We start from the raw sequence: 72,089 nt of genomic DNA, 5'->3' as shown, positions 1-72,089 counted from the left end.
GTCTTTATTTTATAGTTCTAGTGATAATGGATGAATCATTTACAGCACATTCCTACATGTTTATTTCTGCCATAAAATTTAGTATTAACAATTTCATATGTAAAATTTCAGAGTATATTTGCTATAGATCATGTAGAATGGAAGTGTTGAAATAATTTCATGAAACTCTGTTGCTGGTCTAAAATTTCCAAATTGTTAAAGCTGATTTTAGAGTAATTAATATATATAAGACAATTAGCTTTTACAAAGCTGTTTTTCAATAAGCATCCCACAGACTTGTGTATAATCAAATAACATCACAACTAATGGTTAGAGCTAAAATTCCAGATCAAACAAAAATACAAATAACAGTGAGTGCCAGAATACACAATTAAACAGACGGACTCTAATTCTTAATTAAATTTAAAAAAAAAGAGGAAGAAAAAGAAGATAAGGGTTTGCCACTTTAACATTAACTAACATGCACTTTAAAAGTCTTAGAAGTATTTTGAATAAAACTTTTAGGATAAACTGCAATATCCTGGAAGTGTTAGAGAAGATTAGGCATCTAGGTATCAACTATTGTTTATATGATTGGTGGAATTCATCTGTTATCATCTGGTCTTGGACTTTTGCTTCTTGTTGTTGTTCAGTCTCTCAGTTGTGTCCAACTGTTTGTGACCACATGGACTGCAGCACTCCAAGCTTCCCTGTCCTTCACTATCTCCTGGATTTTGCTCAAAATCATATCCATTGTCAGTGATGCCATTCAAGCATTTCATCCTCTGTCATCCCCTTCTCTTTCTACCTTCAGTCTTTCCAGTCGATCTTTCCCGTCAATCTGTTGTTGTTGTTGTTGGTTGGAAGTATTTATACTGCTGCTTCAATTTCATTACTAGTAATTGGTCACTCAGTATTTTGTGTTTTTCCTGAGTCAGTCTTGGGAAATTGTACATGTATAGGAATTTATCCATTTCTTATACATTGTCTATCTAATCTTTTATGATTGTACATCTCTGGTGTAGTTGCAACATCATCTTTTTCATTTCTGACTTTATTTGTTTGGACTTTCTCTGTTTTTCCTTGATGATTCTGGCTGAAGGTTTATCTCTATCAATTCTATTTATGTTTTCAAAGCACCAGCTCTTAATTCTGTTGATCTTTTCTATTATATTTTTTAGTCTCTATTTATTTTATTTCTTCTCTGATCTTTTTTATTTCTTTCCTTCTTCAAGCTCTCAGTTTTGTTTGTTCATTTTTTCTAATTTGTTTTGGTATAAGTATATCTTTGTTTGTTTGAGATTATTATTCTTCTCTGAGGTTGGCTTGTGTTTCTAAAAACTTCTCTCAGAACTGATCCCCCCCCCCCAATAGGCTTTAATCACTGTTTTTATTTTCATCTGTCTGCAAGTGTTTTCAGTTTCCTCTTTCATTTCACCAGCGACCCATTGATTACTTAGTAGTGTATTGATTAGCTATGCTAAACATGTTTGTGGTTTTATTTTGCAGTTTTTTTTTCTTTTAGTTAATTTCTAGTTTCATAGCATTGTGGTTGGAAAAGATAATTGATATGAATTCAATCTTGTTTAATATTTTGTGACTTGTTTTGTGGCCTAGCATGTGATCTACCTTAGAAAATACTCCATGTGCACTAGAAAAGAATGTGCACTTTATTGCTTCTGGATGAAATATTCTACATATATTAATTCCATCTTATGCACTGTATCCTTTAAAGTAGGTTTCCTTATAGATTTTCTGTCTAGATGATCTGCCCATGATGTAAGTGGGGTATTAAAGTCCCCTACAATTATTGAGTTAGTGTCAACTTCTATCTTTATGTCTCTTAAAACTTGATATCTGTATTTAAGTTCTCTTATGTTAATTATGTATATAATTAAAATTGTTATATCTTCTTCTTGGATTTATTTTTTGATCATTATATAGTGTCCTTCTTGTCTCTTATCACAATCTTTGTTTTAAAGTATATTTTGTCTAATTTAAGTTAAAAAAGTAAACATCACTATCTTTTCTTTCTTTTCATTTCAAGTGACATAGAATACCTTTTTCCATTCTCTCATTTTCAGTCCATTTGTGTTTTTAGATGTGAAGTGACTGTCCTATAGGCAGCCTATAGATGGGTCTTATTTTTTGTATCTATCCAACTAGACTATGTCTGTTTATTGGAGCATTGGTTTTTTTTTTTTTTTTTCCACTTACAGCAAATTTGATAGGTATGTACTGATTGCAATTTCAATTGTTTTTTAGTTTTTTTTTTTTTTTAAATTTATCCTTATAAATTAAACTCTCTTTACTTGAGGTTCTATGTATTGTTAGTGTTGTGTTATATTTCTTTATTTTGTGTATGAATGTCTGTATCTGTCGTAGATTTCTTGCTTGTGATTAACATGATTTATATATAGCTACTATGTGTGGGTGTCCCTAGTGGCTCAGACAATGAAGAGCCTGCCTGCAATGCAGAAGACTGGTATTCAAGCCCTGGGTTGGGAAGATCCTCTGGATAAGGGAATGTCATCCCACTCCAGTATTCTTGCCTGGAGAATTCCATGGACAGAGGAGCCTGGTGGTCTACAGTCCATGCGGTCACAAAGCATCAGACAAGATTGAGCGACTAACACTTTCACAATTTCATATATATGAAAGTGAAAGAGGAGAGTGAAAAAGTTGGCTTAAAACTCAACATTCAGAAAACGAAGATCATGGCATCTTTTCCCACCACTTCATGGCAAATAGATGGGGAAACAGTGACAGATTTTATTTTCTTGGGGCCCAAAACCAATGCAGATTGTGATTTCCGTCCTCACATTAAAAGATGCTTGCTCCTGGGAAGAAAAGTTATGACCAACCTAGATACTCCAGTAGTCTTGCCTGGAGAGTCCCATGGACAGAGGAGCCTGGTGGGCTAAAGTTCATGGGGTCACTAAGAGTCAGACACGACTGAGCGACTTCACTTTCATTTTTCACTTTCATGCATTGGAGAAGGAAATGGCAACCCACTCCAGTATTCTTGCCTGGAGAATCCCAGGGACAGAGGAGCCTGGTGGGCTCCCATCTATGGGGTCACACAGAGTTGGACACGACTGAAGCGACTTAGCAGCAGCAGCACAGCAGCAGATAGCATATTAAAAAGCAGAGACATTACTTTGTCAACAAAGGTCCATCTAGTCAAAGCTATGATTTTTTTTTTTTTTTTTTCAGTAGTCATGTATGGATGAGAGAGTTGGACTATAAAGAAAGCTGAGTGTGAAAGAATTGATGCTTTTGAACTGTGGTGTGGGAGAAGACTCTTGAGAGTCTTTTAGACTGCAAAGAACTGACTCATTGGAAAAGACCCTGATGCTGGGAAAGATTGAAGGCAGGAGGAGAAGGGGACGACAGAGGATGAGATGGTTGGATGGCATCACCAACTCAATGGAGATGAGTTTGAGTAAACTCCAGGGAAGCCTGGCATGCTGCAGTCCATAGAGTCTCAAAGAGTCAGACACGACTGAGTGACTGAACTAAACTGAATTGAGGTACGTATAGTGGATACAATCATTTTAATTTGATGATCTCTTAAGTTAGAAAACATTTTAACAGTCCTGAAGTTTTACTCCTCAAAACCCTCTCCATTTTTAATGCTTTCAACATTATGCTTTATAATGTTTTATTTTGTATATAATGCAACTAATTGTGAGTATAGATGATTTTACTACTTTAACTTTCCTACCAGCTTTATAAAAGTTCATATACTGTCTTACTGCATATTTACCTTTTAGCTATCATACTACTTCTTTCATAATATCTGTATTTCTATTTGTTGTCTTTTTTATTCCACTTAGAATATTTATCTCAATATTTCTTTTACAGTTGATTTTGTGGTTCTGAACTTTTTTACTCTTTGTCCGTAAATCTTTCTCTCTCTCTCTCTCTTTTTCTTCTTCTTCAAATCTTTGAATCCAAATGATGTCTTGCCAAGTAGTATTCTTTGTTATAGGAATTTTCTCCTCCTTTCTTCACTTTAATAAACTGTCCTCATTTTTTTTTTTTTCTTTCTGTTCTGCTTGGTTTATTTCCACTACTTTGTCTTTCAACTTGCTCCATCTGCATGATATAAGGCATTCTGGTAAGCTGTGAAGACGATAAAGCTTAGAGTGATTTCAGCAAACTACTGGGTAGGGCTGGGGCTTCTGGTGGAGCATGAGACTGTGCCAATTCCATCCAGTGTATGTTTATTTCAGCTATTATATTCTTGAGCTCTTTTTGGTACTTTTTTTTTTTTTCTGTATTTTGTAAAACTGTTCATTTTACTCTATGCATTTGTTCTTCTCCAAAGTTTTGAATATTTTTTTGTGTGCCTTGAATTATTTTTTGGATGGGTTGCTTATCTCAATTTCACTTTGTTCTTTTTCTGGGGTTTTATTTTGTTCCTTCATTTGGAATATATATATATATATATATATATATATATATATGTATATATATATGTATATATTATATATATATAATGTCATATATTCCATACACACACACACACACACACACACACACACACATATATATATATATATATATATATATATATATATATATATATGTCACCTAATATTTCCTAATTCTCTATGTTTATTTGTATATATTATGTAGGTTAGTTACATTTACCTATCTCATAGAAGAAAGCTTATGTAGAAGATGTCCTATAGATTCCAGCAACAAATTCTCTTTGGTTACCAGAGTCATGTGTTCTAAGGAGTCCATTATATGGGCTGCATGAGACCTACTGTTTTGGCAAGCCTGAATATTGTGGGTTCAGTATTAAGCAGGTATAGTCCCCAGTTTATTTATTTTCCTGGCCTGCCTAATGTAGATGCTTCCAGCCTGCTGTTGGTCAGGGCTTGATCCAGCAGGCTTGCTGAATGACTCATGTGCTCCTGATTGTATCTGACCTCACGTGAGTGACACCAGGTGTCTCTGGATGTGTGACCTATGGGATCTAGTACTGGTCTTGACTGCTGGTGGATGCTGAGACATTGGGTGGCTGACTGTGGGGCCCAGGGGTCTCTGTGTTGGTTTAAGACTACTGAATAGTGCTGTTCTGGAATTTGGTGAAACCTGAAGCTGGTGCCAACTGACTGGTGGATGTGGCTAGTATCCACCACTAACAGTCTAGAAGGAATTCAAAGTGATCCCTGCCAGCTCCAGTGTACTTCTAGTAGGAGAAGCTCTACATCATGGCTATAGCTAGCATCTGTGTCCCAGTGGTCTCTTGACTTGCCATGCAGCTACTCAAAGATCTGCAAGTGGATCTGACACAGGGTGCTTTGAAATTACTGCTTCCATGACGTCTCCTGTAGTGTGTGAGATTTTGCACATGCCCTTTAAGTGTAGATTCTCTGTTTCTTCTGACTCTCCTGTATACCAGTCCAACTGGTCTTTTAAACCAGATGTTTTCTTTTATTTTCTTTCTTTTTTTTTAATTTATTTTTAAATTTAAATTTATTTATTTTTAACTGAAGGATAATTTCTTTACAGTATTGAGTTAGTTTCTGCCAGGCATCAACATGAATCAACATAAGTATACATACATCTCCTCCCTCTTGAACCTCAATAACTCATCTTTCTGGTGCAGGACTCCAAGGCTGGGAAACACAGTAAAGGACTCCGACCAAGTGTTCCTTGGGGAGGATCTCTATAATCATGACTATCTTCCTTTTTGTGGGTTTGCTTATCCAGGGGTGTTGGTCCTGACTATATCATGTCTCTACCCCTCTTACCCAACTGTGGTTCCTCCTTTGTATTATCTTTTGTTATGCAAAAATCTTATGCTAGTACTCAGGTATTTCTCATCGATTATTGTTCCATGAATATTTAAAATTCTGATGTGCCCATAGGAATAGGTGAGCTCAAGGTATACTTACTTCAACATTTTGGCCATCCCCCATAAATGTTTTTGCTTTTCTTTTAATTTTGCAGTCAATACTTAGTATTCTCTAATGTGCTGTCTCTTACTCTTTCTTTAGTTAAAATTTCTATGAACATACAGAATGTATATGTATCTGAAAGAAAGTAAAAGTTGCTAAGTTGTGTTTGACTCTTTGTGACCCCATGGACTATACAGTCCACGAAATTCTCCAGGCCAGAATACTGAAGTGGGTAGCCTTTCCCTTCTCCAGGGGATCTTCCCAACCCAGGGATCAAACCCAGGTCTTCTGAATTGCAGGCGGTTTCTTTACCAGCTGAGTTACAAGGGAAGCCCTATCTGAATGGAAAAGATATTCTATTTGTTCTGAGGTAAATTACTTGGTTGAACTAGATACATTCTTTATGTTGTTCAGTTGCTAGTGGTGTCTGACACTTTGCCACCCCATGGACTGAGCATGCCAGGCTCCTCTGTCCTTCACTATCTCCTGTAGTTTGTCTAAGTTCGTGTCGATTGAGTTGCTGATACCACCCAACCATCTCATCCTCTTTTGCCCCTTCTCCTCCTGTTCTCAAGAACATTGACTTCCCAGGTGGTGCCAGTGTTAAAGAACCCATCTGCCAATGTAGGAGACATAAGAGATGCAGGTTTGATCTCTGGACTGGGAAGATCCCCTGGAGGAGGAAATGGAAACCCACTCAATGGAAAATATTCTTACCTGGAAAATTCTGTGAACAGAGGAGTCTGGCAGGCTATAGTCTACAGTGTCACCAAGAGTCAGACATGACTGAAGTGACTTAGCATCCTGTGAACCTTTCTTAGCGGAGCTAAACTTTATGCATTGACAAGCTTTACCTCACTGATTATTAGAGGTATTAGGGGCTTTAACATGTGGTGTCTATTTATAAATAATTATATGAGACATGCCATTAATCTTGTGTTATACAATTAGCAAGAGCAGTGCATATTTTGAGATGGATAAAGTTACAATCATTTAGTGTTCAATTTAAAGTTACACACGGCTTGAAAACATTGCAAATGTTTACTATATTGATTGTCTGCTCTTATAAGGTTTACTGATTTCATTTTCAGGCTACATTTAAAATTTAGGAGATATTTCAGAGGTTAGCTTTTTTTTTTTTTTTTGTGAAAATGCACAATGGGAGAAAATTTTATGTGATTAAAGGAGGATATTTTGTGCAGTCTTAATTTTATTTGTATCGTGTAAGCAAATACAAATATTATTTCTTGGAATTCAAATATTGTTCTATGCTTAAAGTACTGCCTAGCTTATATAATCCTAATGCTGTTTTGTGAAAAATCTGTTGAATTACTGAATGTTATTTTCTGTTGAGTGACTAAAGTAGAACTCGGTTGAGCAGCTTTTCACATTCTCCTACCTAACAGAATTTACTGATATTTTGATGGTTCTAGAACTAAGAATGATAGTATATAGCAATATTTGGGGGGAATTTTACATTGTGTCAGACTCCCTGGCATAGTATACCTTCTGTCAACTGCCAAGACCAGGTGCATAGCTAGTAGCCTCAGATCAGCATTCTCCAGAGTGACAGACAGATCACAATTTATCCTCTTACTGCAATCCAAAAGAGCCTCAAGACAGCCACTGTCAGTTGGGCGCCACCTGTTAGCTGAAAAGTGTGGGTTGAGAGAACCCAATTCAGTTCCTGCAGGGGTTTCCTGAGCACCATCCCAACCCCAAGACTCTTTGCAGTGGAAGTGCTTTTTCGTCAGTTGACATGCCAGGCTATAAAATAGGAGAGAAAATTTGGCACAGTTAATGATAGTTTCCGACTCTAAAAGTCCTGAAATTCTGAACTATATGCATTAGTAGTATTTCTATATTTGACTGACTCCAAAGGAACCTTAAAGACATGCTTACTTTTGTGGGTTAAACCCCAGACTTACTGTGGAAAGGGCTAAGAAATATTTATTTTAATATTCCCCCTCTGTTGCTGATGGGGTCAGCCAGATACCAGCCCATTAACAAGCCCTTGGGTGCTGAATGCAACAAAGATGCATGGAAAATTCAAACAACTTACGGGGATCCCTCTCTAACTCTGGTTAGAAACTAGACAAATCTAGCAAAGATTGATATATCAGGATGACATTTTTTGCTTATTATTGTTATTAATGACTTTCATATTTAGCTACATCATTTTTAAAGTGGAAACAAATTAAGTATATTGTGCTATGAGTCTTGTTGATAATAAAGACAGAAAGTTTGAAGTCACAGAGAAAAGTGTCAGAATAACTCTTAAGTTGGAGCCATCTAGGGGTAAGAGTATAAAATTTTGTTTCTCAAATTCTGGTATGCATAGTAAAGCTTGTAAAAATATATGAATATTTCAATGTCCCACTAGTCTGTTTTATTTACAAACTTGAGTCAGGTGTAGGAATCAATACTTTATCATCTCACTGGTACTTCCTATGCATACTTTAAAATTAAAAGCTATTGTAGAAAATCTGCAGATGCAAGATGGGTCCCCACCCCCAAGCCAAATGTCATTCAAATGTAGAGACTGATGAACCTACACATATATCATGGGGCAAAAAGATCTCTTACTTATCCAATGGGTCTTTTCTGGGGAGAAAAGGACAGGCCTTCTAAGCAGGTTGAAAATATGACCTGAGAGAGTAAGAAAAGGAGACTGCCTGGGGGTTTCTTGTTATTAGGGGTGGGGCCGGGGCTAGCCTGCCTTTGTGCACGGGGAGGAGCTTGCATGGCTTGCGCTTCTCACATGTGTCAAAGGAGGGAGAACCCAGGCCTCCGTATAACACTTCTCAGATGTGAACGGAGAAGAGACAGGGAGGACAGAGGCTTGAAAGCTGTCAACAGTCAAGCACCTCAAGCTGGAAATAGAATCTTTAACATGAAAGTAGCAGTCTATAATACTAATTTAATATAAAAATATTAGACATAATTATTAAATTACATTGGAAAAATTAAAATGGAATTATATAATTGAGGTACCCATCATTTTCACCCATTAATTCCTTAATAATATATGTATATACCCCTAGAACCATGACTATGCATCATTATGCTGTACAGAGGAAGCATTATGCTAAACAAGCACAGAATTTAGGGTAGGGAGTGGCCATGACACATTAAGTCATTTGAAACAGACAGATCAGCAACTATTTTACCTTGACTATACCAGAAACTATCTCTTTATAACGATACAGGTGGACTATCTACTTTGATCAACTATGACACCATTTTCTTTCCTTCATGTTTGTAACCACATGTATTTTTCTACTTAAAAATATGAATCAGTTAAAGGTGGCTGGTAGGCCCCAAATGCACTGTGTTTAAACAGTTAACTGTGATATTTTTGGAATACTTTCTATTACTTTAAAGCCAAGATTAATGCATTGCAAGAAATACTATGGAATTTCTGCCCCTTAGGGTTTGCCCCATCTTAGGCAAATAACCCTCCACATTTTTCCAAAATGTTAATGCTTTTCTGCTACTAGTGGTAGAGAAGAATGAACTCACTGGTAACTGTTTGGCATCTTATCTTATGGTGCACACATGCTTCGTGAAAGCAAAGAAAACAATGCACCCTTCACCATGACTATTTGCTTTTTTAATTGGCTTGGACTAGTACTGTACAAGAAATCATTAAATTATAGTTAAAAACAAAGAAGATATATGATGGTGGAGAGCATCTGTGTTGGTAATTTCTATGTAAATAAACTGCACCAACTCCAAAACTTCATGGAGCATTTATAGGAACAATTAAGCTCTTGGAGAGTGCTACCTTCTGCAGCTGTACAAGGTTTGTGTGATTCTGATTAACAAAATATAGTTCCTTTGGGCAAGAATGTCCTTCACATTCAGCTATTAATTTAATATCAATGTCACTATGATTGAACGTAGATTAGCCTGATTAACTGACTCATTGGAAAAGACCCTGATGCTGGGAAAGATAGGAGACAGGAGAAGAAGGGAATGACAGAGGATGACGTGGTTGGATGACATGATCGACTCGACGGACATGAGTTTGAGCAAGCTCTGGGAGTTGGTGATGGACAGGAGAGCCTGGCCTGCTGCAGTCTATGGGGTCACAAAGAGTCAGACACGACTGAGCTACTGAACTGACTAACTGACTGAACATAGCCAAGAGAAGAACATGAATGTTATATATCAGGCATGTGGATGTCTCAGTTATGATTAAAAAGTTATAAAATCTCAAATACAAGTGCAAGTTACTTTTTTTTTTTTTTATTATTTTGATCAAATAGATATCTGTTGTTGTTGTTCAGTCACTGAGTCGTGTCTGACTCTTTACAACCACATGGACAGCAGCTCGGCAGACTTCCCTGTCATTCACCATCTTCTGGAACTTGCTAAAACTCATGTACACTGAGTCAGTGATGCCATCCAACTATTTCATCTTCTGTCAAAACTTTCTCCTCTTGTCTTCAATCTTTGCTACAATCAGGGTATTTTTTAATGAGTCAGTTATTTGCATCAGGTGGCCAAAATATTGGGGCTCCAGCTTCAGCATCAGTCCTCCCAATGAATATTCAGGACTGATCTCCTTTAGGCTTGACTGGTTGGATCTCCTTGAAGTCCAAGGGACTCTCTAGAATCTTCTCCAACACGACAGTTCAAAAACATCAGTTCCTCAACAGTCAGCTTTCTTTATTGTCTTACTCTCACATTCCTATGTGACTATTTGAAAAACCATAGCCTTGATTAGACGGACCTTTGTTGGCAAAATAATGTCTCTGCTTTTTAATATGCTCTCTATGTTGGTCGTAACTTTTCTTCCAAGGAGCAAGCATCTTTTAATTTTATGGCTGCAGTCACCATCTGCAGTTATTTTGGAGTCCAAGAAAATAAGGTCTCTCACAGTTTCTGTTCTTTCCCCATTTATTTGCCATGAAGTGATGGGACTGGATGGCATGATTTTTGCTTTTGAATGTTGACTTTTAAGCCAGGTTTTTCACTCTCCTCTTTCACCTTTATCAAGAGGTTCTTTAGTTCCTTTTTATTTTCTACCATAAGGGTCATGTCATTTGTATATCTGATGTTATTGAAATTTCTCCCAGCAATCTTTTTTTTTTTTTTTTCATTTTTTTTAAATTAGTTGGAGGCTAATTACAATATTGTAATGGTTTTTGCCATACATTGACATGAATCAGCCATGGATTTACATGTGTTCCCCATCCTGATCCCCTCTCCCACCTCCCTCCCCATCCCATCCCTCTGGGTCATCCCAGTGCACCAGCCCTGAGCACTTGTCTCATGCATCCAACCTGGATTGGCGATCTGTTTCACCCTTGATAATATACATGTTTCAATGCTATTCTCTCAGATCATCCCACCCTCGCCTTCTCCCACAGAGTTCAAAAGTCTGTTCTGTACATCTGTGTCTCTCTTTCTGTCTTGCATATAGGGTTATCATTGCCATCTTTCTAAATTCCATATATATGTGTTAGTATACTGTATTGGTCTTTATCTTTCTGGCTTACTTCACTCTGTATGATGGGCTCTGGTTTCATCCATCTCATTAGAACTGATTCAAATGTGTTCTTTTTAATGGCTGAGTAATATTCCATTGTGTATATGTACCACAGCTTCCTTATTCATTTGTCTGTTGATGGGCATCTAGGTTGCTTCCATGTCCTGGCTATCATAAACAGTGCTGCGATGAACATTGGGGTACACGTGTCTCTTTCAGTTCTGGTTTCCTTGGTGTGTATACCCAGGAGTGGGATTGCTGGGTTATATGGCAGTTATATTTCCAGTTTTTTAAGGAATCTCCACACTGTTCTCCATAGTGGCTATACTAGTTTGCATTCCCACCAACAGTGTAAGAGGGTTCCCTTTTCTCCACACCCTCTCCAGCATTTATTGCTTGTAGACTTTCGGATAGCAGCCATCCTGACTGGTGTGTAATGGTACCTCTTTGTGGTTTTGACTTGCATTTCTCTGATAATGAGTGATGTTGAGCATCTTTTCATGTGTTTGTCAGCCATCTGTATGTCTTATTTGGAGAAATGTCTGTTTAGTTCTTTGGCCCATTTTTTGATTGGGTCATTTATTTTTTCTGGAATTGAGCTGCTTGTATATTTTTGAGATTAATCCCTTGTTGCTTCATTTGCTATTATTTTCTCCCATTCTTAAGGCTGTCTTTTCACCTTGCTTATAGTTTTCTTTGTTGTGCAAAAGCTTTTAGGTTTCATTAGGTCCCATTTGTTTATTTTTGCTTTTATTTCCAACATTCTGGGAGGTGGGTCATAAAGAATCCTGCTGTGATTTATGTCGGAGAGTGTTTTGCCTATGTTCTCCTCAAGGAGTTTTATAGTTTCTGGTTTTACATTTAGATACTGAATGCATTTTGAGTTTATTTTTGTGTATGGTGTTAGAAAGTGTTCTAGTTCCATTCTTTTACAAGTGGTTGACCAGTTTTCCCAGCACCACTTGTTAAAGAGGTTGTCTTTTTTCCATTGTATATTCTTGCCTCCTTTGTGGAAGATAAGGTGTCCATAGGTATGCGGATTTATCTCTGGTCTTTCTAATTTATTCCATTGATCTATATGTCTGTCTTTGTGCCAATACCATACTGTCTGGATGACTGTGGCTTTGCAGTAGAGCCTGAAGTCAGGCAGGTTGATTCCTCCAGTTCCATTCTTCTTTCTCAAGATTGCTTTGGCTATTCAAGGTTTTTTGTATTTTCATACAAATTGTGAAATTATTTGTTCTAGTTCTGTAAAGAATACCATTGGTAACTTGATAGGGATTGCATTGAATCTATAGATTGCTTTGGATAGTATACTTATTTTCACAATATTCATTCTTCCAATCCATGAACATGGTATATTTCTCCATCTGTTTGTGTCCTCTTTGATTTCTTTCATCAGTGTTTTATAGTTTTCTATGTATAGGTCTTTTGTTTCTTTAGGTAGATATACTCCTAAGTATTTTATTCTTTTTGTTGCAATAGTGAATGCTATTGTTTCCTTAATTTCTCATTCTGTTTTCTCATTGTTAGTGTATAGGAATGCAAGGGATTTCTGTGTGTAAACTTTATATCCTGCAACTTACTATATTCGTTGATTAGCTCTAGTAATTTTCTGGTAGAGTCTTTAGGGTTTTCTACATAGAGGATCATGTCATCTGCAAACAGTGAGAGTTTTACTTCTTCTTTTCCTCTCTGGATTCCTTTTATTTCTTTTTCTGCTCTGATTGTTGTGACCAACACTTCCAAAACTATGTTGAATAGTAGTGGTGAGAGTGGGCACCCTTGTCTTTTCTCCCAGCAATCTTTATTCCAGCTTGTTCTTCAGGCAGCCCAGCATTTTGAATGATGTACTTTCCATATAAGTTAAGTAAACAAGGTGACAATATACAACCTTGATGTACTCCTTTTATAGATATTAAATATTTCCAATTATCCTGTGTGACAAGTTTCTGAAACTATTGAGTCCAAATTATATTCTCTCTTTAGTGTACCATAGTCTTTTAATGTATCCAGTTCTGAATTGCAGGTGAATTCTTTACCAGCCTAGCCACAATGGAAGCCCAGGAATACTGGAGTGGGTAAGCCTATCCCTTCTCAAGCGGATCTTCCTGACCCAGAAATCAAACTGCGGTCTTCTGCATTGCAGGTGGATTCTCCAACTAAGCAATCAGGAAAGCCCTGTATCAAATTTATCCATCTATAAATAATGTTTTGTAACTTTTTTTGAATGTTACACATAGTAGGAGCATCTATCTTAATCATAAATGCTTATATATCTGCATGAAGAGATGGTTCATGAAGTCTCCATTGCTCCCAATGTTAAATTTAACATTATGAACATGCTTCTGATAAAGGAAAAGTTTTTATTAGTTTAGAATTCAGGAAAAATCTACATCAAAGATCATGAGAAGCTTCTTTTTCCTTTTCCTAATAAACCCATTGTGTGTGTGTGTGTGTGTGTGTGTGTGTGTGTGTGTGTGTGTGTGAAAGAGAGACAGAGAGAGAGTGAAAATTTTAAGTCCATTTGTAAAAAGTTAAGAAAGCCAGAAGACAATCATTAATTACAAGCTTTTCACCAAAGCTACTTCTGCATTTTATAAGCACTAACATTAAACAATGGTGATTTTTTTTACCCACTCTCTTTTGTCAATCTCCTGCTCTTATATTATTTCCCTCCCCATTCAGTTATTCACAGATTGACAGGAAATTCATTCACAACCTGTCTTAGAGGACCAAACTCTGTGGAAAGAACTCTTCAGTTCCCTGTTTACCGGATAAATGTGAAATGTCTTTATACATCTATATACCCACCTTAATTCAATTAGTTACATTTATTTACAACTTTTCTCAATATGGCATTGTGAAGTAACCTTCTCTATTGTCTAATAGAGATATATTAAAATTCAGTTCAATTCAGTCCCTCAATCATGTCCAACTATTTTCACCTCCATGGATTGCAGCATGTCAGGCCTCCCTGTCCATCACCAACTCCCAGAATTTACTCAAACTCGTGTCCACTGAGTCGGTGATGCCATCCAACCATCCCATCCTCTGTTGTCCCCTTCTCCTCCTGCATTCAATCTTTCCCAGCATCAGGGTATTTTCAAACGAGTCAGCTCTTTGCAACAGGTAGCCAAAACATTGTGGTTTCAGCTTCAGCATCAGCACTTCCAAAGAATACCCAGGACTGATCTCCTTTAGGATGGACTGGTTGGGTCTTATCTAATAGAGATATATTAAAATTAGCAAAATTAAATTTATGACAACAAAGTCAAAATAGTTCTATAATATATATTATGGTCTCATTCTTACCCCTTTGTAAGATTTTTTAATCTCCTCAGATAAGCAATAACTCATGCTTTGCATTATGATAGAACATTGGGAGGTATAAATATTCCACATTCCTTTGAGCCATGCAGCTTTTTTACTAAACTAAATAGACATGGCATAGTTGCAAATAATCATAAAATAATCATTTTATATTTTTAAGAATTACAGTGAATTATCATCTTCATCTATTATGTGTACACAATGTCTATAATTTATTACATATTCAAATTTTAACAAATGTTTGGTTGAATACTCTTTGCCAAGTATTGAACTCAGTACTTCATTGTGCTGCTACTAATTTAATTATTGTTAAATATGCAGGCAAAGTATTATAACTAAAGTTTACTGTTGCTAAAACTTAGAGATTTTATTGCTTAAAGATTTTATAACAAATGTTTTAAATGATTTATTCAAGATTAAGTAGCAAGAAAAGAGAATAAATATTTTTATCTTGTGAAAGTTTGACTCAGAAATAGTTTTATTTATATTTTTTTTCTCATTGGGTATAAGTCCAATAAACACTTTAAAAGAATGGTCTACCTATTATAATTTCAAATTTTGGAATTAAAAAATTACTCAGTAGTGTTTCAGAACTGAAATCAACATAATATTTTTTGTAATCATTGCTGGAGCAAAACATATTTTCTTTCCCTGTCATAAGCATCTCTGATTTCAAACCAAAATGAAGTAGTTATTGGCTTATTTGAGATAATAGTGCATATAGACTGACATGCTTGCCAGCAAGAAATTATCAAATTTTTCTCTTTGACACTTGCTTTAAGACTCTTACTGTTCTGTGTCTACAGTCTAAAGCTTAAGTCTTTGGTGTTGCCCAAGGTCCCTGCCTTGGAAGACCTACCTCAAAAGCATCCAGCAAAGGCCCTGCTATATTTTTATACTAGTATATATTAATATTTATTTTTATCATGCTTATACTAATGTATTAGTAAAATTATATACTAAATATATCCTCCCCTAATTTTTTCCCACTTGAGGCACTGCTAACACTTTGCCCAAGCAGAGACTTTCTGACTGCAATTACTCTAATAAGGTTAGCTTTATTTTCATCAGTAGGATTTTTATGGTGTTTTAAGAGGATATTTGACAACTAGGGTGGAGACTAACATTAATTAGTGAGACTCTGTTCAGATAAAAAGAATAAGCAGGTGAAATAGGAGAATAACAATTAAAAAAATAGAATAGGAAAGACTATTTAAAGAAGGTATGAAAGTTGCAGAGCATCCTCTAGTTAGATGTACACAAGAGTAAGTGGAAATTATTTAGATACAAATTTTGATCTAGTCCCTTCTTCTGGCAATAAGAGTCAATCAAGGAATACAGTACTTCTCTTGTTGAAAATTTAAACTATTTCAAAATCAAGTTGAGTAAAAATGGTAAACCAGTTATTGGGTGGATCCTATCCCTTACGGCATTAAGAACAATTTCATTCAAAATAAAGCATTTTATTGACTAAGTAATGCTTCCCAATGTATTTATGTAAAAATAAAATTTTGTTAAAATTGTTATGTTATATTAAATTATTTTCCTGTTCATATTTACCTAAGTTATTGCCTATCCCATTTAGAAGAATAAAAGTTAATATTTTAACTCAGTCCATAATTGCTGACCATCGGTATCCATAAATACAATTTTCTGTAAAATAATATCAAACCAAACATACTTCCTTTCTCTTGAGTTAAAAATTATACAGAATATATTAATCTTGGGGCTCCCCTGATGGTTCGTATGGTAAGAATCTGTCTATAATGTAAGATACCCAGGTTCAATCCCTGGGTTGGGAAGATCTCCTGGAGGAAGGAATGGCTACCTACTCCAGTATTCTTGCCTGGAGGATTCCATGGACAGAGGAGCTTGGCAGGCTACAGACAATGGGGTAACAAAGAGTTGGACACAACTGAGTGACTACCACTAACAAGGTATTATTAGGAAAAATTACTATGAGCAAAGCTAGTGGAAGTGATGGAATTCCAGCTGAGCTATTTCAAACCCTAAAAGATGATACTGTTAAAGCACTGAACTTAAAATGTCAGCAATTTTGGAAAACTCACCAGTGGTCACAGGATTGAAAAACACCAGTTTTCATTTAAATTCCAACAAAGGGCAATGCCAGAGAATTTTCAACCTATCATGCAATTGTGCTCATTTCACATGCTAACAAGATAATGCTTAAAATCCTTCAAGCTAGGCTTCAACTGTATGTGAACCAAGAACTTCCAGATGTATAAGTTGGGTTTATAAAAGGCACAGGAACCAGAGATCAAACTGCCAACATTTGTTGAATCAAAGAGAAAGCAAAGGGGTTCCAGAATAACATCAACTTCTGCTTCATTGACTACACTAGAGCCTTTGACTCTGTGGATCACAATAAACCATGGACAATTCTTACAGTAATGGGAATATCATACCACCTTACCTGCCATCTAAGAAACTGTATGCAGGTCAAGAAGCAACAGTTAGAACTGGACATGGAACAATGGACAGGTTCAAAGTTGGGAAAAGAGTTCATCAAGGCTATCTATTGTCACCTTGCTTTTGAAACTAAAATGCATAGTACATCATGCAAAATGCTGGAATGGATGAATCATAAGCTGAGTCAAGACTGCTGAGAGAAATATCAACATCCTCAGATATGCAGATGATTCCACTCTAATGGCAAAAACTGAAGAGGGACTGAAGAGCCTCTTAATAATGTTGACAGAGGAGAGAGAGAGAAAAAAAAATCACTTAAAATTCAACATTCAAAAAATGAAGAACATGGCCTCTAGTCCTGTTACTTCATAGGAAATAGAAATGAAAACAGTGATGGATTTTCTTTTCTTGGGCTCCCAAGTCACTCTGGATGGTGACTGCAGCCATGACATTAGAAGACATTTGCTCTCTGGAAAGAAAGCTATGACAAACCTAGACAGCATATTAAAAAGCAGAGACATCACTTTGCTCACAAAGGTCCATATAGTCAAATCTATGGTTTTTCCAGGAGACATGTATGGATATGAGAGTTGGACCATAAAGAAGGATGAGCACGGGAGAATTGATGCTTTTGAACTGTAGTGTTGGAGGAGACTCTTGAGAGTTCCTTCGACCACAGAGATCAAACCAGTCAATCCTGAAGGAAATTAACCCTGAATGTTCATTGGAAGGACTGATGCTAAAGCCTAAGCTCCAGTAGGTTGGCCACCTGATGTAAAGAGCTGATTCATTTGAAAAGGCCCTGATGATGGTAAAGATTGAGGGAAAGAGGAGCAGAGGGCAACAGAGGATGAGGTAGTTAGATAGCATCAAAGACTCAATAGATGCTGTTCTCTCGGATCATCCCACCCTCACCTTCTCTCATAGAGTCCAAAAGTCTGTTCTATACATCTGTGTCTCTTTTTCTATCTTGCATATAGGGTTATCATTACTATCTTTCTAAATTCCATATATATGCGTTAGCATCAAAACATGCATATCATCAAGTGTGAAACAGATCGCCAGTCCAGGTTGGATGCATGAGACAAGTGCCCAGAGCTGGTGCACTGGGATGACTCAGAGGGATGGGATGGGGAGGGAGGTGGGAGGGGGGTTCAGGATGGAGAACACATGTAAATCCATGGCTGAGTCATGTCAATATATGGCAAAAATCACTACAATATTGTAACATAATTAGCCTCCAACTAATAAAAATAATTGGGAAAAAATGAGAAAAATAAAATGTAACCCAATCCTTGGGGGGGGAAAAAAAAAATAGACTAGAGTTTGAGCAAACTGGCAGACAGTGAAGGACAGGGAAGCCTGGTATGCTGCAGTCCATTGGTTCACAGTCAGATATGACTTAGTGACTGAAGAGCAATGAAAAAGTAGTCTTGACATGTTTAATGAAAAGTTATGGTTTCATTAAAAAAACAAAAACAAAAACGGTTTAAGTATTTCTGCTTTCTTTAAGGAAACAAATACTATGCAATGTTGATCTCAATAAACCAAAGTATCAAGCTAATATTAATCATATTAATGATTTAAAAATAAATAAATATCAACCATGTGATCAGTGCAAGGCTATGTAATATAGAAGAACCAAATATGTACATAGAAAAAGATAAGATAGAGGCTTACATAGAAGGATCTAAAGTCTATTCACATCTAGTATGTGTTCACTTTTCTAGGAAATTTCTTATTTTCAAGCCTCCTGTGAAGAAGACTGAGTTAATCATACCTCTCATTACATGGAACAGCAATTTCACTGATTAATGTTTAACACTTTCTTGATTGTTAATTTTACTTTTACCTTAACTTGATTATCAATAATTTTGATGTTATATCATATTCATATAGGCCTTAGGAGCTTTAAATCTGTAAGTTGTTCCTATTTTTGCCTGTTTTTACATTGATTTTGCTGCCTCTTTTTTATTTATAATTTAACTTTACATATTAATATATGTTAATTCAGAAATGGAATGTTTTATCACAGTCAGTGATGATGTCCCATCCTTTATCAAATGGTGTCTTTTTTAGGTTTAACATAATTGCAATGTTTTGATACAATCAAATTCATATTATTTTGGAAACTCTTCTAAGTTCTAGGTAAAATGAATACTCTCTTAACATTTAATTAGCTTTATAATTTTATACTATTAATCTTTGTAAATTTATATTCATTGATACCTATAATTTTAACTTAATAATTGGTCTTCCCAGTAACATCTTCTTCTTTTCAATAAAGAATTCACCTGCTAATGGGGGAGACACAGGAGATCCATTTTTTTTAATTTCTTTACATGCAGTTAGGTAGGGACCACATTTTCTTCCTTATAGTGAGCCAGTTTGTTCAGTAACATGTACTATGAAATGCAGGCTTTTTTTATTGCTGTGGAATCATTTTAATCATATATCAAATTTCTATAAATTTATAAATCTGTCTCTAAATTCTATTTGGCTCCATATTTTCAAGACAACACTGAACTTTTGTTTTATCACTGTATATTTTATTTGTCAATATTTTTTAGGTTAAGTTCTCTCTCAATAATTCTTCTTAAGGTATTTTAGTTACTCATAAACTTTCATGGATAGAGGAGCTGGGGGAGCTATCACTTTGTGGGGTCACAAAGAGTTGGACATGGCTGAGCATGCATGCATTCCCCAAATCACTACATTTTAATCAGTGACCGTCAGGATTCTAGTTGGATTTTTCTGAGGATCACCAAATCCACTCATTTCCATATATATTTTAGAGTAGATTAAAATGCAGTGATTTGGGCATGGCATGCTCAGCCATGTCCAACTCCTTGTGACCCCATGAAGTGATAGTCCACCAGGCTCCTCTGTCCATGAAATTTTCCAGGCAAGAATACTGGAATGGGTCACTGTTTCCTCCCCCAGGGGATTTTCCCAACCAAGGGATCAAACCCACCACTCTTATGTCTCCTGCATCAACAGGTGGATTTTATTTTACCACTGGGCCACCTGTGATTTGGGGAAATGAAGTTATAATACTAAGAAATCCAATCCTATCCATGAGTATAAAATATCTCTTGATTTATTCAACTCATCTCTATATCCTATAGGAGTTTCTTTTTTTCTCCTCATTGGATTTTATATATTAAAACTTAATTCCTAAGTAATTTATAGTTGTGATTGCTGTTGCGTAGGTCCATGTGTGCCCACGGGACTCTAGAATTAGGTAACATAGATCTCATTCCATAAGAGATCTTGCAGCTGTGTTGTAGAATGCCCCTCAAAGAGTAAAAACCAAAAGAAATTGTGGCGCCAAGAGAAAGGAGATGATGTACAGTCCAGGAATCATAACAAGCCTCTAAGAAGCTAAGAGAGTAATTAAGTGGTTCATGTGGCTCTAATAAAACCAAACATGTAAGCAAAGCAAATAAGACAGTAGCATAGAGAATAATCAAGGACTAGAAACACGGTGACAAGGGAAATGGCATGAACAGCTTCCTCAAGCATGATAGTCATCTTGTGATCTTGCATAAGCCAAGTTACTCTGGACTAATTTTGAACTACTTACTTTTCTACTAGACACATTCTATGCTGTATTGTTCCTTATAAATATTCATTCAATTGTTTTGCTTATTAAAGCATTATTTTTTGGCTTACTGACATTTTGATACCTGTACCAATTCAAGGTTGAATATTAGATGTCTTTAAAAAATATTTTAACTTCATATAAAAGATTCTTTCAATTTCTTTATGCCTGAAGTGTAGGAGGTTAATTTCCTTCTGGGGACATTTGTAGTGAGTAAATATTTTTAAGTGCATTAGGCATAAGGCATGATGCAAGAAGTTTTACTATTATTTTAAAATATAGTTTTACTAATTTTATAGGTTTTTTTTGTTGTTGTTGTTTTTTTTAGGTTACAAGCAAAAATAAAATAGCTAAATGGGCTAACCAGGAAGATTAATACATAGAAATGAGTAAAGGTGAAACTAAGCAGAAAGTGAAAATAATCTAGGTAAATTGTGTTCTGCTTTAAATTTTAGTTAGGGGCTTTGAGATACATTTACCACAACCTGAATTTCTTCTCACATTCCAAATCACCACCACAATTCATTATACATTTATTAATGCAAAGCTATAGAACACAGTGGGGGGATGTACTCAGAAACATGCAAGTCACTGTGGATTAGATCCTGGTAAAGACATTGTGCTCCTGAACTGATTACTTTTAGTGAACACATAAAACCACTCACTATAATCACTCACTCCCTAAAAATATCCTACATTATTCTGAACTTCTACCTTAAGATCATGTCTTGCTAGCATTGATATGCTTTTCCAAAAATTTTCCACATTTCCAGTGAAACACCCATGAAAATACAGTAAGTGGTGAAAAGACACATGAGAACTTAGTACTGCATCCTCATACCATAATTAGGATTGTATCAAGTAAAACCAGACATTTAAGTAATAGACTACTTCAGTTCAGTTCAGTTGCTCAGTTGATTTGCGACTTCATGGACCACAGCACTCCAGGCCTCCCTGTCCATCACCAACCCCCAGAGTTTACCCAAACTCATGTCCATTGAGTTGGTGATGTCATCCAACCATCTCATCCTCTGTCATCCCCTTCTCCTCCCACTTTCAATCTTTCCCAGCATCAGGGTCTTTTCAAATGAGTCAGCTCTTCACATCAGGTGGCCAAAGTATTGGAGTTTCAACTTCAACATCAGTCCTTCCAATGAATACTCAGGACTGACTTCCTTTAGGATGGATTGGTTTGATCCATACTTACTCTCATTGTAATGAAAGCAGACATAAACATTCCCCACTCTTTTTCTACATTTGTTTCTTTCTTCAAGAAAACAAGCCCCACAGCAGTCTCCAAACAGAAGATGTTTCCTTACTGAACATGAACAATTACAGAGTCAGTCAGGTTTGATCTGCACAGGTATCCTGGTCCCTGGCAAGAGTCGTAGAAAATATACTCAGTGGTTATTGGGTAGGCTGCTCACCGTAGGGACCAGATGGGATCACTCACTCCCTTACCTCTACTATCCATCAAGAATGACAAGAGTGGAAATGAATCTATAAGGGGGATTATGAGAAAGCTCATTGCTCAAGGTCTTGATGAATTCAAGGAATAATGGCATGGGCATACAAATCAAGAGAGCTGTAAGAGTATCAAGATATAAGGTGGTACATCAAAAGGGCATAAAATAAGAGGCAGATATTTCAAATGGAAATATAACCCATAGTCTTTTTTTATAATGGATAAGGTACAGAGCATCACTAAAAGTAAGATGATGAAGACATAAAAAGTCAAGGTTGAGTTTACTTCACTGATAGTGAGACTGATATTAATACGACCAGTGGAAGGAGAAGGGGAAGAAAGAAACTCTATGAACCAGAGACTAAAATGTCCTAAGAAAAAAATGGGAGAGAGAACAGGTAAGTCAGACTTAGAGAAGATGTTGCCAGATGTGTTCTATGGAACAGCAAGCTCTGGAGTCCCTGCCAGTTCTTACAAATGCAGAATCTCAGGCTGTATTTCAGACCTACCTATCTAATTAGAGACTGTATCATATTTTCACAAAAATCCCTTAGCATTCATGTTAAAGTTTGAGGCACACTGGTATAGGGAGACAGTAAGCACCTCAAAAAATGTAAGTTTTTTTTTTTCTTTTTTCTTTTTTTTATCCTTTCAAAGGAGAGAGAAGTGATGTCTGGAAGCACTAACAAAGAGCCAGGAGAACAGCACTCAGCATCCTGTCTCTAAGGTGAGCAACGTGTCAGGGAACGTCCTCAGCTTACAAGGCTGCATGGAAAACTTTTCCTTTGCAGAAAATTAGTTTTCTTTTAAAGCTGTTTTCCTGGAGGCACCTTATATTCACTTGAAGAGCTATAAAAATGCTAATATTCAGGCCTAACTCCTAGATTTTCTGGTTTCAGCTGGTCTCCATGCAGAGCAAAGATGGAGCTTTGTTTGTTTGTTTCTTGTTATTGTCTTTGTGATTACAATGTGCATCTGAGGTTTAGAACAGCAGATTTAAGGGCAAATGGCAAAGGTGAAAGGCTAAGAAATTGAGAACGTGGGATTTTTCTTCTTAGCAGAAAGCAGATCTCAGGGAGCAGCCTGGAAGTGTTTGGGTGCCCTGTATTGACTGGAGGCTTCTGAGGATGGGGGGCTGTCTGTCTGAGTGACTGATAACATATAATATTTGCTAGTGACTCAAGTTTAACCAGAATTGAACCATGATGACAGAGTCACCAGGTTTGCTGCTGCCTCTCCTCATGATGAAATTTGGAGCTGGTGGTTCCTTGTGGCTTTCACTAGAAGCAACTCAGATGCTTAGTTTTGAGCTTCCCCAGTTTTCTCCCAGTAGAAAATATTCCCTTACAAACTGCACCTCCTGAGCCTCAAGTGGTACAGCCTGAGTTCATGGGCAGTGACTAATTAAGACTTGGGATACTAATTTCTTAAATAGAGGATTTAACATTATAAATGAATAAACTTATTATTAATATAAATAAATGACTATTATATTATTTATAACACACTTTTTTATTTAAGACTTTTAAGATTCTACTAAATTTCGATCTTAGCACATCTTCTGGCATCTTTGTCTCAATGACAACTGGTTCTTTTCTCTTAGAGACCCTGTAAGATTTTATTATCTGTAATCCTTTACAATAGCCTCTACACTGTCACCCTGCTGTTACTTTGTCTTTTAGTAATCCATTTATCATAAAGTATTTCCACTAAAATGTGGATGCATTTGTTAACCCCTAGCTTGAAACTCAATGATGGCTTTCAATGTGTCATAACAAAATATATACTACTACATTTAACTTTGCTAGTCTATCAAAAGCTGGTTACTGAACTATGTGCAGGTGACACAATTCAAAGAGATCATAGGTACAGAGATGTAGCCATAGGAGGTGGAGAGGAAAGGCATCCCTTTTACCTTGGAGAACTGAGAACACATGTGGTGCCAAATGCACTCAGACTCCCACCACAGGTCAACACAGCCCAATGAATACTATTGAATGGTACAAAGTTGCAAAGAGTCAGACTTGACTAAGCAGGTGTGCTCACATAGATAGCCAACTACAAGTGTTTCTTATTTGTTAACACACCTAGTTATTAAGATCTATATTTAGCTTTACAAAATACACTTGAGTCTTTTACAGTGATTTGGCTAGTAGACAGTTCACAACTTGGTTGTTTCTCAAAATGAAACCTCACTGGAGTCATCACATGACCATCAGCATTTATTGCAACAGGGCCCCTGTCCACATCTCTCACATTATCTGATACAATTATTTCCAAGTTCAGAACACTTTGGGTGCACTAGAATGTTTCCTCAAGGGAAACCAACTGATCTCAAGAGCAAAAACTTCACACAATGAATTATTCATATCGTTCAAATCTCAGTGAACTTTTTGCCAGTCAGAGATGTCTTCCCAATCCACTCAGCCTTAATTACTCACAATTCCAACCCTTCTGCATTCTTCTTCATAAAAAGATTCATTTTTATCTTGTAGTTAACACTGTCTGCAGTCATGGCTCATGGTTTTGCTTTTGCTTGCCTTTTTATTCATTGTTTCTTCACTCCACCTTCTCAATACCAGTCTCCCACCTATCTTGTCCCCATAAATAAGTTTCATGGGATGCAATAAAAGATATCTGGTATTGCTCTGTCTACAGCACTAATGTTGGTGTCTGGAGATGAGTAAGGCATTTAAAAATTATTTTTGTTGCCAGACTTTTCCTTGGAAATTCTTTCCATTGCCCCTTCTTTGTATTTGTTTGCTTTCCCTATTTCTTTAATTAAATGGTGAATACAGTTTTTTTAATCAATAAACATAACATTACTTTTTTTTTTTTTTTTCTTGTTAAACACCCATATTAAATGGAGAGTAGCAGGAGAGAACAAGATGGTGGGGAAGTAGGTGGACCAATACATCAGGAATACACCTTCAGAAACAGACGTGCATGGAGAACACCAGCTGAGAGTGGACAGGAGTATCTGACAATGGAAAAAAAAATATAGAACCATGCATAACTCAGTAAGATGAAGGAACTAGGGGGGGAAACAGGAGTGTTACTAGGATTGGACCTGCCCTCGGTGGGCGGGGGAACTGAAGGAGGGGTCCGATCCCCACACTGGGGCAACTGTCTGAGTCAGAGGAGAAACATTTAAGGCTGACTGTGAAACAGCTGATCTGTGGCAGCCTAAATAGAATGAGAATCAGACAGTCCTTGTTGCAGCTATACATACCCTGGACAGGAACACAGGTCCCCTGGAAGGCACAGTAGCTGGGAGCTGGAGTTTAGGGATTGTGGAGCAATCCCAGGGCGAGGGCTGCTGTTGACTGTGGAGAGATGGACCGAGGGGATGTGAGGGGGGAGATCGTGGTGGGAAACGTCTGTGGAGGAAAGCAGGGCAGCCATGGAAGCAAGGAGATACTGCTGAGTCATGCATAGTGGGTGGAGCCATCACCACAGCCTCTCTTTCCCCACAAGCTAGCATCTGCAGTTGAACAATAGAGAGGCTGGTCCATCAAACAGCTGATGCACTGAACAACAGAGAAGGACCCTCAGGAAGGGAGCCCTCTTAGGGCCTGAACACATGGAGCTACAAAAACAGACTGGCCAAAGAGGCCTTCTGATTGCCAGTTCCAAGAGGCTTGAAAGCCGACTCTGATAGGGCCATAACTCCTACAGCATAGGCAGTCCATATCCCTGCACACTTGGCGCCGCCAGGGTCCCTGAAAGCCAAGCAGCTGCATCACCTTCATGATCAGCTCTCACTGGGGCAGAGCTCCCGCAAGCAAAAAATGTCTTGTGTCTATGCACGAAAGGTCACTTGGGTCGTGTCCAACTCTTTGAGACCCTGTAGACTGTGGCCTGCTGAGCTTCTCTGTAAGGAAGGGGGATTCTCCAGGCAAGACTTCTGGAGTGTATTGGCCAACACTGGTTGCCATATCCTTCTAGAGCAACATATTTCCTGCTGCCCTAGCCACCAACTCCCTTGAGTACCTGGTGCTGCCAGAACCCCTATGACACAAGCAGCTGCACCACCTCCATACCTAGCCCTCATAGGGGCAGACCCAAGCCCTCCAGGGCAGCATCAGGAGCAAATCCCAATGAAAGACCCACATGTAGAGGTGGAAATAAAACCACAATTGAAAACCAGGGGCAGTGTGGCTAAGGAAAAAGACCCAAAACCTTCCCACCAGCTGTACAAGCTGCAGATTAAATCCACATGATCAACTAGGGAGACTGTCTATGGAATATATAAAAGGACATTGAGAGCTCCCACAAAAGAAAATGCACTAGTCCTGATAGCTGTGGACATTGGAGGCAAGAACACACAGGACTAGGACCAGATGAGAATATGAGCTGCCTCCACAGCAGGTCCAGAGATCAACACAGTGTTGGAGGGCATCCTAGGGATATAAGGTGAACTGTGTCTCACAGCGAGGGAAAGGACTCTGACAGCAGTGACTCAAGAGAAGCATTTATTATTCCTATGTTTTGACTTGTTAGATTCTTTTGAATTTTTTTTCTCTGCTCCCACTCCCATTGTAGTTGTCAATTTTATTGGCACTATGAAATCCAATTAAGTTTTTCAGCTTTTTTTTTTCTTTTTTCCCTCAGTCACACTTGTTATTGTTGTTATGAACTTCTGCCTCTATGTTGGGCTTTTGCAATTTTGTGGAGCTTTCATTTTTTTATTTTTTTCAATTTTAATTTTTAATTTATTAAACCTATTATTAATTTTTCTACATTTATTCCTTGTTTGCTTTTCCTACTGTTCTTTTCCCTATGCAGTTAATCTTTAATGTATATAAATCTTCTTTATCTACCTCTATTTAACTTTGCATATCTATTCTTTCTTTCTTTTAATCTCAACATATTTATTATTTTTATTTTTATTGCCTTATTCCCCAGTTGGCAGCTTGCTTTAATTTTGTTTCCTAGTTTGTGCTCTAGTTAGTTTTGTCCTGGTAGATACAATTTTTGGTTTCCTTTGTTAGCCAGGTCATTCTGTTGTACTTTATTTTTGTTGGATTGTTTTGATTTTGCTTATGGGTGAATATGTAAACGTGTGTATTCATTCATAGTTTTTATTATCTTTACAAACCTCTACCTCTACATTTGGCTTTTGCAGTTCTGAGAAGTTTTCCTTTTTCTCTTTTGTCCTTTTTCCTTTCTTCTTCCCTTTTTGTTTTTTCTCTTTTTTATAATTTTAATTTTTTAAACCTATTATACTTTTCTACATTTATTCCTTTGTTTGCCTTTCCTACTATTCTTTTCCCCCTACAGCTAACCTTTAATGTATATAAATTTTCATCTACCCATATTTTGCATATTTGCATATGCAAATAGCTTTGCATATCTATTCTTTCTTTCCTTTCCTCTCAACATATTTGTTAGTTTTGTTTTCATTGCTCTAATTCTCACTTGGCACCTTGCTTTAGTTTGTTGTTGTTGTTGTTGTTGTTTTTCCAGTTTGTGCTTTAGTTAGTTTTGTTCTTAAATGGTAAATATAATTTTTGATTTTCTTTGTTCACTGGGTCAATCTACTGTACTTTATTTTTGTTGAGTTGTTCTGACTTTACTCATGGGTATATATTTATATGTGTATATTCCATTATTTTCATTATTACTTGCCTGATTTTGTAACTGCCATTTGTCTGGGGTTCATCTTTGGTTTCTTGTTTTTGAGTATAGTTTTAATCTCACTTAATGCCATAACAAACTACTGTGGAATCCTCATTCCTGACCAGACATCAAGCCCTGAGCCTTTAGAGTGGGAACACTGACTCCAAGACCCTAAACTACCAGAAAACTTACCCTAGGGAATATCAAATAGTGAGAACTCACATAAACGAAACCACTTGAATACAAGACCCGGCATCACTAAACCACCAGTAGCACCCTGTGCAGGATGTCTCATGTAAACAACAAACAAAACAAAGATACAAACTAAATCATCAGTAGCCTGGATTACCATCTCACTCAGTATTGGCCACCAGAGCAAAAACAGACAAACAAATAAGCACAAACTCAGCACAAACATCAGCCTATATGAAGCTTACACAAACAACTGGACCAACCTTAGGAGGGCAGAAACCAAAATGAATAAAGAATTCAACCTTCTTCAAGGAAAGAATTAAGCTTCACTTGAAGCCTGGGAAAAGGAAAGCTCAAACACAATAAGTTAAAAAAAATAACAATAATAATAAAGAAAACACAGAGAAATACTGCACAAATGAAGGAAAAAACTAGAAATACACAAGTCCAAATAAATGAAGAGAAAATAGGCAAACTACCCGAAAAAGAATCCATAATAATGATAATAAAGCTGATCAAAAACCTTGAAAGAAAATAGAGAAAATGCAAGAATCAACTAATAAAGACCTAGAAGAATTTAAGAATACTCCTACAGAGAGAAAAAACACAATTACTGAAATTAAAAATACTCTAGAAGGAATCAATAGCAGAATATCTGAAGCAGAATAATGGATCAGTGAGCTGGAAGAGAAAATGGTGGAAAAAAATTTCTGAAGAGCAGAATAAGGTAAAAAGAATGAAAAGAACTAAAGATAGTCATCTCAGAGACCTCTGGGACAATATCAAATGCATCAGCATTGAATTATAAGTGACTCAGAAGAAGAATAATGGAGAAGGAAAGGGCAACCCACTCGAGTGTTCTTGCCTGGAGAATCCCAGGGACAGAGGAGCCTGGTAAGCTGCCATCTATGGTGTCGCACAGAGTCAGACATGACTGAAGCGACTTAGCAGCAGCAGCAGAAGAAGACGAGAAAAAAAAGTGTACAAGAAAAAATTTCTAAGATATTATAGTTGAAAATTTTCCCAATATGGAAAAGGAAATAGTCAATGAAGTCCAAGAGGCACAAAGAGTCCCATAGAGGATAAACCCAAGGAGAAACATGCCAAAGCACATACTAATGAAACTAACAAAGGCTAAACAAAAAGAAAGAATATTAAAAGCAGCAAGGGAGAAACAACAAGGTACATACAAGGGAAACCCCAAATGTTTATCAGCTGATCTTTCAACAGAAACTCTGCAGGCCAGAAGGGAAAGACAAGATATATCTAAACTACTGAAAGCGAAAAATCTACAACCAAAATTACTATACTCAGCAAGGATCTCATTCAAAATTGATGGAAAAATAAAGAGCTTTTCAGACAAGCAAAGGTTAAGAGAATTCAGTACCACCAAACCAGCTTTACAACAAATGTTAAACGGACTTATACAGTCAAGAAATACAAGAGAAGAAAAAAAAAAATCTACAAAATCAACCCCAAACAATTAAGAAAATGGCAATAGGAACATAAGTCTATCAATAATTACACTAAATGTAAATGGATTAAATGCTCCAACCAAAAGACACAGACTGGCTGAATGGATACAAAAACAAGACCCATATGCATCTTGTCTACAAGGAAACCAATTCAGACCTAAATAAATATATAGACTGAAAGTGAGAGAATGGAAAAATACATTCCATGCAAATGGGGAGCACAATAAAATAAAATAAGCTGAAGTAGCTATCCTCATATCAGAAGAAATATACCTTAAAACAAAGAATATTGCAAGATATAAGGAAGGACACTACATACTGATCAAGGGATCAATCCAAGAAGAAAACATAACAATTGTAAATATCTAGGTGCCCAACATAAGAGCACCTCAGTACTAAGGACAAACACTCACAGACAAAAAAGGAGACATTGACAGTGACACAATAATGGTAGGAGATTTTAACACCCCACTAACACCAGTGGACAGATCATCAAAACAAAATTAATAGGGAAACACAAGTCTTAAATGATACCTTAAATGAGATGGATCTCATTTACAACTTCAGAATATTTCATTCAAATAAAGAAGAATACACTTTCTTCTCAAGTGCACATGGAACATTCTCCAGGAAAAACCACATCTTGGGTCACAAACCAAACCTCAGTAAATTTAAATAAAAGTAAAATTGTATCAAGCATCTTCTCTGATCACAATGCTATGAGACTGATATCAATTACAAGAGGGAAAAAAAAATTGTCAGAAACACAAGCACATGGAGATTAAGCAATACATTTCCAAATAACCAACAGGTTACTGGAGAAATCAAAAGAGAAACCAAAAAAAAAAAAAAAAAAACCTAGAAACAAATGACAGTAAAACGATGACAACTCAAAACCTATGGGATGCAGCAAAAGCAGTTCTAAGAGGGAGGTTTATACCAACACAATCCTACCTCAAGAAACAAGAAAAACATTGAATAGACAGCCTAATTTTACACATAAAAAAACAGGAGAAACAAAAAACCAAAATTAGTAGAAGGAAATAAATCATAAAGATCTGGGCATAAAGAAATGAAAAAGAAATGAAAGAAACAATAGTAAAGATTAATAAAACAAAAAGCTGGTTCTTTGAGAAGATTTAAAAAAAAAAAGAAAAATCGACAAACCTTTAGCCAGACTCATCAAGAACAAAAGAGAGAAGAATCAAATCAACAAAATTAGAAATGAAAAAGGACAGGTTACAACATACAATGCAGACATACAAAGGATTATAAGAGACTATTATAAAGACTATAGGGCAATAAAATGGATAGCCTGGAAGAAATGGGCAGATACTTAGAAAAGTTCAATCTTCCAAGACTGAACCAGGAATAAATGGTAATTATGAACAACCCAGTTGCAAGCACTGAAATTGAAGCTGTGATAAAAAATCTCCCAAAAAACAAAAGCCCAGGACCAGATGGCTTCACAGGAGAATTCTATCAAACATTTAGAGAAGAGCTAATGCCGATCCTTCTAAATCACTTTCAAAAATTTGCAGAGGAAGGAACACTTCCAAACTCATTCTATGAGGCCACCATCACCCTGACACCAAAACCAGATAAAGACACCACACACAAAAAATGAAAACTACAGGGCAATATCACTGATGAATATAGATGAAAAAATCCTCAGCAAAATTTTAGCAAACATAACTCAGGAACACATCAAAAAGCTCTTATACCATAATCAAGTTGGGTTTATTCCAGGGATGAATGGATTCTTCAATATACACAAATCAATAAAAGTGATACACCATATTAACAAATTGAAAAATAAAAACCATATGATAATCTCAATAGATGAAGAGAAAGCTGTTGACAAAATTCAGCACCGATTCATGATGAAAACTCTTCAAAAAATGAGATTAGAAGGAACCTACCTTAACATAGTATAGGCCATACATGATAAGCCTACCGCAAACATTATTCTCAATGTTGAAAAACTGAAAGCATTCTCCCTAAGATCAGGAATAAGACAACAATGTCCACTTTCACCACTGTTACTCAACATAGTTCTGGAAGTCCTAACAGCAATGATAGAAGAAAAAGGAATTAAAAATCCAGATGAGAAAAGAAGTAAAGCTCTCACTGTTTTCAGATGAGATGATAGTGTGCATCAGTTCAGTTCAGTTCAGTCTCTCAGTTGTGTCCGACTATTTGTGACCCCATGAAACGCAGCATGCCAGGCCTCTCTGTCCATCACCAACTCCTGGAGATTACTCAAACTCATGTCCATCGACTCGGTGATGCCATCCAGCCATCTCATCCTCTGTCGTCCCCTTCTCCTCCTGCCCCTATTCCCTCCCAGAATCAGGGTCTTTTCCAATGAGCCAACATTTCGCATGAGGTGGCCAAAGTATTGGAGTTTCAACTTCAGCATCAGTCCTTCCAATGAACACCCAGGACTGATCTAGTATCAGAAAATTACTAGAGTTGATCAGTGAATTTAACAAAGTTTCAGGCTACAGAATCAATACACAGAAATCACTTGCATGTCTTCACACTAACAATGAAAAATCAGAAAGAGAAATTAAATTAAAGAATCAATCCTGTTCACCATTGCAACAAAAATAATTAAATATCTAGGAATAAACTTACCTAAAGAGATTAAAGAAATTTACACAGAAAAGTATAAGACACTGAGGAAAGTAATCAAAGATGACGTAAACAGATGGAGAGATAGTCCATGTTCCTGGGTAAGAAGAATAAATATTGTGAAAACGACTATACTACCAAATGCAATCTACAGATTCAGTGCAATCCATATCAAATTAACAACAGCATTTTTTCATAGAACTAGAACAAAAAATTTCACAATTCATGTGGAAAAACAAAAGACCCTGAATAGCCAAAGCAGTCTTGAGAAAGAAGAATGGAACTAAAGGTAAAAACCTTCCTGACCTCAGATTATACTACAAAGCTTCAGTCATCAAGGCAGTTTGGTGCTGGTGCAAAAACAAAAATAAAGACCAATGGAACAAATATACACCATAGGTACCCATGCACCTATGGATAACTTATTTTTGACAAAGGGGGAAAGAATATACAATGGGGCAAAGATAGCCTTTTCAATAAATGATGCTGGGAAAACTGGACAGCGACATGTAAAAGAATAAAATTAGAATACTTCCAAACTCCATACATAAAGATAAACTAAAAATGGATTAAAGACCTAAATGCAAGACCGGAAACTAAAAAAGTCTTAGAAGAAAACATAGGAGGCAAAACACTCGACTACATAAATCAAAGCAAGAACCTCTATGATTCACCTCCTAGAGTAATGGAAATAAAAACAAAATTAAACAAGTGGGACCTGTCTAAACTTTAAATCTTTTGCACAGAAAAGGAAACTATAAACAAGGTGAAAAGACAGCTCTCAGAATGGGAAACGATAACAGCAAATGAAACAACTGACAAAGGATTAATTTCCACAATATACAAACAGCTCATACAACTATACCAGAGAAACAAACAACCCACCCAAACAAAAAGTGGTAAAAAACCTAAACAAATATTTCTCCAAAGAAGACATACAGATGGATAACAAACACATGAGAAAATGCTTACCATCACTCATTGATAGAGAAATGCCAATCAAAACCACAATGAGATATCATCTCACACCAGTCAGAATTTCCATAATCAAAACGTCTACAAACAATAAATGCCAGAGAGGGTGTGGAGAAAAGGGAATTCTCTTGTACTGTTGGTGGGAATGTAAATTGACACAGACTCTATAGAAAATGGTATGGGGATTCCTTAAAAAAATAGGAATAAAACCACCATATTGACCCAGCGATCCCACTCCTAGGCATATTCTCTGAGGATATCAAAATAGAAAAAGACACATATATCCCACTGTTCATTGCAGCACTATTTACAATAGGTAGAACATGGAAGTAACCTAGATGTCTATTGACAGATGAATGGATAAAGAAGTTGTGGTGTATATACACAATGGAATATTACTCAGCCATAAAAAGAATGCATTTGAACCAGTTCTAATGAGGTTGATAAACCTAAAACCTAGTATACAGAGTGAAGTAAATCAGAAAGAGAAACATAAATATCATATTCTAGTGCATATATATGAAAACTAGAAAAATGATACTGAAAATTTATTTGTAGGGCAGTAAATGGGGCTTCCCTCATAGCTCAGTTGGTAAATAATCTGCCTGCAATGCAGCAGACCCAGTTTTGATTGCTGGGTCAGGAAGATCCCCTGGAGAAGGAAATGGCAACCCACTCCAGTGTTCTTGTCTGGAAAATCCCACAGACAGAGGAGCCAGGTGGGCTACAGTACATGGGTTGCAACAGGGGACATGACTTAGCGACTAAACCACCATCACCAAAGGAGAAACAGACATAGAGAATAGACTTATGGGCATGAGGTGAGGGGAGGAGAGGGTGAGATGTATGGAAGCAATAACATGGAAACTTACATTACCATATATAAAATAGATAGCCATTGGGAATTTGCTGTATGGTTCAGGAAACTCAAACAGGTGCTCTGTATCAACCTAGAGGGGTGGGAAGCAGAGGGTGATGGGAGGGAGGTTCAAAAGGGAATATATACCTATGGCTGATTCATGTTGAGGTTTGACAAAAAACAACAGAATTCTGTAAAGCAATTATCCTTCAAAAAATAAATTAATAAAAAAAAAAAAGAAAGTATCTTGGTGCTTTATATTCAGAGTACATCATAAGAAATGCTGGGCTGGATGAAGCACAAGCTGGAATCAAGATTGCTGGGAGAAATATCAATAACCTCAGGTATGCAGATGACACCACCCTTACAGCAGAAAGTGGAGAAGAACTAAAGAGACTCTTGATGAAAGTGAAAGAGGAGAGCAAAAAGTTGGCTTAAAGCTCAACATTCAGAAAATAAAGATCACGGCATCCATTCTCATCACTTCATGGCAAATAGATGGGGAAACAGTGGATGACTTTATTTTTCTGGGCTCCAAAATCAGTGCAGATGGTGATTGCAGCTATGAAATTAAAAGACGCTTACTCTTTGGAAAGAAAGTTATGACCAACCTAGACAGCATATTGAAAAGCAGAGACATTACATTGCCAACAAAGGGCCGTCTAGTCAAGGCTATGGTATTTCCAGTGTTCATGTATGGATGTGAGAGTTGGACTATAAAGAAAGCTGAGCATCCAAGAATTGATCCTCTTGAACTGTGGTGTTGGAGATGACTCTTGGGAGTCCCTTGGACAGAAAGGAGATCCAACCAGTCCATCCTAAAGGACATCAGTCCTGGGTGTTCATTGGAAGGACTGATGCTGAAGCTGAAACTACAATACTTTGGCCACCTAATGCGACGAGCTGACTCATTTGAAAAGATCCTGATGTTGGGAAAGATTGAACGTGGGAGGAGAAGGGAATGACAGAGGATGAGATGGTTGGATGGCATCACCGACTCAATGGGCATGAGTTTGGGTAAACTCCAGGAGTTGGTGATGGACAGGGAGGCCTGGTGTGCTGTGATTCATGGGGTCGCAAAGAGTCAGACACGACTGTGAGAGGGTACCAGGCAGGAAGGCCAGGGGTCTCCAAAGGAGGAAATAGGCTTCAAGTGTCAGACATTTTTATCTCTCTTAAGTGGCAGAAGGAAACAAACTAGCAATATTTTTTTCCTTCTCTATACAAATTTAAAAGGAGGTTTCTCTCAAAATGCTGTGTTGCCATAACACATGGTTTCACCTGAAGCTAACTATTCTCAAACCTTTAGTTAACCAATACATATTTCTTATGGAAATATTTGCCTTAAAGCTATGTTAATGTGTTATGCATTTACCCCAGACTCTAAGTTCCACCAAATGGGTCAAACTATCTGACAAACCAATATGTTATACTCAGATATTGTTCCCCTAATCTATGTAAATGAAACGATTTGTGTGGTAATCTGCCCTCCTACAAGATTCAAGTCAATCATTTTATGGCTTGGGATGAATTATCTGGTGCCAAAATTACCACAAAATGCAACTTATGGATGAGGGCCCTGGTGCCATTCTGAATTTTAAGACATCCCTTTCTTTTCATTAACATACTGCAAGTGACTATATAACATACAGCTGAATATTAGCACGGGGGTACTCTTTCTGCCCCTTTCTGATGCCTATGTCAGAAGCTTTCTCTATCTCCTTTATACTTTAATAAAACTTTATTACACAAAAGCTCTGAGTGATCCAGCCTCATCTCTGGCCCCGGATTGAATTTGTCTTATCGTTCAGCAACAACCTTTCAACTGAGCGACTGAACTGAACTGAACTGAAATGGTGCTTTAATTCTCTGACAAAATTCCCCGTAGTGCTGTTAATTTCATACTGTGTTTCATGTGGACAGAGGAGGGAGTTTTTCTTGGAAAGCCCTGCTCAGTTTTCTGAGCAGAAGGGCCGAGATTTTGGGGTCATGTGAGGCAGCATGTAGATTATTCCTTCCATAATGAACAAGAGAAAGACTGTAGAAGTTAGCATTCCCTGATGAAATTGCCCTTTGGTGCCTCACTTTAAATTGGCCTTTAAAGTCCACTTTAGCAAATACCATTACCTGCCCACTTTTCACCTAGCTTCCAAAGCGACCTGTCTAATTTAGATGACATTGCAAAGAGCTCTGGTTATAGAGAAAGTGGTTTTGCAGAAGCGTTCTGGCCTGTAAGTCAGTTTGGTTTTGCTAAGTGATGCGGTACTTCATTCCTCAGCCATGAACCCTGGAGTGGGCTTCCATGCCCTCCTCCAGGGGGTCTTCCCAACCCAGGGATTGAACCCACATCTCCTACATTGCAGGTGGATTCTTTACCATCTGGGTCACCAGGGAAGCCTATGAATACTGGAGTGGGTAGCTTATCCCTTCTCCAGGGGAACTTCCTTACCCAGGAACTGGGGTCTCCTGCATTGTAGGTGGATTATTTACCAGCTCAGCTACCCAGGAAGCTCACTAAGTTATGCTACATGAGTGAAAATAGTGGTGGATTTTATTTTCTTGGGTTCCAAAATCACTGTGGACAGTGACTGCAGTAATGAAATTAAAAGATGCTTGCTCCTTGGAAAAAAAAAAAAAAAAAACTATGGCAAACCTAGATAGTATATTAAAAAGTAGAGTCATCACTTTGCCAAAAAAGATCAGTATAGTCAAAGGTATGGTTTTTCCAGTAATCATGTACGTATGTGATAGTTGGACCATAAAAATAGCTGGACACTTAGGGATTGACACTTTTGAACTGTGGTGTTGGAAATGACTCTTAAGAGTCCCTTGGACTGCAAGGAGATCAAACCAAATCCTAAAGGAAATCAATCCTGAATACTAATTGGAAGGACTGAGGCTGAAGCTTCAGTACTTTGGCCACTTAACGTGAAGGGCTGACTCATTAGAAAAGACTCTGATGCTGGGAAAGATTGAAGGCAGGAGGAGAAGGTGGCAATGGAGGATAAGATGCTTTGGTGGCATCGCTGACTCAATGGATATGAGTTTGAACAAGCTCTGGGAGATAGGGAAGGACAGGGAAGGCTGGTGTGCTACACCCCGTGTGGTTGCCAAGAGTGGGACGTGACTGAGCAACTGAAACACAACAAGAAGTGATGGTTCAGTAACAGTCCACAGCCTCAGGACTTAAAGCAGCAAAGGCTGAGCCCTCACTCACAGGAATTCCATGTGGTTTCAAATGATGCTTGGAGGTGCTGTCACATGTGTGAATGTTTCACAGTGGTCCTTTGATCTGACCATGTTTCCATACAGGAAAATCTTGGTCTGATAGTTACAAGTTTATGCCTGAAAATGATTTATATCACTCTCCTCACCCTTGGTTCTTGGCTGGCCAAACATATCTAATGGCCATATCTGACTTTTAAGAAGGGTGGTCGGAAAGTCCTTGGAGGAAAGAAGTCTGGGTGGTACTGAGCCCTAAACTGTTCACAGCAGCCCCTGGAACTCTGAGGCAGGAACACACAGAGTGGCAGGAAACACTCCCATTTTAACAAGCACAAACTCAGATTTGCAAAAGTTTAGCTTTCATTTTTGTATAACAGCTACAGTCACTAACCCCATTCTGCTTGATGTAGATACAAAACATACTGTCCTAGAGGTAAATTCAGTCACTTTTTGTTTTCTTTTTATAGAATTGATATCTAAACCTAAATTCAGTCATCCTTCAGGGATTCAAACATTTCCCCCTACTCCAAGGGCTTGAGTTCAGAACAACCCTTTGTGGGGGCAGGGTGACCATAAGCAGACCCTTCAGTGCCTCAGTCATTGCCCCTGTGCAGAGGGCATCTCCTCCATGCATGGCACCCACCAGGAGGTGGCTACCACCCATACAGTCCCCTTATTGCAGCTTCATCCCTGCCTCCCATTATTCTTGTCATAAAACACTTTATGGGACTAAGATCATTCATCTTCCATAAATTTTCTTTTTCTTTTACTAAATATATGAAATAATGTTGAAAGAGAAATGATTATATATATTATAATATTATATATATATTATATATATATATACATATATCAGAAGATAGATTGGGAGCTTCTCTTATTACTCAAGGGAAGATCTTGTCCTTTTCCTAAATTTCAGAAACTGTAAAGCAATAGTTAGATTTAACTGAGATTCATATTTTGTTTTCTGAATCTATAAATAGTGTTTTGCCAAACAATATTATCATTCTGATCCTTAGAGAGAAGGGTAATTTTCTAATGAGAGAGACCACTTACTATCTCATATTTCTGCTTCTGTGCCCAGCTGAGAAGAGATTTGCAGCAGCAAGATTGAGGTTTTAAATCCTCTAATAGGAAAGTTATATTATGTGAGCAATTGTGTGGCACTCCATATTAATATTGCATGCTATCACAATTCATTTTCACCAATTTAGAACGTGTAGAGACATGCTAAACACTTCAATAAATGATATAATGATTGTATTTGCATACTATCAAGATGGATGCAAATACTAAAAATATAAAGCTCCAGTACTTTATGAAGGACAACTTTAATCTCATACGAATGATTACTTACTGTAAAGTATTTTACTATCTGCAATTGTTAGAGAGATAGATGCTTCACTGAACTTATGTTTGCTTCTTATTGCAAAATTCATAAAGCAACATTCACTGAAGTTAGTAGAGGTTTGAATAAATGACCATAAATACTGTCATATATTTAACCAGAAACTGCACTGTTATATTATTAAAAGAATCTCTCCTTTTAAATTGTATTCATTTAATTGAATTACTGGGCATTAACTTGATATAAGCATACAGGAATTCACAATATAGTATATGCTATTCATTGAATCATATTTATAACATTACTTAGCTTTATGAGCCAATCTAGTATTTTTTAATAAGGTCATAATTTTTATCTTTCTTTCCTTTTTTTCTTTTTCTTTTCAGTTAGTCTTAAAATTATTCATTTCAAATATTTGAGATAGTCTTAGGCTCAGTACTACACAGACCTGATTATTACTCTGAATCCCCTTGCCCCTCCCAAAAAAGTAGATGAATTTGTAATTTTTTACAATTTGTTTTTGCTTTTAACATTCTCATTTTCTTAGCATATATGTTGATGAGGTATAATGGTTGGTTGAAAATTACAAGGTGACTGTTTCATCTCCTACTTTCTTTTTAGGCATGGGGGAATATGAGAAGCTATTAAGGTCACTATAGCAACTCAAGTGATGTGTGTCCTTCCTATCCAGCTTTGAAAATCTATCATAAATATGGCTTAAAATATATTTAACTTACTGCATTTAATGGGATGACCATAACATAAATATCAACTCAAATGAGAAGGTTATTTTTTATAACTGGGGAGTTTCATGATTACTAGTATCCAGCTTCAAAGAAAAAATATAATAAAATGTTAGGAGTAATATATTACACCTGAGAATATGTACAATGCAGTGAAAGTCATATTAATGTATTGGTCAGGAAATCTGCTGTTTTAGGTCAGTCGTTGGCATTGCCCTTTAATTGGTATTGGAATGAAAAATGATCTTTTCCAGTCCTGTGGCCTCTGCTGAGTTTTCCAACTTTACTGGCATATTGAGTGTAGCACTTTAACATCTCTTATCTCTCCTTGCTATTTTCTGGAACACTGCATTCAGATGGGTATGTCTTTCCTTTTCTCCCTTGCCTTTTGCTACTCTTCTTTTCTCAGTTATTTGTAAGGCCTGCTCAGACAAACATTTTGCTATTTTGCATTTCTTTTTCTTGGGGATGGTTTTGATTGCTGCCTCCTGTACAAAGTTATGAACCCCATCCACAGTTCTTCTGGCACTCTGTGTATGAGATCTAATCCTTCAAATCCATTTGTCACTTCCACTGTATAATAATAATGTATATGATTTAGGTCATACCTGAATGGCCTAGTAGTTTTCCCTACTTTCTTCAATTTCAGTCTGAATTCTGCAATAAGGAGTTCATGATCTGAGCCACAGTGAGCTCTTGGTTTTGTTGCTGCTTATTGTATAGAGCTTCTCTATTATCAGCCACAAAGAATATAGTGAATATGATTTTGGTATTGATCATCTGGTAATATCCATGTGTATACTGGTCTCTTGTGTTGTTTGAAGAAGGTGTTTGCTATGATCAGTGCATTGTCCTGAAAAACTATTAATTTCTCCTCTGCTTCATTTCATACTCCAAGGCCAAACTTGCCTGTAACTCAACAGTATGTGAACCAAGAGTTTCCAGATAAAAAGCTGGATTTAGAAAAGTTAGAGGAACCAGAGGTCAAATTGTCAACATTCGTTGGATCATAGAAATCACAGGAGTTTCCAGAAAAACATCTACTCTGTTTCATTGATTAGGCTAAAGCCTTTGACTGAGTGGATCACAACAAACTGTGGAAAATACTTAAAGAGATGGGAATAGCAGACCACCTTTTCTGCCTACTTAGAAACCTGTGCACAGGTCAAGAAGCAATAGTTAAAACTGGACATGGAACAACAGACTGGTCCAAAATTAGGAAAGGAGAACAAGTCTGTTTATTGTCACCCTGCTTATTTAATTTATATTGCAGAGTGCATCATGTGAAATGTCAGGCTGGATGAAGCTCAAACTGGAATCAAGATTACTGGGAGAAGTATCAATAACCTCAAATTTGCAAAGGACACCACCCTTATGGAAGAAAGTAAAGACAAACTTAAGAACCTCTTGATGAAGGTGAAAGAGGAGAGTGAAAAAGCTGACTTTTTTACTCAAAATTTAAAAAAAAAAAAAAACCCTAAACTAAACTAAAATCATGGTATTTGGTCCCATCTCTTCACAGCAAATAGATAGGAAAAAAGATGAAACAGTGACAGATTTCATTTTCTTGGACTCCAGAATCACTGTGGATAGTGACTGCAGCCACAGAATTAAAAGATGCTTGCTCCTTGGAAGAAAAGCTATGACAAACCTGGACAACTTATTAAAACCCAGAGACATTACTTTCCAGACAAAGGTCCATATAGTCAAAGCTATATTTTTTTTCCAGTGGTCATGTATGGATGTGAGAGTAGGATCCCCAAAGAAAGCTGAGTGCTGAAGAATTGATTTTGAATTGTGGTGTTGGAGAAGACTCTTGAGAGTCTCTTGGACTGCAAGATCAAACCAGTCAATCCTAAAGGAAAACAACCATGAACATTCATTGGAAGGACTGATGCTGAAGCTGGTGCTTCAATACTTTAGCCATTAGATACAAAGAGTCAGCTCCTTGGAAAAGACTCTGATGCTGGGACAGATTGAAGTCAGGAGGACTAGTGGATGACAGATGATGAGATGATTGAATGGCATCACTGACTCAATGGACATGAATTAGAACAAGCTTTGGGAAATAGTGAAGGACAGGGAAGTCTGGTGTGCTGAAGTTCATGGTGTTACAAGGAGTCTGACACTACTGAGCAACTGAACAGCAACTGCAAGACCTGTCTTTAACAAGTTGCTCTAATATTGAGTCTTATTTCATACTTGGAGTGGAGGTTAAGAAGATCTCATGCTGATAATGTAACAAATAAGCTTGATTTTTAAAGTGAGTAGTGCTTTCTGGGAGATGAAAGCATAGTGAATACTGAGGATATAGAATAAATGGTTTAAGCAACCACAGTAGCTGTAGAAACCACCTTCAGTTGAATTGCTCAGTCGTGTCCAACTCTTCGGGACCCCATGGACTGCAGCATGCCAGGCTTCCCTGTTCTTCACCAACTCCTGGAGTTTGATCAAACTCGTGTCCATTGAGTCGGTGATGCCATCCAACCATCTCATCCTCTGTCATCCCCTTCTCCTCCTGCCTTCAATCTTTCCCAGCATCAGGATCTTTTTCCAAGGAGTCAGTTCTTTGCATTAGTTGCCCAGAGTATTGGAATTTCAGCTTCAGCATCAGCCCTTCCAATGAATAGTCAAGACTGATTTCCTTTAGGATGGACTGGTTTACTCTCCTTGCAGTACAAGGGACTCTCAAGAGTCTTCTCCAACATCACCGTTCAAAAGCATCAATTTTTATTTTTCTAAGAAGGCACCTTAGCCAAGTCAAAGTTTAAGAACCAAAATTAAGGTATGGGCCAGTTTTGTAGAATTTTGTGAGAAAATAATTGATGAACCCCCCAAAAAGAAGATAGCATGTGCTTTATTTATGTACTATTAGGAGGTTTTCTTGACAATTAGGGCAGAAAAATAACCCATAAAAGGAGTTATGAAACATGTAGTAGTTATGGTGATAAAATTTTCAAAACAATCAAAAGTAAAAAAGCAGGTATTTTTGTTGTTGTTGTTCTGTACTTAGTGTTTCTAATGATATAAAATACTACATCACACATATAAAACTCAGCAAAGACAAAATGAAACTCATTATTCCTTCCTTCTGAAATTTTCTTCTTTCTTGTTACTTAAATAAATTATACCAAAATATCTAACCTTGCGTTTCTATTTTACCTAACTCAAGTCCAGTTGCTTACTGCTCAAAAAGTATTTTGGGAAGACCCAGAGTGATCGGGTAAAGAGGGAGGTGGGAGAGGGGATTGGGATGGGGAATGCATGTAAATCCATGGCTGATTCATGTCAATGTGTGGCAAAAACCACTATAATATTGTAAAGTAATTAGCCTCCAACTAATAAAAATAAATGAAAAAAAAAAAAAAGTAATACTCAAGATAGAGGCAAATACCAGGAGAAAGGAAAGTTGCTTTTAATCAGAATGTTGGCAATCTGGGAAGATGGTGGACTCAGTGTCCCCCAGAAATCAATTTCAAAGATTTTTTCTCAGTCATGAAAGTTGTTAAAGGGAAAAAGGAAAGCAATCTCAGTTAATCACAGAGATGGGGGATCAGAGCTGTCACCATTCTGAACTACTGGTAGGCTTGTAGACTCCTTGTGATTTTCCTCTAGACATTATCTTGTTCACATGTTTTGTTCAGGAGATTACTGAAGGGGAAGCTAGGGAGGAGATCTGTTCATCTGCTAGTTACTTATTCTTCATTTCTACTTTTTTGACCTACACCAAAAACCAACAGTTTAGGCAAAGTATAGGGTGATTAAGAGATCTGAACACTATGCTAGAGCCAGAGATGGTAAAACATGGAGGTGCCTGGTTAAAAGTGAAGAGTATAGCTTTTCTTCAGTTGACCAGAAAAGGGGTTCCTTCTGAGGGAGGTTTCCTGAAAAAAGCTGCATACATGGTTTTACTAAAATTTTCTTGCCACCCCTCTTTTCTCTTACAATTATCTACTAAGTCCAATTATGCCATCTACTCCATTTTCCCAACACAATCTTAAATTTTAATACTCACTACTTTGGTGTGGTTCTGATTTTTATAATCACTTTTCTAAAGCATTAGATAATCTTATTTGTTTCAATTTTCCCAACCTGGATTCACTCTCAATGGTGACCAGACAAATTTTATCATGACATTATTAACTAACCCTTCAATAATTCTTCATACTGCACAGTTGAGGACAGAGATATTTTAGTATTACACATCCGGATACAACCCACATCCACTCCATGTACTTGATATATCAGACACATGGAGAAATATCTATTTTATATGCAAGATATCAATTTTGCATATATATTTTTTCAAAATGCAAAGTTTAAGATGATAAATTTGCATGAAATTGACCAAAACTATGTCTACAGATCATATTATTTTCAGATCTATGATTTTTCAAATCCCTCAATATTCTCAGCAAATATTTTACATCACCTACACATGTTAGGGGCTTACCAGGTGGCACTAGTGGTAAAGAACCTGCCTGCCATTGCATGTAGACATAAGAGACACCAGTATGATCTCTGGTCAGGAAGATCCCTTGGAGGAGGGCATGGCAAACCATTCCAGTATCTTGTCTGGAGAATCCCATAGACAGAGGAGCCTGGTGGGCTATGGTCCATAGGGTTGCAAAGAGTCCAACATGGCTGAAGTGACTTAGCATGCATGCACGTACATATACTAGCTTCCATTCCACATGACTGAGTATGTATCCTATTTCCATAATATTTCTATTCATGATGATATGATAACATTACTCTGTGGTCTGTAAAGACTCAGACCTTGGTTGTTACTACCAAGTATCACTCTACTTTTCTCATGATCATCTAGGAATAAACTTTTAAATCATTTTTTTGTTTGTTTGTTTGCTTTCTTAGATAATAAAGAAGAGTCATGTTTCCCTCATACATGAGCAAAAATTTACATTATTTAATTAATCTCTCCAAAGATGATAATTCTCCAGCTTTCACAGGAACATGTCAAATAGCCCACACTTGTAGGTTCATGCTATCTTACAGAGGGATCACATACTCCTGAGGTTTTCTTTGAAACTCCATGGCTTCAGGAAACCATGAACAAAGCGTTCATCTACATGTAAGAGTGTAACCCCCCACCCCATCTCTCCTACTTTATATACAGTGTGCTGCAATTTTTCATAGACATGGCTATAGCATGCTTTAAAATAAGAAGAAATCGACATATAGAAAAGTAAGACTACTTCCTCCAAATAAAATAATTAAGTAAAGACTTTAAATTTATATATATATATATATATATATTTATATATATTTGTATAGGTATACAAATATATTTATCTATACAAATAAAGCAAGATAATTCAAGAAAAGCCTCTACTTCTGCTTCATTGACTCTGCTAAAGGCTTTGACTATGTGTATCCCAACAAGCGGTGGACAATACTTAAAGAAATGGGAATACCAGGCTACCTTACCTGCCTCCTGCAAAACCTGTATGCGTGTCAGAAAGCAACAGTTAGAACCGGACATGAAACAATTAGCCGGTTCCAAATTGGGAAAGAGTACATCAAGGCGGTATATTGTCACCCTGCTTATTTAACTTTTATGCAGAGTACATCATGTAAAATGCTGGGCTGGATGAAGCACAAGCTGGAATCAAGATTGCCAGGAGAAATACCAAAATCTCATATACAGATGACACCACCCTTATTGCAGAAAGTGAAGTGGACCTAAAGAGCCTCTTGATGAAAGGGAAAGAGGAGCGTGAAAAAGCTGGCTTAAAACTCAACATTCAAAAAAAGAAGATCATGGCATCTGGTCCCATCAGTTCATGGCAAATAGATGGGGAAACAATGAGAACAATGACAGACTTTATCTTCTTGGCTTCAAAATCACTGCAGATGGTAACCACACCCATGAAATTAAAAGAAACTTGCTCCTTGGAAGAAAAGCTATGACCAAACTAGACAGCATATTGAAAAGCAGAGACATTACTTTGTCAGCAAAGATCTGTGTAGTCAAAGCTATGGTTTTTCCAGTAGTCATGTATAGATGTGAGAGTTGGACTCTAACGAAAGTTGACTGCTGAAGAACTGATGCTTTTGAACTTTGGTATTAGAGGAGACCCTTGAGAGTCCCTTGGACTGCAAGGAGATCAAACCAGTCTATTCTAATGGAAATCAGTCTTGAATATTCATTGGAAGGAAGCTGAAACTCCAATACTTTGGCCGCCTGATGCAAAGAACTGAGTCATTGGAAAAGACCCTGGTGCTGGGAAATATTGACGGTAAGAGAAGGGGATGACAGAAGATGAAATGGTTGGATGACATCATTGATTCGATGAACATGAGTTTGAGCAAGTTCCTGGAGTTGGTGATGGACAGGGAAACCTGGTGTGCTGCAGTCCATGGGGTAGCAAAGAGTCACACAAGACTGAGAGACTGAACTGAACTATACACATTTATATATAAATATAAATATATATGTTCTTAAGTTTCCCACCAAACACACTGGCAAAAAATATTTAAGTAAATAGTTAATAAAAGGAAACCAAAGTATTCTTTAAATAAATAAAATATAGGTAGATTTCCATAGAGACAAAAAAAAGTGTATGTGTATACTTTATGATATCATACCACCATAATCTAGACCTTTTTAAAAGTATAATTATTACTCAAAAAGTTTTTCGAGTTTTCTTAATTAACTAAAATACAAGATCATGAGAATATGATTGACAGAAACAGTGAGCAAGCTATGTTTCAGTACACAGAAAGCTGATTTCTGACAAATAAACTGTTGTTAAAACTTCTTGACCTTGATTTTAGTAAGTATTGTCTTTCATAAAATGCATGCAAATCTACATGCACATTAAATTATATAATTATTCAAATTATTTGTTTCTAAACAGCGATTAAAAGGAAACATTTTATTTCAAAGTGTGCTATGCATATGTTCTAACCAAAATGCAGTGCAAATACTGAATTCTGTTTTCCTGTAGACATGGTTTCTTATGTTTATATTCTAATTTTGGCTTTTATCACATTTGCATCTTTCACAAACTATTATTTATGCTATCAAATGTATCACTGAGTTGAGTAATATATGTGTTTTAAGAAGAGATATTGTTTTAACCCACAGATTAACAAAGAAAATTTTGTATAATTCTAAAATTCTTAAAGAGAAAAGATGTCTTTATTGGCTGCATGATTCATGATTTTATATTTACAAGTAAACAAACATTTTCCATAACAGTTTTAATCAACCCAGACCTCTGAGGAGAGATCATAATATTATACAAAGTGGGGTTGCAACTTGCATTTTAGGAGAATAAGAAAATAATAGAATACAAAGAAGTGAGTTGGTGAGAAATAAACTGGTTCTGGGTACTATAGAAATGTATATGCAAAACTGAAGATGTTGGTTTAACAGGTTTTTCTTTTTGTTTATTTCACGATGAGATGCATTCTTATTTTTTTACAATTATTCTATATCAGTGTTTAGGACAGATGAGAAAAAACAGAAATAGGCAAAAGTGTTAGTAGTGAAATAAATTGTGGACATAATGATTTAAAGTTTGCAATAAATAAAAGTTATTTATGAAAGATGTCTGACAGATATTCCATGGCAAAGTATTAATGATTAGTGCCCCATGAATACAGCAAACAAAGAAGAAACTACATAGAGCCTAAAATTTGAAGGACACATTAGAAGACATTTTCTAAAGCAATTATTTCAACCAAGCATAAGTTCATTTTATGCAACATTCAAAAAGATTTATTGTCCATTTTTACTTCAAAATAGCATTGGGGATTTAAAACTGTAAACTTTGCAATTATTTGAAAAACTGCAATATTTTGAAATTCTTTAAAAATTGCAATTCTTTGAAAAAATGACCTAATTGCCACATAAATTATTGTATTTATAATTTTGTAGAACACAAACCCATTCCTTAATTCTTACAAATGACAATTCTGTTGAGAAACACTAAATTTAGAGTAACGAATAACAACCTAACTTAAAAAAAAAAATGCTTCTTAAAATATCTGGGCATTCAAATCTTTAGATGCTTATCAAATCCCTGCCATGACTGGGAGTTTGTCAGATAGTCCTAAGTTTACCATTTGTGTGCATTTCTTTGTCAGTTTTAAATAACTATCATCTCATTATTGTTGCTGTTGTTCAGTCACTAAGTCATGTCCCACTCTCCCATTCCTTGCAATACCATGGACTGCAGCACACCAGAGCCCTCTCTCCTCCACTATCTCCTGGAATTTGCTCAAATTCATGTCCATTGAGTTGGTGATGCTATGTAACCATCTCATCCTCTGATGTCCCCTTCTCCTTTTGCCCTCCATTTGTCCCAGCATCATGGTCCATGCATCAGCTCTTCTCATCAGGTGGCCAAGGTATTGGAGCTTCAGCTTCAGCATCAGTCCTTCCCATGAACATTCAGGTTTAATTTCCTTTAGGATTGACTGGTTTGATCACCAGGACTCTCAAGAGTCTTCTCCAACACCACAGCCTTCTTTATGTCCCAACTCTCATATCTATCCAAGACTACTGGGCAAATCATAGTTTTAATCATATGGACTTTTGTCAGGAAAATGATTTCTCATTTTGCCAACATAATGTGATTGACTTGTTTTGGATATTAAAGTTCATTGATCAGGCAGTAATATTTTAATCAAAAAGGGCAATGAAAGAGCAGGCATGCCTTCAGGTCCAGAACAGTGAAAGAGGAATGAGGTAAGCTCACTTGCGTGGTAGGTGAGACCAGCGGTTCTCAATTCTGGCTACACATTATCAGTTCACTTTAGTTGTTCAGTCCTGCCTGACTCTTTGACCCCATGGACTTCAGCACACCAGGCTTCCCTGTCCATCATCAATCAAGTGCTTTAATAAATACTGGTCATCTCACCAGATAATGCATTTTAGTACTAGAAGATGGGCCTTATGCACTTATTTATTTTAACTCATCTGATAATTCTAATATCTCACCATATTTGAGAACTCCTAGCTTAGTTAATCTCAATCTTCAGCATGTTATCAGAATCATCCAGTGGATTTGTTAAAACATCCATTACTTGACCTCAGTCCAAAGTTACCAATTCAGTAGATCTCAGATGAAGTCAAATGTTCTGCTTTTCTTGCAAGTTTCTAGATGGTGTTGATGCTATTTGTCCCAAACACCATACTATGAGAACCACTGTCATGTTGAAACAATAATAACATCATCTTCAACAACAAAACTGTGCTTAATTATTTTGTGTCTGTGTTTAAACAATACATATTTAAATACTTGTGTCACATCTAAAGTTGGAGTTCAAACAAAAATAATTTATAAATTGAATCATGTTAAGCAATATGTGTAAGCAATCATATCCTAACAAAACTACCTAGACTCATATAATTAATAGTATTTTTAAAAGGAAAATATATCATGGTAATCTGTAAGTAGAAAGATTTTTATAATCTTATGAAAATAAAATATTTTTAAGTACTGTCATAATTTGCAGGAAATCATAATTTTATACTTCACATACTAGCTCAGTTTTTCATTCATCTATGAGAAATCAGTTGAACTTGAGTTTAAATTTATCTTGCTAAACTTTCTGTAAAAACTTAATATTAAAGTTTTAAAAACATTTTGTATATTTATCTCATGCATCCAACCTGGGCTGGTGATCTGTTTCACCCTAGATAATATACATGTTTCGATGCTGTTCTCTCAAAACTTCCCACCCTCGCCTTCTCCCACAGAGTCCAAAAGTCTGTTCTGTACATCTGTGTCTCTTTTTCTGTTTTGCATATAGGGTTATCATTACCATCTTTCTAAATTTCATATATATGCATTAGTATACTGTATTGGTCTTTATCTTTCTGGCTTACTTCACTCTGTATAATGGGCTCCAGTTTCATCCACCTCATTAGAACTGATTCAAATGAATTGTTTTTAATGGCTGAGTAATATTCCATGGTGTATTTGTACCACAGCTTCCTTATCCAATCGTCTGCTAATGGGCATCTAGGTTGCTTCCATGTCCTGGCTATTATAAACAGTGTTGCGATGAACATTGGGGTGCATGTGTCTCTTTCAGATCTGGTTTCCTAGGTGTGTATGCCCAGAAGTGGGATAGCTGGGAAAAAAAAAAAAAAAACATTTTGTATGTTTATCTTATATTTTACACATAAATTAAGGCATTTAGGTGAATATAATTAAATAATATAAACTGTGCATATAAATTATTGGGTGTTATTTAAAGCTACATTCAAAAGTAGAAAAGACAATGATATCCTTAAATTTCTTTGGTTTAGAAAAAAAATGAAAATGAATCTTGTTTTGACTAATAGTCTTTCAATACAATATAAATCACTAATTGATTTTAGAGTATCTGTTGTCACTCCTTTAATTATCATTTAATGAACATAATGATAGTGCATAATACTGGATTGAAAGTGAACAATTTGCTTCAAGAGATACAATTAATATCTATAAAAATCACCTGACTTTTAAAGTCAAGCTACATATATTTTCTCAAAATCATTAAAGATATAGAAAATAATTGTATGTATTAAAATTTTTTATATCTAGTTACATAATTCTAATTGTATTGCAAGGTTTGAAGTTAGTTTTTTTTTTTTTCTACACATTGCATTGTCATTTACTCTTGCAAACACTATAAAATGTGATTATTTTTTTTTCTTTTTTTTTTCTTCTTTTTTCTTTTGAAAGAAACCATGTGTTATTTTAACAAGAAAATAATGTTTATCCAAATAATGATCCGTAGCATAATTTTAGATAAAATAATTACTTCTCTGGTAAATTGCTTCCAGTTCATAAGAGTTTCACAACACAATGTGTCTGGGAGGCCTAGAAGATTTATGTTAGACATGAGTTTAGAAAGAGAGAGAGAAAGAGCTCTGATGCTAATGAGTAACATGGAGTGTGTTCTGGGGACTGTGTCAGCCAAGGCTGTAAATGGAAAGCTAAATATAAATGCCAAGTGGGTAACTAGGGACTGCTATTATTTGTCAAATAAGGTTATTATCCAACCTGATACTTACACAAATAGAAAGGTCAAGATGAGCTGTGACTAAAAGCTACAAGGCAGACAATTTGATACAGGATAGTCTACTTTACAGGTGAGTCTTCTCACAACTAAAAGTTAGTTAATGAGGGAAGATCAAGTGGAACTCTATGAATAAATACTATTTTCTATACCAAGTAATTTACTGCTTAAGACTTAGCCATTCCTACCTTTCTTAATTGGTTTATGTAATAGGTTTGTGTAGACCAAACTCTCTGTAAAACTGGGTTTTAGGTTTTATGTGAAGTAATGAAAATCAATCAATCAATAGATGTCCTATTAAAATATTCAGAACAAGAAACTGAGTACTTTGAAAGGACCACTCTTCCTCAATCATTTTTTTTTTTTAGAAGCTAGATTTATATTGCCATTTATTTAGCACTCACTTTCTGAGTATATACCATAGTATCAGATACACAGTGATTTACAATTTCTATTTTCTTAACTCACTGGAAAGAAATGGAAACATTTTAAAAATATATGTTGTAACATCCACCAAACTTAACACAAAAGCTTATTTGCACAGTTCCTCAACTGTATAAGAACTCAGTTATTAAGTAACCCAACCAATGGATACTTGTCATTTCTTAAAAATTGATAAAAAAAAAAAAGATCACTTTTGGCATACAATTATATTTATAGACTTGTAAAAAATAAAATTTCACCTAGTATAACCATCTGTGATTCTTGAATACTGACTCCAGTACTTTGCTTACATTTATCTTCCTTAAACCTATGTGTTTCCCTTGATGAGTAATTCAATACTTTCCAAGGTACCACATTTCATCTTTGAATATTCATTTTGAAAACTCACTCATATTTGCAATGAATAACTAGGTTCTCCTAATTTCATCTTTTGATTCCACCTCTCTAATTACCTTCCTTGAGTGATTATAAAGAAGGTCAATTAACACACTTTCTCTTGTCAACCTTCAGCTGTTTTAAGATTTCTGTAATATACCCTGGGGATCTTTTATTTTATTTTATTTCTTTTCCTTGAGAATCTTTTAGAGGCAGTGCTAATAACTTGGTGGAAAAAAATAAGGTCAGCAGTGGATTTACAACTTTGCCCATGAGCAATCTGTGACTATTCGTTTGCAATTTCCTCACATCTCAAAGTAAAATAAAACCAAGGAAACTTTCTAGTCTTGGACTCTGGGATATTTTCTTTTCTCTTTTGACAACGACATAATTTTGTTGCCCTTTTGCCATCCTTTGCAGTTTTTGCAAACTCCTTTGATGCATCAACTATGTAATATTTGGTGCAAAATTCAAATGCAGCTGACCCTTGAACATGGCAGTCAGTACAGTGGAAAATCCAAGAATAGCATACAGTCAGCCTTCCTATATCAGGTTCTTCCAAATCCTTGATTCCACCATATGACTTTCACTGTTACCTTGGGTTGAATCCAACTGCAGATTGTGTGATTTCTGTGCTAAGTCATGCCCAACCTTTTGTACCCAATGGACTACAGGACACTAGATTTACCAGTTCTTCACTATCTCCCAGAGTCTGTACAAATTTGTGTCCACTAAGTGGGTGATGCCATCTAACCAACTCATCCTCTGCAATCCTCCTCTCCTTTTGCCTTCAATCTTTCCCAGCATAAGGGTCTTTTCCAAAGAGATGCTTATTTGTATCAGGAGGCCAAAGTTTTGGAGCTTTAGCTTCAGTATATTCAAGATTGATTTCCTTGATGATTAATTGGTTTAATCTTCTTGCAGAAAAACAGACTCGAAAATCTTCTCCAGTATCACAATTCAAAACCATCAGTTCTGTACATGGCTACTGGAAAAGCCATAGTTTTGACTATCTGGACATTTGTCAGCAAAGTGATCTCTTCTGCTTTTTAATACATTATCTAGGTTTGTCATAGCTTTCTTTCCAAGGAGCAAACATCTTTTAATTTCATGGCTGCAGTCACCATATGCAGTGATTTTGGAACCCAAGAAAAGAAACTCTGTCACCACTTACACATTTTCCCCTTCTACCTGCATGGAGTGATGGGATCAGAGGCCATGACCTTAGTTTTTTGAATGTTGAGTTTTAATTCAATTTTTCATTCTCCACTTTCACCCTCATCAGGAAGCTCTTTAGCTCCTCTTCACTTCCTGCCATTAGAATAGTATCATCTTCTTGTCTCACACTGTTAATATTTCTCTTGGCAATCTTGATTCCAGCTTATGATTCATTCAGTCTGACATTTCACAAGATGTCATGATCTTCCCTATTGGTGCAGACAGTAAAGAACCTGCATGCAATGCAGAAGATCCAGGTTTGATCCCCGGATCAGGACGATCCCCTGGAGAAGGGCATGGCAACCTACTCCAGTATTCTTGCCTAACTAATCCGATGGACATAGCAGCTTGGCAGGCCATCGTTCATGGGGTTGCAAAGAGTCTACACAACTGATTAACAATTTCACTTTCATTGTATATATGTTAAATAAACAGAGTGACAATATACAGCCTTGACATATTCCTTTCCCAATTTTGAACTTGTTAGATGTTCCAGTAAGGTTCTACTTGTTGCCTCTTGACACAGATACAGGCTTCTCAGAAGACAAGTAAGGTGGTCTGGTATTCTTATTCCCTTAAGAATTTTTCACAGTTTGTTGTGATCTGTACAGTCACAGACTTTAACATAGCTGATGAAGCAGAAGCAGATGTGTGTCTGGAATCCACTTGCTTTCTCCATGATAGAACAAATGTCAGCAATTTGATCTCTGGTTTCTTTGCTTTTTCTAAACCCAGACTGTACATCTGGAAGCTCTCAGTTCAAATATTGCTGAAGCCTAGCTTGAAGGATTTTGAGCATAATTTTACTAGCATATGAAATTAACACAATTGTAAGGTAATTTAAACTTTTTTGGCATTTCTTTTCTTTGGGATTGGAATGAAAAGTGAGTTTTTCCATTCTTGTGGCCACTGCTAAGTTTTCCTAATTTGCTGACATATTGAGTCCAGCATTTTAATGTCATTTCTTTTAGGATTTTAAATAGCTCAGCTGGAATTCCATCACCTCCACTAGTTTTGTTCATAGTAATGCTTCCTAAGGCACACTTGACTTCACACTCAAGGATGTCTGGCTCTAGGTGAGTGATCACAACATCGTGGTTTCCCCATCATTAAGACTTTTTCTGTACAGTTCTTTTCTGTATTATCGCCACCTCTTATTAATCTCTTCTGTTTCTGTTATTTCTTTACCACCTCTGTCCATTATCATGGACATATCCTTGCATCAAATGTTCCCTTGACATTTCTAATTTTCTTGAAGAGATTTCTGGCCTTTCCCATTATATTGTTTTCTTCTATTTCTTTGCACTGTTCATTTAAGGTCTTCGTATCGCTCATTGTTTTTCTCAAGAATGCCACATTCGCATGAATAAATCTTTTCTCCCTTGCCTTTCACTTATCTTCTTTCCTCAGCTCTTTCTGAGTCTTCTCAGACAACCACTTTGCCTTCTAGCATTTCTTTTTCCTTGAGGTGGTTTAGTTCTCCACTTCCTGTGCAATGTTATGAACCTCTGTCTGTCGTTCTTCAGGCACTCTTTCTACCAGATCTAATGCCTTGAATCTATTTGTAACCTGTTTAATCATAAGGGATTTGCTTTAGGTCATACTTGAATGGCCTGGTGGTTTTGCTTACTTTCTTCAATTTAAGCCTGAATTTTGCAATAAGGAGCTGATGACCTGAGCCAAAGTTAGCTCCAGGTATAGTTTTCTGCTGACTGTATAAACTTTAAATCTTTTCCAACTTTGGCTGCAAAGAATATAATTAATCTGACTGTGGTATTGACTGTCTGTTGATGTCCAAGTCTAGAGTCATCTCTTTTTTTGTTGGAAGAGAATATTTGCTATGGCCAGTGTGTTCTCTTGGCAAAACTCTTGTTACCCTTTTCTCTGCTATGTCTGAGGCCAAACTTACCTGCTATTCTAGGTCTCCCTTTATTTCCTACTTTGCATTCCAATCCCCCATCATGAAAATGATTTATTTATTTATTTATTTTTTGGTGTTAGTTCTAGAAGGCCTTGTAGGTTTTCCTAGAACTGGTGAACTTCAGCTTCTTCAGCGTTAGTGGTTGGGGCATAGACTTGGGTTACTGTGATATTGAATGGTTTGCTTTGGGAAAAAAAAAAAAAAAATGAGGTTATTCTGTCGTTTTTGAGATTGCACTCAGGTACTGCATTTTAGACTCTCATGAGGGCTATTCCATTTCTTTTAAGGGATTTTTGTCCACACTAGTAGATAAAATGGTCATCAATTAAATTTTCCAATTCTCTTCCATTTTAGTTTGATGATTCCTAAGATGTCAATGTTCATTCTTCCCATCTTCTGTTTGACCACGTCCAATTTACCTCAATTCAATGAACTTAACATTCTAGATGCCTATGCAATGTTGTTCTTACAGCATCATACAGTATCCACAACTATGTGTCATTTCCTCTTTGGCTCATCCTTTTCATTCTTTCTGGAGCTATTAGTAATTGCCCTCTGTTTTTCCCCAGTAGCATATTGAACACTTTCTGACCTGAGGGGCTACTCTTCCAATGTCATATCCCTTTGCCTTTTCCTACTGTTCGTGGGTTTCTTGCAGCAAGAATACTGGAGTGATTTGCCAATTAGTCCTCCAGTGGACCATGTTTGTCAATTCTCCTCTACAACCCATCGGTCTTGCGTGTACCTGCATGGCACTGCTCATAGCCTCATTGAGTTATGCAACCCCCTTCACTAAAACAACACTGTGATCCGTGAAGGTAGTATGCACTACTGAAAAAGAAAAAAAAAAAAAAATCACATGTACGGGAATCCTCATAGTTTAAAACTATTTTGTTCAAAGGTCAACTTTATAGCAATATGCAGCACTGATTCTACAATTTTATTCTTTCATCTCTTGAAAGTGTTATTTTAAACCTGCATTTGTCCTAACACACCCTATGCATAACTACATTTTTTTTGTTCTTCATTTGACTAACCTGTAACTTAATCAGAGTTTTTTAGTATTCCAGACTTAATAAAATGCTGAGTCATTATTCTTAAATTCATTTATAAAGCAAGAAGCAAAGGGAATATGAAACTGACCCATAACTGACTTCATAAATTCTGAAATCTTGTGGCATTAAATTTTAATATTTTTTAAAAAATCAATTAATTATTTTTGGTTTCACTGGATCTTTGTTGCTGTGTGTGGGCTTTCTCTAGTCATGGCAAGTGGGGGGCTACTCTCTGCTTGTTGGGCACAGGCTTTTCATTGTGGGGGATTCTCTTGTTGCAGAGCCTAGGCCTTAAGTGCAGACATTTCAGTAGTTGCAGGACACAGGCTTGTAGAATCTTCCCAGAGAGTACTGAACCCATGCCCTCTGCATTGGCATGAGATTTCTTAACCACTGTACCTCTGGGGAAGTTGGTGGCTCAGATGGTAGAGAATCTGCCTGCAATGCAGGAGACTTGGGTTGAATCCCTGGGTCAGGTAAACGCCCTAGAGAAGGAAATAATAATCCACTGCAGCATTCTTGCCTGGAGAATTCCATGGACAGAGAAGCCTTGAGGGCTACAGTCCATAGGGTTGCCAAGAGTCAGACATGACTGAGTCAGAAGTCTCCTATATCATTATTTGAGTCATATCTGGCGATATTAAATTTTTTCTCCATGAGATGACAAAGTTGCTTTTCCTTAGATGCCCTCCATATCAGATTCACTCTAAACAATTCCTTAATATTAATAAATTTAATAGTTACAATTAACTCTGAAGTATCTTCTCTATATACTGAAAGAGAAGATGTCATATTAAAAATTATTACATTTTTATGTAACTGAGAAATCCAGTAGATTGCCATGTATTTTGATAAGTACATCATCTTCCCTTGCCTGTCTTTACCTTTTGTCATTGGGCTTGAATCAATTTATATAACTTTTGTTCTTAAAATCTGTATCTTTTCTGTTTGTTTTTTTTAATCTTAATAAAATAGTTAATTGAAAATTATCTAAATATCTGATTAATAATACTTTAGAGATATTTTGACCTGTAAGATTATTTCATCCTTATAATAAAGACTGATTTTCTTTGAATAGGTATCTATTCATTCAATTCATTTAATAGGTCTATTATATTCCATGTTCATGCTTATAACCTCATATTTTATTGCTCATGGTCCTAGCAATTTCCTACCATTTATGTGAGTTGAATCTACTATATTCAGTTCTTTAATTGTCTATACCTGATATCTTCATCTTTTAAGCCATAACTGTACCTTTATCTCTTCCCTGGTGGTTCAGAGGTGAGCAATCCATCTGCCAATGCAGGAAATGTGGGTTTGACCCCTGGGTTGGGAAGATCTCCTGAAGAAAATGGCAACCGACTCCAGTATTTTTGCCTGGGCAATTCCATGGGCATAGGAGCCTGGTGGACTACAATCAAAGGAGTCTCAAAGGAGTGGGACACGACTTAGTGACTAAATAACAACCATTATCTCTACCTTTTCGGTACTTTATATTTTCTGTTGGCAAGTTTATATTCTTTAACATGCTACCTCTTTCCTTTTAATTATTTTCCTCTCTATTTGAAATATCTACACAGATATTTTCTAGACATTATAGAATATGGTTTCTAGCTATCTACCTAAGCACAGAATAATTCTCAATATATGATCTTAGTAACTGTTTCTATTTTATCTAGAAATGTAAACACATCTTTTCAGAAAATTATGCTTGATTATATATATACAAATATGTTTTTGATCAGTTCAAGGTATTTATTGTATAGTCATGATTTACTGAGACCTGCATCACATCATAATTCATAATTATATATTATTAAAAGGTGTTTGTATTTGTTGAATGCACCTACTTAACTGGTCCTTTATTTGAACTAAATAGTTTTGATTTCCTACTGGATCTATCCAACATTGAGATTAAAACTAACCTTGTAATTAACATAACTGATGGTGTTTAATAAATGTGGCTTCTGCTACTAATTGAACATATGAATAAACATATCTTATTTAATCTTCTTTATTGTTTTGTTGCAGATTTTAATTTTAGTTACTTTATGTTTGTGAGAGTTTGCCTTTAGCTCTTCCTCCACTTAGAAACTCACATGTAAATCCATGGCTGACTCATGTCAATGTATGGCAAAAACCACTACAATATTGTAAAGTAATTAGCCTCCAACTAATAAAAATAAATGAATAAAAAAGAGAGAGAAAGAGAAAAAGAAATTCTGAAAGAAAAACTGGACAGAGGAAGTGGAAATAATGTTCCATTATTATTCAGTTTAAGAGGTGAAATTGATTTTGATCAAAGCCTAAGCAAAACATTTTTTGTACTGTAAACACCATTTAGTCCAATTACTACATAATATAAAGCTGTTTTGAATTAGAAAAATACACATAGCTTCTTGTGATGTATTTTTATTTCATAAACCTGTAAAATTTGCTTTTAACTTTCATTAATGGTATTCTGGCCAAAAAGGTAAGCCCATTCACTACTAGCTCCCAGTGTCATTTAACCTCCACAGCTGGAAAGCATTCTGGCAGTGAAAGCTTACTAGGAGAGATGGGAGTTTAGTTTCAGCTTGACTAGTTCAAGCTGACTAAAATAATTTTATATCTTCATATATAAGTTATCATTTCTCATATTAGGGGAACAGAACCTCAGCCAGCTTCATCTTGCAGAAATTCTTTCTAAAACCCTGAGGCAATAGCAGTGACATCTCTAAAGTTATAAATATCTGTGTGATAACCCTTTTACTAAAAAAAAAAATACATTTACTGGCTTCATTATATCCCTTTTATTACTCTGAAGTGAAAGTGTTAGTCGCTCAGCTGTCTCCCACTCTTTGTGAGCCCACAGACTGTAACCCTCCATGTTCCTCTGCCCTTGGGATTTCTCAGGCATGAATACTAGAGTGGATAGACATTCCCTTCTCCAGGGGATTTTTCCAACTTAGGGATTGAACCCAGGTCTCCTGCATTGCATGCAGATTCTTTATCATCTGAGCCACCAGGGAAGCCCTTGATTCTGCTAAACAGAAGCAATCCTATCCAGTTATATATTCCTTATTAGTGCATTGGAAAAGGAAAACATTTTTATATTGTTCCTCTTTTTTATAATGTTTTAATCTCATTTTATTTGTATTTTACAAAGGAATGATGCCTCACAGAATCAATATGTAGGACATTTTGAGATGTGACAACATTAGCTGAGATTGGTGAGAATCCTATGTAAAAGTAGGCATGAAAAACAAAACCTAAACATATGCTTGTGTTAACATCACATTGAAACAATATGACACATTACAGGAAATTTTTATTTAAAAAAATGTGACTTATTTGACCTAACAGTTATCTTTCTTTAATCACTAAAAATGAATTTATTTCTAAATTAAGAAGCATTTTGCAAAGTTCTTACTAAAATACAAGCAATAGACCATAGGTTTCCAATAGATTTAAAATATTGAGAAAGTTGTGACCTTCTCTGTCTTTCACATGCGCTTATCCTCAGCATCTGGCATTGTATTTGCTGAATAAATTTTAGCCTGACTGAAGTAAACAGTGAGTATTAAGTAAATATTTGATGAATCAATGAATGAACTGAAGAATGAATAACTGCTGGGTTTTATATATGCTGAATATTAAATATATGAATTGGATTAGATAAAATGATCATAACTTGTACAGAATAGCTCCTTAGACAAAGTAACATATCATGGGGATTTGTAATTAATTGCTTTATACATATATCTTTATCAAATAAATACTGTCTTCAAAGAAACAATTCCCAAATGTTAAAATACATTAACTCTAAAATGACTTAAACTACTAGACAAATAAAAATATGAAATATTTGGATATACTTCCAGTTCCTGTTTTTATAACACAATCAAATTCCAAAACTCTTCTGGAAAGCTCAGTTTCACCAAGTTTATTGATTGGGTTTAGTTTAGCCATGTTTTGGTTCTTTAAAGAAGTTTTTCTTATATACTTAGAAATGCTTTATCAGCTGATGTCCCAGGTATCTGAGACAGACTGAGCACTGTAGCTTTTTTTTTTTTTTTTTTGCTGCTCAGGGTCATAGTTGCAGCATGTGGATCTAGTTCCCTGACCAGGACTGAATCTGGACCCTCTGCATTGGGAGTGTGGAGTCCTAGCCACTGGAAGTCCTAGCACTACAGTTTTTTTTCAGGAAAAAAAAAAAAGAGAAAAAAAAAAACTTATGGGACTATAGCCTCATAAGTTGGAAATATGAAATTTATAATAAAGCATTCAAAGAAAAATCAGGTGATTTGTGTCCTAAATTTATATTTCACAATCATCAACCTTGTGAACTTGGATAAAACATTTACCTTCTTATGAAAGTATTTTCTCATCTATTTAAATGAGAGTATAATATTACTTTGCATTTTATAAAATTGTCATGAAAATCATTGTTTCATTTAGCACTTATTTTTGAGCAGATGGCATGCGTTTGTTATGAATTTGCAATAATAGTAACAAAAATTCTATTACTACTGATGATAGTATGTGAATGCACAAAATGCTTTTTGTGGTGTATATTTTAATCCTATCAGCTAGAAATATATGTATCAGTGTCAACATTTTTTATATTCAGTAGCCAATACTCAATGAGTTTAAGAAAATGTCAGAAGTCAACAACGTATAGCTGTCAAACCCTAGATTTGAACTTGGGTGTCTGTGAGGATTTTAATCATTAAAACACAAACCCCTCAAGAAGTTTAGGCTCTAGTGTGGAGGCATAATTAAGTACATACAGGTAAATCATAGCATGGTCAGAAATGTGTTGACAGAGAAAGAAGTGCTGCCGGAACACCAAAGGCAGATGAATCTCTCTCTCTAGGGAAGAATTGCAAGGCTTCACTGAGGAGTTTTTATATGAGGTGATACTGAAGAGGTGACTTTTCACACAGGAAAAGGGAGTAAAAAGTTAGTAGTAGGAAGAAAAGGGAACACTGAAGTAGAAAGCCTATTCCTCAGCAGAGGGAATACTCACACACACCCAAATAGTGAAGTGCAAAAATGATTTGACAAGGTTGGGGTGTGACTAAAGAGTCGGGGCTTCAAATGTAGGAAGAAGTAAATTGTGAGATTCTTTGTATGGCACAGTTAATAGTGTTAAATCTATCAATTATCATTGGATGACCAAAATACATTTGTACAAAAGAATGGCTAGCTGTCATTCTTGGAAGAGAACAAATTAACAAAAGGTAGGACAGGAATGCCAACAGCTGAAGGGGAGAAGTAAAGGTTAGGACCAGGAAGAAATAGTGTGATTGGAGGAGTGAGTTAAATGCTGGAAACATCTTAAAATAATGTGAACCAAATATTGTGACCAGTGTGGGCGAAGAGGGAGACAAATTAGTTATATCAAGCTTTCAGCTATGATTTATTTGACTGAATTGCATTCCTATTTGGGCTTCTTAAGTTGAGATACTTATAAAAAATATGGATATATTCCATAGACAATTAAATTTTAATGCTTGTGACTTGAAGTCATGAGTATGAACTAGTATATATAACACATGAACTCTCTAGAAGGAACTAAAGCTTTTCCGGGGAATAGGTGTGTTACAGAGAGTCAATGAAGCAGACTGATAAAGGATCATCAGAGGAGGGGAGAGGGAAATTGAGGTGTGGGTGGTGGAATGAAGGTTGACTCACGGAATGTGAAAATGTGTAATACACAATGTTCCATATACTGAAGGTAGTATCCACATGTCAGGTCTGTTTATTTCTCTTCCTTGGTTCTTGTCTCATCACAAGTGATGAAAATTTGGAAGAATGATGTAGAACAACAGACCGGTTACAGCTCAGTTCAGCTCAAGCAGACAGATCATTTATTAATCAGACACTTCCAAAGGAGTCCCCTTCATCCTTTCTGTGGATTCTTCTTGGCTTCCCCCTTTTGCACACCCAGTCTCCTCCTTTTTGTTATGCCTGGTGCAAAGGAAGGTGTGTATTCACCACCAACCAATGAAAGGGAATGCAAGTGGGCATACGCTCAAGACCAACTGACAATTATGTTATGTAACAGTAGGCTGTGTGGTTTATGTCTTTCCATATGTCTTCCCATAATTCAGTCTGTTATAATTATATGTAGAATATTCATGAGCCCTTAAAGGGCTCCTAACTGCCTAAAGTTACTTGGAGAAGCCCCTATGGTTATTTTGTATTCACTGCGTGCCTAGGGCACATGTTCAGGATTGAAAAGACTCTGTGGTTATTTTGTTGCATCTGTGAGCTCTCCTGTGTGTGTCTGGAGTGGAGTTTAGAGATCAGCTTGCATCCCTTTCAGCCTGGCCTCACCTCATTTCTCAAGTATAACTTCTGACCTAATACTCATAATAAAGAAACATGTAGTTATTAGATAACAAAGGACTGGATGATATATTTGATAACAAAGGTCCAGATTGATATAGTTGGTGTTAGGGGTTGAACTGAGTCTAAACAAGATTAATACATTGAAATCTTAAGCTCCAGAACCTCAGAACATGAGTTTAGTTTGAGATGGATCTTTTCTGAGGTAGTCAAGTTAGAAATAGATCATCAGAATGAGCCCTAATCTAGTATTACTTATGTCCCTGTAGAAAAAGGAATTTGGACACAGAGACAGAATAAAGGAAATGTGGAAGAGATACAAATACAGCCAACTGAAAATCAACGTCCTTCCCTGAAGCACATCCTTCCTCTCACAGCGTAACAAGAAATGAACCTTGCCTAGCCTTCAGTGTTGCTTCTATCCTCCGTAACTGTTAGACAACTTAATTCCATTATTAAATCCATGCAGTTTGTGGTACTTTGCTATAGTCTCAGCATAGGAAATTAATATACTTAGTCTCAAAAGATCTCAAGATAAACCTACATTAATGTTGAGCTCTTTGTACTTTGAAACAATTGAATTAACCTCTTACATTTATATAACTAGTAATAAATTCCACAAAGATATTTAAATAATATGAACATATTTCCACTTTCATGTTATATGAATATTTTATTGATTACAATAAAACAGGCTACTGTAATAATATTTAATACAAGTGACATACACTGAGCTTAGTATTTATATAGATGTCTAATTATTATTTGTAATAACATAATAGGTTAAATATTACTGTTTGAGTTACAAGTGAGAAAATTGATACATAGAGAATCTGAATAGTTTGCCTATTCTTACATTGTTAGAATGTGTCATACTTAGCTCAGACCAAAACAATTCTAGAACTTAGATTTAAGAATCAGAGTTCTTATACATTTCACTGTCAATTATTCATTAAAAGTCATGCACACATTATGCAAGCATTTTCACATATCTAGATGTATATTATAATAATAAGGCACTAAATTTAACATTTTGCCTATATAATTAGTGGTCAATTCAGTGAGAAAGATCATCACATATGTGCTTGGCAAAATATACAGATTGAAGATGATTATATGATACCATAACAATTAAGAAACCATGTTGGCATATTTCAAAAGTTTAATTGCTTAATATTTAATTAAACAGATTAATAAAATTGTGAAAATTAACCTTAGTGCTTCAAGGAACTATGAAATTTTAAAATAAATAAATAAATAAAAAAAAAAACTATGAAATTGAGACCATATTTGTTATATGCAGTTCAACTGCCCTCAGGTTATTTTTAGATCATAACAAAATATATTATGTTAAGTTTAAATAATCTAATCCTTTATTATTAAGCAATTATACTTGATTCATAATACAGATGAGGATTTTTTTAAAAAATGCATTTTTACCAATCCAGATTATGACAAATTAAATATTAAAAAAGAAATTAATGTTTATTTATCCTTTACACTCTAAAAACATGTTCAATCACATACAGTTTATTTTTTAAGAATAAGAAATAAGCACAGAATATTGTATATGCAATCACAACTTGAGTTAATAATACAGAGATGAAAGAATGCTATTGAAGACTTGCTCTATACTAGGCCTTTTGCTATGTTTGGTATCTATAGAACATTTAAATCTTATACCTAATTTACAAAGATTAATGTTGCTATCCTAGGTTCACAAACCAGAAAACAGCAGCAGAGATCAGGTAATTGTCAAGGTTTGATTTTAAGTAGAAGAAAAGATCTTGGGGCCAAAAGATTCATGTTCTGAATTCATGCACTATAATAATTTGGAGTTATGATGTTCTGTCATAGACCCCCATTCTCCCATGATTTATCTTTTCATTTCTTGTTCGTTTCCATTCATTTAGTATGTTTTTATTTAACATTTCTTATCTGAAAGGTTTCCTGCTTTGCACAATTAAGAATATAAAATCTAACCTAATACATTTCTGATACACAAACACCTCATTGTATCTGTGGTGGGCTATAATATGTGTATGGAATGTTGCAACATATAGAAAAATATATTCAGAAAACCAAGAATGAAAATCTTGGGAGTTTTCCAGAAAACTGTGAAATTAGTGTAGCAAAATAATGGGGATAGCTGATTATTTGAATGCTGCACATAGGTAAGCAAAGACAAGCAATTAAAGATATATGTTGGATCTGGCAATAATAGAGACATTTGTAACTTAAAAAAAAAAATACGGTGGTGGTTTAGTTGCTAAGTCTTCTCCAACTCTTGCAACTCCATGGACTGGGGCCCACCAGGCACCTCTTTCCATAGAATTTTCCAGGCAAGAATACTGGAGTGGGTAGCTATTTCCTTCTCCAGGGGATCTTCCCAACCCAGGGATCAAAACCAGGTCTCCTGGAATGCAGATAGATTCTTTACTGCTGAGGCACCAGAGAAACCCCCCACATCCAAATAGTAGTTTCCAAAGAACATTGAGGAAAGAAGCCAAACTGAAGTTAATGAAGAAGTCAATGAGATGAGTGATTAAAAGCAATGGATGTATATGCTATCAAGATCTTCAAGAGTAAAAGGGGAGAGATATGAAGGTAATTGAAGTGGGATATGGGACCTAATGTCTGAGGAAAGTACTTTAGAGTGAGACAGTTACAAGCACATGTTCCCTTCACTCTTTCCTGGAAATTGCTACTGGATTAAGAAAATAGCAAGTTTATCTGTTTTTTTGTTTGTTTAAATGTATTTATTTATTTTAGTTGGAGGCTAATTACTTTATAATATTGTGGTGTTTTTTGCCACACATCAACATGAATCAGCCATGGGTGTGCATGTTCCACCAATTGTGTGCAAAAATGGAGGCTGTTGACTTTCTCTTGTGAGACCTGATTATTAAAAAAATAAAATAATAAGGGAAAGAAATATGCATGAATTAAGTTGCTCCATAAGACATAGAATAGATCCAGAGGTCAGCAAAGAGAGAAATTTCATTCATCTGGAAGGTGGGGCAAGGGGGAGAAGTACAGAATGTATACTGAAAATTTATACAGAATTAGTTCTTGAAGAGGGTAGATATGCATGCTTAGAGCTGAGGAAAGAAGCAGGAGCAAAAGTAGACGGGGCATGACAAGAATGGGCAATAGTTCAACATGACTACACCAAAACTTGCACACAGGGGTGTAGTGAGAAGAAGAAGAGAAAAGGCAGATGGAAGATACACTAATGCAAGGAACTGAATTTCTGGCTGAGGACTTTGAACTCACTCTGAACTCTGTTCTGGGAGTATGAAAGAACCAACCAGCAGCTTTAATCAAAGGAGCAGTAACGTTACCAAACTCAAGTTTGGCTGCTTGTTGCTCAAAAGCCAAAACATGAGAGACTGTTCTTGGTAGAAAAGAAAGTCGCCTTAATCAGAAAAACTGGCAATGTGGGAAGAAGCTGGACTCTTGTCCTGAGACCAGCTAAGAAGATTCTGTTTAGCCATGACAGTTTTCAAAGGAGAAAAAGGAAACCAATCTCAATTAGACATTAAGGTAAGACATCAGACTCTTCATCATCCACCCGCCCCTACACACCCGCCTCCCCCGCCCGCGCTGTGGACAGACCTGCTGAGTTCTCCTGATCTTCTTTGGATGCTATCTTGCCTGCATAGTCCACCTGCAAATTTGCTAAGCAGGAAGTTAGGGGTAAAGTGTTAGTTATTTTTTAACTAAATTGTTCATTGCCATTCCTTTTAATACAGGAAAGAAATCAACAGTATAGACAAGGCATTGTGGATATCAGTAAAACAAAAATCAGGAGTTAGGTGAACTGTTACCTAGTGATTCCATTTAGTATTATTAAAATCTATTGGGAAAAGAAATATTCAAGTAGGAAAGTGGCAAATGAGCTGCTTACAGTAAGATGGAGCTACCCTATCCTCTTGAATTTTCCTGGGCATATTGCAGTTATTCTAGCTGATTCTCTTGTTTTTAGAAAGTGGGGTTTGCATTATTCCATTTTAAGCACTCTGTTCAGAATCACACAGAAAGTGACGAATTCTTGTCCTGGCTGGCTTAAAACACAGTGATTGTTCATTCATACATTCCTTTCAGGTTGTAAAATTGCTAGGACTATCAATGCTTCTTCCATTGAAAGATAATTCAAATATTAAGTAGAGTAATTTTTTTTTAATTAGATAAATAAGAATGTTGAGAAGTAGATTAGATCATAATTTGAGATTATTCACAGGCACTCTGAGTTGCCAATAGTCTCTTATTGAACATCATAATTATATCAGAAAGACCCTGGCTAAGTTTGAGTGCAAGCTCAGCAACAGAGTCAGGCCAGAGTCTGGGTATGTCTGGTACTCCAGGGACTTTTCAGCTCTTGGGTCTACCTTTAGTGTTTGTCAACTTGAGCTTCTCTCACAACTCTGGCAACTACTTACTTACTACTGTCTCTGTTCATCAACTGAAAGACCAAATAAAATATCCTAGACTAACTTTTCTAATATTTGGTTCTAATACTCCCAGAATCCTAACAATTCAGTGAGGGCAAAAGCCGTGTATGCTTTACCCTGGGAATGCAGGGTAAAGATTTGAATATCTTGACCAGATCTCTTCCTGGTCTCATCAACCTACACTCTTTTTCATTCTTGCAGAATGCTTTCTTTCTTTATTTATATCCCTTCCACTGTTTAGAGTGCTGGGTGCTGTAGTTTTTATCCTAAAATACAAATTGATTTTTAGAAATAGTCTTAAGCTTTCACAACACTCATGGAGAGAATTAAAGATACTCACCTATAATAATGTCATGGAAATGTTGAAAAATTTAAAAACAGAATATTTGCATTTAAATTACAAATGTTAGAAGGAAAGTAAAACCCTTATATATTTCCATAAGTTTGAACAATTTGATCCAAATTCTGATTTTCCCCATCTATGACCTTTAGATTACAGGGGACATTGGTTTGTGTTAAAAAAAAAAAAAAAAAAACTTAATACACTGGTTATAAGCCAGGTCAAATATATTAAGCTTAAAGCTGCATTCCAGACAGTGAGACACACTAAAATAAATTGAATTTTATGACAAAATATTTTATAGGGCAGATCTTTTTATATTTTAAAATGTGACATTAATGAAGTCTCACTCCCAGTACTAACTCCTAGAACAGGAACAAGCTCACACTTATGTGGATGCACTGATAAGAGCTGTTCTTTCTTCTTCTGTTGGAGAGGAGATGGATTCTAACTGCAGCCTTTGGAACAATCATGCTCCTAACATCTGAGCAAAACCTCAATATCAGAATTTATATTTTTGTGTCTTAAATTAACAGTAAGCTCACTGCAATAGTCATAACTGGGTCTGCTTTGCAGTGAGGAAGAACTCTTGACCATGACTCACTGTGAGACTACAGTCTTTTGGGTGATTCTATGGAAGAAGATCAGGCTTCCCTGGTAGCTCATCTGGTAAAGAATCTGCCTGCAATACAGGAGACTCCAGTTCATTTCCTGGGTTGGGAAGATCCCCTGAAGAAGGGATAGACCACCCACTCCAGTGTTCTTGGGCTTTCCTGGTGGCTCAGATGGTAAAGAATCTGCCTTCATTGTAGGGGATCCAGATCCAATCCCCGGGTTAGGAAGATCCCCTGGAGGAGGGCATGGCAACCTACTCCTGTATATGGACAGAGGAGCCTGGCGGGCTATAGCCAGTGGGTCAAAAAGAGTTGGACATGACTGAATGACCAGCACAGAACATGGGAGAAGCCCAGCATAGAATAGTGTCACCATTTCCCCTGCTGCTGGGAGACGGTTAGTCATTTGAGCTGAACCCTGGGTTAATCACAAAATATTGATTGATCTTTACCAATGATGAATCAGAGTTTAGAAATATAAATGCTTTTCTTGTATGCATTTTTAGTTTAAAAACAAAGTTATGTCTCATAGTACATAGTCTTTTATTATTAAAGACTTAGTATATCTGAGTCATTTATATTTGAGTAATATCAGCTGTATCTCTCACAAGCATCCTATATTAATATATCTACTTTTTGTCAAAAAATATATCAACATGTGGCTTTGAGTAATATATACATTTGATAAATTAATTATGAAATATCAGCCTCATATTAAATGCTAGGAATAGCACATCTACTGACAACATATTATATAAATATTTGAAAGTATCATTATACTATGAAATAGATTTTCAATAAAATCCCCAAAAGGAAGCATAATTAGAGATCAAGTTCAACAACAATAACAACAGCAAAATAGTTTCTTGTTTATTTATTATTTGGATTCTGCACCCAATTCCATGTGCATGTGGGTTTTGCCCACACACCACCAATCTATTTCCTGGCACTAGCTATGTGTCTTAGAATATTTCACCAAGAAAAGGAGAAGGCTGCAAATAAGAGAGTTTATGTTATCAAACACAAGTTCACGTGTCCAACACAGAGTGAGGCCAAACAAACTGACGGCAGAGTTTGGAGCAAAAACAGGTTTATCACAGAACCAAGCAAGGAGGAAACATAGAAAGGTGTGTGACTTTCTTTTGACTGACTCATGGTGAGGTAATTGAGCTGTGCTCTAGGAATTTGTGCTCCTCATGAAGCTACAATCCTCCACCTAGGTGGGGGGCCTTAGTTCTTGTAGAAGATCTCAAATATATCATTATATATCTTTTTTGAGGAGGAACCAGGGTCCTGTGGGAAAGTTGCACTATTGTTTCTCCCCATTTTTTCTACCATTATTCACTTCTCTGATTGGCAACTGTTTGAATCTGTCCTTTGGTATTCAGGAACAGCTAGGAGGTTTAATGAAGCCTATTTCTTACAACAAGAAATGGGGGACTTGGAGAGGATTTGGACCTGGGAGGTCCCCATAGTGTCTCAGTTTCATTTCTTTGGTCTTAGAAATTGCAATTCTAGAGGCACAGATTTCAGTGACCAATCAAATGTGCTCCTAGGGAAGTAAAAATGGAGACTTTTTTTTTTTTTTCTTTTTCTTTTTTACAAAAAACAAGCAAAGACATTCCAGAGAAGTTACATAGGTTGTTTTGCATAACTAAGCATTCAAATATTTGGCTAATCCATACTGATACATCTGGCGAAGTTGTTAAAAAAATCAACAGAATAAATTTGAAGATTTAATTGCCTTTATTCAAGGATTCCTGAATTGGAAATATCCTGTGTGGCAAGTAGAAGAGTAGGTGATCTGAGGAGTGGTACAAAAAAGCAAAATTGTTATTGGAAGATTAGTGAGGTGAGGAAGGCATTGGCAGGAGGAAAGAAGGGGCTATTCTGGGTTAGGATGTCTTCTTTTCCAAGGGAAGTTGCTGCAAGCGTTCTATGATGCAGATGGCCTCTTTTTCCCTTCTCTGGGAGTGAGGAGAAAGCAGAGGACCATGTGGCAGTTTACCTCACCGGTGCTGACCAGAAAATTCCATGTTGGTTGACTAAGAGTACATTTCCTGTGAAGGTTCATGTTACTATTAGGCTCAGCACTAAAACTAGATTTGGTGTCATTGGACTTTAGCGTAAGTGACATTATTTGGGGACTGCTTTTTTGTTGTTGTTTTTTTTTTTTCCTTCTTCTTAACAAAGTTATTAAATTATAAAATTTGGATTTTTTTTTCTAATTATCTACTCAATTTTTTTTCTCTTCTTTTAAAGGTTTGTGAGTCTAATACTGTGGAAATTGAATAAATGAGTGTAGTTATGTTCCCTGTTTCAACAGAGCTGTCAGAAGTGTGTCAACAGCTGTGTTCATGCCCAGAAGGGAAGCTACTCTAAACAATGTGTTTCTATTAAGACAAATGGTATATAAAAATTGGCAGAAGATATTAAAATTCTTCACTACCAGGCTTGAAAGATAGTCCTGTATTTCCTACCAATATGTTTTTTTTTTTTCTGAAATCTCATCTGCATTTGTTTATTCTCTATTTATCTCTTTACCTCTATGAATCTTCCTAAAGCAAATACATCCTTACATAATTCTTTAATTGATAAATATTTATGTAATTAGCAAACAAATCTGTTTCTTTTCCAGAAAATTAAGAATTCACATATTAATAATGGCTGAAATCATGTAATTTTTCAGCTATAATACAATGAAATGTCAAAAATGGATAGAGTCATTTAACAATGAGCTGAACAATGAGAGAATAATTTACCAATAAGCTGCAGGAACTCAGAAACTGTTTATTACACATATCATTCATTAGTAAAATAATATATATTTTTGTTTACAGAATGTGGGCAAAATGCAGTGTAGAGTCAAGATTATGTTTATTTTCCAGTGCAGATACTTCTTAAAAGTATATCTTAATATATAATTTCCTATTTGAAATTTTGAGCAAATTTTGGGAGACAGTGAAGGACAGGGAAGCCTGGCATCCTGCAGTCCATGGGGTTGCAGAGTTGGACACAACTGAGTGACTGAACAACAACTTGAATTATTCTTAAATTCTGTCCTTGAAGTGGAAATTTGTGATTGTGGCTAAGAAGGCAGACTGACCTATCTATAACTAAAATGACTTTCATCATGTTTTCCTTCTTAATATTTGTCTCACTGGCATGAAACAGTTTGGTCTTAGGCATATTAAAAACCAGTAATAGACAATATTGTGTGTATTTATGGTTCTGTATTTTTATTATAAAAATGAACATCATTCATCTAAACTGGTTAATTTTTGTAGCCCATATTCATAACCTCTACCATTATAGAGGTTGAGATATAAGACCAAAATGGGTATGACAATCAGTGAATGGTAATCTCCAGAAGAGCAATTTTATTATTAACTATGCTTGACTAGGTTAGATCATTTATGTTAGGTAAATAAATCTTGACATTTATATGGATAATTCTGTGGTTTACTTCTCAAACTTCCTGTGAGACATGGGTCTGATTAAACTCTTATTGAGAGTGAGAACTGTAATACATTATTAATCAGCTCAGTGTAATTGTGAAGTTTTATGACTTAGGGATGAGGGGAAATTGGTTCCATGGTCAGTTTGAGAAATTATGAGAATATACCTTGTACTGTCAGTGCTGAGAGCTTGCCATTAGTCATGGTCTTCCCGCAGCCGTGGCCTGTGACAGCACTAATGATAGTCATTTTGTAGCGTGACCATGCATTAGAATACATTTAGAGGAGCATGAAATGTCAAATGCTAGAGAAGAGATGTTTTTCAGCAGTTCTTGACACACAAAAAAAGCCTTTTATTCCCAGAAGTTGAGCTTCTTAAAATTGTAAGACATGCATAGCAATCTCAAGATTAATAGGAAAATGTTGATTAAAAATTAATTAAATTTATTTTTTAAAGCACATATGTTTTGGCCAGTAAAACCATACTGGAAAAGCCAAAGAAAACAATGCAAGAGGCTGCTCTTTGAGAATTCTCTTTATGTGATATTTATACCAATAAACTAGTTTTATCCACTTTTTAACTGAACATAGGATAAAAACAAACATAAATCTGATGTTTGTTGAATGCTTTTTAAATAATCAAGGAATTTTAAGAGTTTAAAATAATAAGTAATATTTTGTGGATGAAACAAAATAATTATTATAAATTTACAATAAAATTATCAAATGGTGACTATGACTTAATGGCTAAAGGTGTGAACTTGTAAACAAGGCTGGAAAGAATGAAGACTCTGACTTGTCCCATTATTGCCTTGGATTATCTATCCTCATTAAGGCTATTTTTGTTACTTTTGAAGTAAAAGTGATAGAGCTTTTCCTAAAATTATTGCTTTAATGAGTCACTGAGATGTATACCATGACCATTTTGGTAACTGAGAGACAATAAGGCCATAAAATATCCCTGTTGTTATCATTTCAACTCAGTAATATTACTTAATAAAAAATCATTGACCATTTAAATAATTTTTATGGTGAAGCAAATACTGAAATCACTACCTTACACATTGCTATTTAAATGGAAGAATTTGGGAACCATAACAGTGAGACCAGCTTGTGGATGGGCTATGTCATTAGTAAGAACCTTTTAATCTGCTTTGACTGTAATGTAGATGATGTTTTTGATTGCCCTTTAAGCTCCACTCATCAGCTGGGTTTGTAAATGTATATGGAAGAGCTAGGTTGTTTATAAACTTCAAATAAAATCAGTGACACAAAGTTATCAGTGAATATAAAAAAAGAGCAAATGACACTAAATTTGATATTTTTTGAACTATTAGACATATCACCATTCATTCCGAGATGGCATATTTCATTTGTTGATTTATTAAAAGTTTAGTGACTTAGCTAATTTTTTTTTCTTTCTTATGTTTTAAAAATCAATAAATAGTGACAACAACAAATCTAGCATTTCTAATCTTGTAAAAAATAATTTCTTGAGGGTTCTTTATGTGTGTATATGGCTTAAA

Source organism: Cervus elaphus, chromosome 28, assembly GCF_910594005.1.
Source record: "Cervus elaphus chromosome 28, mCerEla1.1, whole genome shotgun sequence".
Taxonomy (NCBI): domain Eukaryota; kingdom Metazoa; phylum Chordata; class Mammalia; order Artiodactyla; family Cervidae; genus Cervus; species Cervus elaphus.
The sequence above is the reverse complement of the archived record's forward strand: the minus strand, read 5'-3'. Positions refer to the sequence as shown.